This window comes from Nicotiana tabacum, chromosome 11 (genome assembly GCF_000715075.1).
Source record: "Nicotiana tabacum cultivar K326 chromosome 11, ASM71507v2, whole genome shotgun sequence".
NCBI lineage: Eukaryota > Viridiplantae > Streptophyta > Magnoliopsida > Solanales > Solanaceae > Nicotiana > Nicotiana tabacum.
The window spans coordinates 218,741-290,829 of NC_134090.1; the positions used below are offsets into that span (position 1 = coordinate 218,741).

General features: G+C 38.5%; 1 protein-coding gene and 1 long non-coding RNA gene across 4 annotated transcripts; one reads left to right on the forward strand and one right to left on the reverse strand.

Moving 5' to 3' along the window:
* Positions 1–5,118: 5,118 nt before the first annotated feature.
* Positions 5,119–45,280, forward strand: LOC107765362 (uncharacterized). Of its 2 annotated transcripts, none has more exons than XM_075224595.1 (10): positions 5,119–5,322; positions 5,421–5,472; positions 5,588–5,624; positions 8,914–9,030; positions 13,166–13,413; positions 14,834–14,986; positions 15,083–15,239; positions 25,345–25,484; positions 26,140–26,175; positions 43,990–45,280. In XM_075224595.1, exons 4-10 carry the CDS (start codon positions 8,952–8,954, stop codon positions 44,845–44,847), a joined length of 1,671 nt encoding a protein of 556 aa, XP_075080696.1. In that variant the 5' UTR covers positions 5,119–5,322; positions 5,421–5,472; positions 5,588–5,624; positions 8,914–8,951; the 3' UTR covers positions 44,848–45,280. The 2 variants fall into 2 exon arrangements, with proteins under 2 accessions (XP_075080696.1, XP_075080695.1); XM_075224594.1 differs by having other exon boundaries at positions 8,917–9,030.
* Positions 45,281–48,743: 3,463 nt separating this feature from the next.
* On the reverse strand, positions 48,744–50,901 carry LOC107765367 (uncharacterized). 2 transcript variants are annotated; one of them, XR_012696353.1, is made up of 4 exons: positions 50,427–50,901; positions 50,253–50,341; positions 49,254–50,147; positions 48,744–49,175 (listed from the first exon to the last, which is right to left on the reverse strand). It is a non-coding gene; the product is annotated as an uncharacterized LOC107765367 (long non-coding RNA). The 2 variants fall into 2 exon arrangements; XR_012696352.1 differs by having other exon boundaries at positions 49,254–50,341.
* Between the last annotated feature and the right edge of the window lie 21,188 nt (positions 50,902–72,089).

A 72,089-nucleotide genomic window follows, 5' to 3' on the forward strand; every position in this document is an offset into this window, starting at 1 on the left:
ATAACCTCACAAGATCACTCCAAAGAAAAGGTTCACACAAGTGTTTTCCAACACTCAACTCTTTTATAAAACCTCTATAATGAAAGAAAGGAAAGGCAAAAGACGTTTGTCTCAAACTTTGGTGTATCTGATATGGACATTTGATAACCTATTTATAAGAAAATAGGATGGTCACGTATGAAATATCTTTGGCCAACAAGGCCTTTAATGGATGGACATAGAATGTCCAACAATGTGACTAATGAAAGACTATACCGAACCCAACAAGGCATATAACCTATGGCCAAAAGTAGGTCACGTATATTATAAATCTTCACCTTGGACTGATTTTGGCTGATATAATAAAATTACTTCTCTTTCTCCGCAAAAGCCCTAGTAGGCGAAATCATTTTTCATAAATGCCAATCAAGTTTAAGAAAAGCTTAAACTTGACAACTGGAAGAGGTTTCTGTGATAATCTGATAGGTCATCTTATATTTTAGAACCCAATTCGGCATTTTGAGATCTCAAAAACCTTATCTTAGCCTTCCTCGATTTGTGTGCGCAGACCGAGTATTCTTCCGGGAGGCTTATATGTTAAAAACTGATAAAAAGAGAATTTTTGCCTTAAAAATCAATTTAAGTTGACTTCAGTCAATATTTTTAGCAAACGGATCCGAATCCATATTTTGACGTTCCCGGTAGGTCCGTACCGTAATTTGGGACATGGGCGTATGCCTGGAATCGAATTCTGAGGTCCCTAGCTCAAGATATGGAATTTTGATGAAAAATTAAAAGTTTGGAAGTTTAATGATTTGTAGAATTTACTGATATTTGGTCTTGTTGATACCGGATCCGTATTTTTATTTCGGAACCCGATACAAGTTCACTATAATATTTAAGACTTGTATGTGCAATTTGGTGAGAAACGGAGTTGATTTGACGTGATTCGGACGTCCGGTTGTGAAAATAGAAGTTTTAAAGTTTTTTTGAAAATTTCATTTGATTTGGTATTCAATTCGTAGTTCTAGGTGTTATTTTGGCGATTTGATCGCGTGAGCGAGTTCGTATGATGTTTTAGGAATTGTGTGCATGTTTGGCTTGGAGCCCCGAGGACTCGGGTGAGTTTCGGATGGGCTACGAGATGATTTGAACTTAAGAAAATCTGGTTTTCTGCAGTTTCAGGTGCCTTCTGGTTTCCTTCTTCACGTTCGCGGAGGCACTCTCGCGAACGCGAAGTAGAAACTGGGATGGCTGGGTTTTTTCTTCTTCGCGAACGCGAAGGATGGGTCGCGAATGCGGAGCGATGGGGGCTTTACCCTTCGCGAACGCGACCAGCTCAATGCGAACGCATAGGGTTTGGGACCTGGGGAGGGGTCAGTCTTTCCTTCATTGCGAACGCGAGCAAAGGCTCGCGAACGCGAAGGCCAGGGGGGAGTAGCCTTTGCGAACGAGAAGTCGGACTCGCGATCGCGTAAGCTAGACAAGCTCTGCTCTTCGTGAACGCGACAGTGTCCTCGCGAACGCGATGAACACTGTCGCCCAGCTATTAAACAGTCCCATTACGGGACTTAAGCCATTCCTTCAAATTTTCAAAAGCTAGACGGCCTAGAGGCGATTTTCAAGAGATGTTTTCTTCCCCAAAGTGTTGATACGAGTGGTTTGGAGGTGGATTCTAGAGAAAAAGCTGCGATTGAGTATTGAGTGGCCTTCGGAGCGAGGTAAGTGTTGTGGTTAACCTTGACTTGAGGGAATTAGGAACCCTCGGACTATTTGCTATGTAAAATTCATGTGAGCGGCGTATATGTGAGGTGACGAGTACTTATGCGCCGCCAATTTACCTATTTTCCATGTTTCTCCCATTTTTCTCATATTGTCTCCTTCCCATGCCTAATTGCTATGTGTTTAGACTAGTGTTGTTAAATTGATCGCTCTTATTATGTTTACGGATCTTCTGGTGATAATTGAGTATTGATTCCTAAGTTGAGATTGATATTGTGGAACCAAATGTTGAAGTAAGGCTTGTACTTGTTATTCTATCTCCCTGTTGTTATTTGTTCATTGCATTATGGTAAGGGAGAATGTTAATGCACGAAGGGTGATGTTGTGCTGTATTGTAAGTGTTAATGCACGAAGGGTGATGTCGTGCCGTATTGTGAGTGTTAATGCAAGAAAGGTGATGTCGTGCCATGATATGAGAGTTAATGCACGAAGGGGGATGCAGTGCCGTTTCTATTGATTTTATGGTGAGGTTGAGAGTAAAAGTACGAAGGGTGATGCCGTGCATTTTTCCTTTACTGTATTCACTGTTCCTGTTGATTAATAGTATATTGGTTGTTCCAGTCATCATTCTGCGGTAGTTCTTTATCTCGTATTTTCCTCAGCATGTTTCCCCCTCCCGATATTTCCCGTCTAGCTCTTCATTGTTGTTATTTGTATATACACTGTTAAATTGTACAGGTTGATTTGTAGGTGTCTTGTCTTAGCCTCGTCACTACTTCGTCGAGATTAGGCTCGATACTTATCAGTACATGGGGTCGGTTGTACTGATACTGCATTCTGAACTTTCTGTGCAGATTTTGGTACCGGCTCGGGTTGATCAGGATTTTAGTTGTTGGACCCGCTATCCGGAGACTCAAGGTAGATCTGTCGGCGTTCACATACCTTGAAGTCCCCGTCCATCTTTTCTGTTTTACTGTTTCTTTCATTCAAACAGTTGTATTTCTCTTAGACTATTACTTGTAGTGAATTCTATAATTCTCGTGAATTGTGACTCCAGATCCGAGTGGTAGTAATTAATGTAGTTTTTATATTATTCTGCACTCGCTATATTTCATCTTAGCTTATTTGCTGTTATTTACTGAATGGAATAAGGAATGGTTTAATGATTCTCTAACGTTGGCTTGCCTAGCAAGTGAAATGTTAGGCGCCATCACGGTTCCGACAGTGAGAATACCAGGTCGTGACAGTTTCGTGAACATGTCAGCAGGATTGTCTCTAGTGTTGATCTTCTGAACAGAGACTTTTCCTTCAACAATAGTTTCTATGATGAAGTGATACTTGATATCGATATGCTTCATCCTCTCATGATACATCTCATCTTTAGTCAAGTGAATGGCACTTTGACTAATACAGAAAATGGTAATACCACCTTGGTGTGAACTGAGTTCAGCAAATAGACCCTTCAACCATAAGGCTTCTTTGATCACTTCGGTCACTGCCATATATTCTGCTTCGGTAGTAGATAAAGCTACTACATATTGTAATATAGCTTTCTAACTGATAACGCAACCACCAATGCAAAATACATAGCATGTCAGTGATCTTCTTTTGTCAAGATCACCTGCATAATCTGAGTCTACAAAACCAACCAAAGTGTTAGTATTTCTCCCAAACTCCAAACATGTGTTTGAAGTACCTCGCAAGTATCTGAGAATCCATTTCACAGCATGCCAATATGCTTTACCAAGGCAAGCCATATACCGGCTTACCACGCTCACTGCTTGTGAAATGTCTGGACGTGTACAAACCATTGCATATATAATATTGCCGACTGCACTGGAATAAAGAACCTGTGCCATGTACCTCTCTTCTTCCTCTGACTGCGGGGACTGAGCAGCTGATAACTTAAAATGAGCAGCAAGAAGGGTACTAACTGGTTTAGCATCTTTCATGTCAAACTTCTCCAAGACTTTCTCCAAGTACTTCTTCTGGGTTAGAAATAGCCTGTTGGCTTTTCGATCTCTTTTGATCTCCATGCCAAAAATTTTCTTAGCTGCTCCCAAATCTTTCATCTCAAATTCACTTTTCAGCTGACTTTTCAAATTGTGAATTTCTATTAAATCCTTAGCAGCAATGAGCATGTCATCAACATATAATAATAGGTACACAAATGAACCACCATTTAACTTCTGGAAATAAGCACAACTATCATACATGCTCCTCAAATAACCATGACCCAACATAAAGGAATCAAATCTTTTATACCATTGTCTTGGAGACAGCTTTAATCCGTACAAGGATTTCTTCAACAAACAAATATGATCTTATTTTTCTTCAATTTCAAATCCTTCGGGTTAATGCATGTATATTTGTTTCTCAAGTTCGCCATGTAAGAAAGTTGTCTTAACATCAAGCTGTTCTAATTCCAAATCATACTAAGGTAAGCAAGACTCAGATAGAGATATGTTTAACAACATGTGAGAAAATATCATTAAAATCAACTTCTTGTACTTGACTATAGCCCCTTGCAACTAATTGTGCCTTATACCTCACATCTTCAATCCCTGGAATACCATCCTTTTTCTTGAACACCCATTTGCAACCAACAATTCTTTTTTCTGATGGCGGCTTCACAAGAAACCAAGTATCGGGCAACCCCGATCCATAAAATAGTAAAGCCAATAAGGCATGCTGCAGGCGGGCTGCCCCGATCCATAAAATAGTAAAGCCAATAAGGCTTGCTGCAGGCGGGCAGCCCCGATCCATAAAATAGTAAAGTCAATAAGGCCTGATGTAGGCGGGCAGCCCTGATCCATATAATAGTAAAGCCAATAAGGCCTGCTGTAGGTGGGCAGCCCCGATCCATATAATAATGATGTATAAAGCCATTATGGCTTGCTGCGTTGCGCAGCTCAATCCCATAAATATCCTCACAATGGACAATTATTACTGAGTATGAAATGTATATTTTTGAATAATTAATTCATTAATAACACGACCCCATAGGTCATAAATATTGACACGTAGCCTAAACACGATCTTTATTACAAGCCTCAGCTCAATTCCTCTAACACGTGCCACATGTTTAGATAATAACATGATTATTTGATTTTTACAACTTCATAGGATTTATTCAAGACATAATTTTATCTATCGTAATTTTTAAAAATAGTTGTGTCAAAATATTTTGTTATTTTAGAAGTTCAAGACAAGCTTAATTATTTTTTTTCTATTTTATCCTTAATAATAATTATTCTCGAATGCTACAAATATCTCAGTTATGAGGTAATATTATGATTATTCAATACCAATAAGACACAAATAAAGGCAAAAATAATCAAAAATACTTCCTAATTATTACTTTTGTTCTCATTCTTCATTTTTTTAAAAATACAACATTGCATTATTAATGAGCTCGGCCAAAAAATAAAAGGAGGAGAAAAGAGAAAATCCAAAGTTATCACCCAAAAGTATTCTATTTTCTCCTTTAATTTTTTAGCCAAATAGTAGTGTGGTTCCGCCCAACGACTGGTTTCCACATCCGTCTTCACCCTTGCAAAACCATCTCTTCTGTTAGGGTTTTTCTCCCCTGAAAGGATTTCCTTCTTCTCCAGCTAACCGGTACCTACACGTCCCAGCAGTTTTCCCTAGACTTATTTGTTGCATATGAATTTTTGCTCTTTGTGATTAACTCTCAAACGTTGTTGTATTATTTTTAGGGATTCTTGGAAGCAACTAAATTATCCGGAAATGGTCTCGTCCTAATTTCAGGTAAAGCTTAAATTTTCCTTTATCCTTTTCTTTTTCTCTTTTCGCATTGGCTTAAATAGCGGTCCATAAAAACAGTTGTTGTTGATTAAGTTAAATTTTCATTTCTACCCTTTAGGTTTTTCTTAAGTTGGTGCAGAAACAGCGAACTTGAGGTACACATACTTTCTTTTTGAATATGTTAACATATTTCTGTATATATTTATTACATTAGCCAGGTACATATTTTTTTTCCTCCTTTATCAGGTACATATTTTTGTATTAAAAAATCTAAAAGGAGTAGAATAAGTTTCAGTATACTTGCGGAAAGTGATGATTCTGATTGATTTTTTAGTTTATTTTTACATTTAAAATACTTTAAATCTGAGATGAATTAAAATGGATTGACATGGTCAGTGAGGACTCATGTAGCTAACAGAAGCTTGCTGATTGGGGCGTAGTTGTTGTTTGTTGTTTTGAATATTCCTTATTAAAGTGATCTTTCTTCCTAGCATTTTGCTTTTAGGATGTATGATGACCGACTTGGGTTGTTTGGCTAATAGTAATTGTTAAGAGAAGTCTAGGTAAGCATGCAGGATAAACATTCTTTATTCTTCAGTCATCCACTGCTTATGGGTTTTCTTTTCCTCGTGTTTGGAGCTGCATTGTAGCCTCTTTGGTTATGCCAACTTTGGTGGTTTGCCTTAGTGATGAACCTTATGCTCCTGAAAGATTTGGCCACTTCTTAACAGACATATTGAAGACATTTGGTCATGGAAAATAGTTGCACAATATTGCTGAGTGATTGACTAGTCCAGGTCTAACACTGAGTTATCAACATGATTGTTTAATCAAGTCTAGGTCTTCTCCTTAATCACCAGTAAGTAGAACTGAAACATAAAGAGGATGCTGCCTATACAATAGTCATACAAGTTAAAAAATGGACCAAAACACCAGGTTGTCATGTGAACTGGAGATTTATTTTCATTATTTTATCCTATTCTGAACAAGACAACAGGCTATACAATGTCGGATTTTTTTTGTTTGATTAGATAATGGTGTTTTATTAAAGCAAGTACCAAGGAGGTACTGCAAAAGTACAACAAAGAGGGATTACATCCACAATACAATAGCTATCAGCTCATTGTTTCTATGAAGTCAACAAGCTGAGAAACCTCCCCTACAGTATGTTCCTTACACCAGGCATATAGACTAATGGAAGTTATTAAATTTTCTCCCCTATATCCTCATGTCATCTGAAAGATCCAAAAAGTGTGATATATCCTCTATTTTACAGCCCTTACACCAAAGGGTCTATCTTTCCCTCAAAACATCTTTTGTTAGTCTCTGGCAAAGCAGTCCACATTATAGTGGCCGTGGATAGTCTTCTATAACATCTTCAGCTGTCTGCACGTTCTCTGACTATCCCAGCAAATCAGCAAACTATTCACTTCCCATGGCATGACCCAACACCCTCCAAATTTGTTGTAGAAAAAGTGACCAGATTTGCCCTACTTGGTTGCAATGGAGGAACAAGTAGCTTATGCTCTCCAAAGAATTCTCATAAAAGAAACGTCTCCTGCATAAAGAAAAACCTCTTCTTTGAAGTTTAAGATTAGTCAAACAGGCACCCTTAGCTGCTACCTTCCAAGTAAGCAACTTTAGGGATGCTTTAGTCTTCCAAATCATTTTCCAAGGCCAATTCATTTCTCAGCAGCCTGCTCTCTTTTGAAGACAATTTTAGCAACGTTTAACAGAGACATCCCTGCTCTTACTAGCCGGTCAGACAAGTGTGTCATTACTACCTGCATTCAAAGAAAGAGTTTGTAGCAAGTCCAGTCAGTGTTATCAAAGGCGAAAAGCGCAAAAAAGCTCTAAGGCCCGTTGAGGCTTTAAGCGCAAAGCTCAAATAAAGCGTGAGCTTTAATGAAAAAAGGCGCAATCGGAGGAAAAAGTAAAAATATGTATATGTAGTTCAAGACCAATAATTATAAGCATGAATAACAAATACATGGACAAAAAAAGTTGAAGAAAAAATAACGATAAAGTGAAATATCAATTGTTCAGTGTTGCATTTTCAGGATTACACTCATTGGCAAGAAAAATATGCCTTAGAGCCTTGATGCGACACTGAAGCGCTCGCAAAGCGAGGGGAAGCGCTCAACATGTTTTGAGCCTCGCTTTAGGGCTTAAGCGCGCTTTAAGTGCGTCTTTGACAACACTGAATCCAGTAAAAGTGTAAGCTCCTGGATTTCCCAGCCATTGAATCTCCTCAACTGCAAGTGCCATCCATCACTAGAGAAACATTCAGCTACCGTAAAGTTTCTATTTACAGCCAGACTACGCATAGTGATATTATACTGATGATTTTTAAAGATATTTTTTCAATTTATAGAAAAAGAGCGATGAGAAAATTATGAACTTAATTTGGGGATGAAAAATTGCTCGATGCCTTATTAGATCGAAAAGTTTTCTTCTTATCCAAAACGAGACAAAGGTTGAAATGTTTTCTGTTTCTTGTAGTCTAGTAGTTTTTTTTTCAATAAAAAGATGAATATCTTATTTTTTATTAGCTGTGGTCACTTAACAAATCTCTCCTTTTTATCTTTTTATCTTTCCTGAGCCAAGGGTCTATCGGAAACAACCTCTTTACTTTTTCAAGGTAGGGGTAAGGTTTGTGTACACGCTACCCTCCCCAGAGCCCGCATGTGGGATTACACTGGGTTTGTTGTTGTTGTTGTTATTGCTTATTCCTTTATTTGTGATTGTATTTTTAATGTTCTAAATTTACATCATGTACATTGTTATTGATATTTCACGTATATATAAAGAAGTCCATAAAGCTTTAACCTACTGCCTCCGGTGCTCATACTTGTTCGGACAAAGTAAAATGCATAATCTTACAGCCTTTGGCTTTTAAAACAGTAATCATATGTTCCTAATATGCATTATTACTCAGAAAAACAATATAAGGGAGTAATCCTTTGTTCCTTATTATACAAAGAGAAAGTATTCTTTGTTTTTCTTTTTCGCTTTCTCTGGGGTCCAACCACTAAGCGGAAAATTAGTTAATTTACTTGATGTCTTGTTTTGCTTGAGGAGACTTGGGCCTCTTCTTCGTCTTCATTGTTTATGAGTACAGATTTCTTTTCTTACCGAAACAAAGATTGGAAGATGCAAAAAAATTAAGAGAATGTCAAACTTTTGACTTGATGAATGTCTTTAATAACATAGATTGAAGGGTTGGCTGGCTCTTAAATGTGGAATATGCTTATTTCATGATTTTACCTTCAATTTGATAGTTCAGTCCTACTTTTCTTTTGTCTGTTTCATCTTAGTTTTATCTTTAAATGGACATGATTTCCTGGTTTCCTAATTGCTAATTCTCGGAACCTGCTCTCTTTGATAATATTCTTTGTAAAAATGATTTCCTAATATTTGTGTTTCATGTTTATCTGGTATTAGCAGGGATTAATAACCCAAAAAATAACTTTACTTGGAGGATGGGTGACGATGCTTTTGATGGCCAGCTATTGGCTGAAAAGTTGTCTAAGCTTAACAGTTCACAGCAAAGCATAGAATGTATCCTTTTTGCTTATGAAGGTTATACTTCATGCATATGTTACTCGATTATTTTTTGGGACAGAATTCACCGATGAGTAATTTGGGATTTGACATGGTAGCGCAGGGGATTATGTTCCCGTTTCCAGCTTTAATCTATTACTAGCATTGTTATTGGCACTTCAACAACAACAACAACCTAGTAAAATCTCACAAGTGCCTATTTTAGGCACTTCAATCCTAAAGTAGTTGTCCTCCTTGACTTAACTACCTAAGGGCTGGGGCTGTCACTTGTATCCACTTGCTATGTTAGCTGCTATCCTTTTTGCTTTCGTTCTTTAGTGTAAATAATTATTTTTATCTCTCTTCTAAATTGAGATAATTCTAGACCCGCCTCTGGTTCAAAAATTACCTTAGCTTGTGAGCTTGTGTGACCCTGTTGTACATATTTCTGCACCATTTTACTGCTACTTCGCAAAAATAAGATTTAATACAGCTAAAAAGAGGTCTTATTCGCTCTCACCATATTATATATTAAAAAGAGACAATTCATAAATAAATACTTCTCTTGTAAATTTTATGACTTAAATCTTATTTTTGTACATAACACTTATAGAAGCGCATCTTAATTTAAATGTAATATGTTAATAGTGCTTAATTTTTGCAATTAATTGTTATATTGGTATTTAGGAATTCTGTATAAAAATTAATATTTAGTTGAACATAGTGTTTAAGATAAACTTTTTTTGGTAAGTAAAAATTTATTACCGCCTGAAAGTGTTTAGGGTAAAATTTAATATTAGCAAAGGTCACCATGCCGCTATTAGGTTCTTAAACTTTTTATTTTTCGTCTCAAATATGCTAAATGCTATATTATAAGTTTAGGTGAGCAAATTTATTTAGAAAGTAAATTATAAAGTTAATTAAGTTGGATGTTAGAATTAATACATCGATAAAATGGATATTTCCAGATGTTAGCTAAGTTACTTGAACTAAAGGGTCAAACAAGTGGCTGATTTAGAAAGGGAAAATTTCTAACATAAAATTGCCAAGAATGTGGCAAGATTCATCTTAAAAAAAATTCATGAATGACGCATCTTTAGCAGATTATTGTGTATAAAGTTGAAGGCAATATACTTTATCAAAGAGGCTAACAACTCCAATACGAGAAGCCTTTTTTTTTTTGCCGGTGAATTTTATTCACCAAGACAAATAGTTTTTACTTGTCTCTCTCGTCACATGGTATCAGAGCTGAGGAGAGAAAACACCATGTGTGGGTCAATGTACTCGATAGAAATCTTTTCGGTAAGTTTGTGCTTCCGCTCGTTGCATTGAGTTTGGTCTTAGCCCGGTTGTCCAATTAGACGCTTCATCTTGATGAGGGTGACGTAGTGATCAAGATCAAGGTGGATCTATGTAGTAGGTTCGGGGTGGCACGCCACCCGCAAGCTTCGCCGGGAAATCTATGTGTATATGTATAATAAATGGTAAAGATATAAAGTGCCAGTGGAAAAGGTCCATCTTTTCCTCCCATTGGGCGAGAGTTCCAATTCCGGTGAGAGCAAATTTTTTTGCTTGCATTTAGTCTAAAGAGACTTGAGTACATTGACACGACACATTAGTTGACACTTTCTTTTTAAATGTTTGACTTTTTTGTTTGTTTGTTTAAGTAGAAACTAATAGGATAAATAATAGTAAACATGTTCTTTTTAGGATATGCTCTTAGAATTAAATAATAGAAAGTTAGAAACCATCTTTTTATGATCTTTTCTCAATCTCTCTCTAATAAAACAAAACCCATTCCTTCAAACTCGTCAACACCACCACCACCACCACCACCACAACATACCTAGTGTAATCCCACAAGTGGGGTATGGGGAGGACAATGTGTACGCAACCTTACCCCTACTTGTGCAGGTAGAGAGGCTGTTTCCGATAGACCCTCGACTCAAAGCAAGCTGCATGATCATTCACAACAGAATAGAGAAAGAAACAAAGTAGCGAAAAAGTCAAAGAAGCAGTAACACCAACAAAATAATGGAAAAACCAGAGCAAAACCAACCAGGTAGTAATAGAAATCTAGGAATATGGAAATACGAGGATAACGCTACCACTACTTAAATGAAAGGAAAGACACTCGACTGCCTACTACACTTCTACCCTAATTTTCGACCCCTACACCCTTCTATCAAGGGTCACGTTCTCGGTAAGCTGAAGATGCGTCATGTCCTGCCAAATCACCTCTCCCTATTACTTCTTCAGACTACCTCCATCCTCCAAACTCGTAATTATTGAGCATCTTTAGAATATGAAAACTCGTCGTGGACAATGATAAATGAATGATGTATATTTATGATATTAGTAATATTATTGGAAGTTTTATGCTTTGCGCCAAGCACTCATAATTATTTATCTTCATGCGCCGCTTGTCATAAAAAAAAAGTAACGTTGGACGCGAGACGGGAGAGCGAGAAATAGTGGCACTGACTGCCAAAGATACAAAAAGACAAGAAAACTTAGTCGAGCATGTAGTATTAGGCTGTCCATAAGTTGCGGGTGATAGGTGCTATTTGAGTTTCCCCCTAGATCGGAGAGGTAATGATGCCATATTGAATTAATTGGGCGTCTCATCTACAATGTTAAGCTGTTAGAGAAGAAAAACTTCTATTTATTTAATTATTTCTTAACACGCCTCCTCATGTGTGAACATATTCTTTTTTATTGAACTTGGCACATAGAAACACTTTGTTCTTAGGTGGGTATGAGACTTCTAACCCAAGCTCTCTATTGCTCTGGTACTATTTAAAGAAACAAAAGCTAAGAAGGAGTTAGGAATTTTTTTGGGGCTTGATCTTGATATTTAGCAATAGGGGCTCTAGCTTAATATAGCACATGAAGTCAAGAAATTGTTCTCCTACTATGACGTAGAGAATATCGTTGAATATCATATACTCCTCTGTTCCAGTTTATGTGAACCTTTTCGCTTTTTAATTGTCAATTTGACTAATCTTTGAAGCTTAATTGAATTAGATTAACTCAATATTTTAAAGTTAAAATTTAGATATTCAAAAACTATACGAAAAATACTATAAGTTGCAATTCTTCTAATGTCAATATGATGAAAAAATGCATTTCAAAATGTTGGTCAAAGTCTACATAGTTTGAATTTCAAAAAGAAGTTTCACTTAAACTGAAACGGAGGAGTAATATTTTTGCAATGTTCTGCTATTTAAACACAATAAATCTGGTCATTGTTGTGAATCTAGAATACCATGTGCCCAGTAGTATCAGCCATTTACCCCACTTCCCCTCTAAATTTCATCAGGCGGTCACGCTAGAGACATAAACAATCATGGATAATTAAATTATGAAATCCTTCTAGTATTGGTCAATAGTTCTAATCAAGCATATTTTTGTTCTAATCTTATTTCTGTTGTCATGGATTTTTTATTTTAGAGGGAGGCTAATGTGATTTTTTAAGCTAGAGGATAAGTGTGAGTTTTGTTAATTATAGTGGAAGTCAATGTACTTAACCTTTTTATTTACTGATTAAGAAAAAATGAAAAGATCATTTGAGAGGTGCTAAGTGTTCCATATTGCTTTGGGGAATGGGTAGTTGTCTCCTTATATAGTCATATGCAATCCTCTCTCATGAGCTAGTTTAAAAAGTCCATTTTTTAAACATGGTATTAGAGATATACCGATTCCAATTCTGGGTTAGCCAGTGTTGGGTGTGTGGGGGAGTGTTAAGTATCCCACATTTGGTTGATATAATCTATTGTTGTCTCATTATATGATGTTTGCTAATCCTCACCCCATGAACTAGCTTTTAGGTTTGAGTAAGGCCCAATGTCCATTTTCTTAACTAGATGGGTACAATTTTATTTTGACGATATCTTATGTAGTAGAAATAGTATAACTTCTATCTATTCGGGAAATATTATTCAATGATGACCAAAATACAAAAGCTACGACAACTGGAGGGAGTATTATTTTTTTCAAAATACTCTGGACGTCAGCAATGCAGTCTGTTTTGGTACTTCTAGCAGAAACTTTGTTCTTTTTGTCTTTAAGAAGCTTTTGGTATCATGAAGGGCTATTTTTGATGTAGAGTGTTTCTTTCAGCTTTGGTATGATCTTCTTAACATTTTATCAGCTTTGTCAAGGTGGTGCATTTCATATCGTAAGAAAGCCAAGCAGATTGTTGAAACGTGGGATAAGTTGTTCAGATCTGCACAGCGGGAGCAACGTGTTTCATTTCTGTACTTAGCCAATGATATTCTGCAGAATAGTCGGCGCAAGGGCAGTGAGTTTGTTAATGAGTTCTGGAAGGTCCTTCCCACGTCTGTGAAGCATGTTTATGAAAGTGGTGATGAAAATGGGAAGAAAGCGGCTTCTAGACTGGTAATCCCTTTTCTGCTTTCTGGTAGGTGTATTTGTTTGTTGTTAAGTTAGTGCTTAATGACAAATGAGAAATCAACTTGTGCATCAGTTAGCCTGAAGCTAGGAAAATTGTGTGAAGCTACTTTTGGTTCACAAATATAATATATATATATATGTGTGTGTGTGTGTGTATATATATATATTATATTTGTGTTGTTGGAAGTCGGCCTTATGATGAAGCTCTTCTGTCACCTTGTTTTTTGGTTCTTACCACAACTGAAAGTCTGCTGTTACGTGGAAAGTTGGATACCACAACTGAGAAAGCTCTCTTTCCCTTCATTGTGCTTTAGAAAGGAGCGAGAAATATTTGCCGAAGTTGTTTTTTTACTCATCTTCCTATATCAAATTTTTTTTTCTATCCAAAAACAAACAAATTAAAAATGATAGAATATGATGTAAGGGCGGATATATATATATTGAGTTTATGATGCTACATGCATGCAGGTCAAGATTTTAACATTTAGTTTCAAACTTTTTTTCTTTGTGAAGGCATGGAATTGACCCAGTGTTGTCATTAGATGTATTTATTTATGTATGACGATTGTGTCTGAGCCAGCTTGCGCGCTCATAAGATTTTTATATTTTTCTTTCACTATGTAACTAGAGCAATATTCTTACCAGCAGTGAGAGATAAAGTCTGTAACAGGCTTTACAAGCCTAAAGAACCTCAAATAGTTATGTTGGGTCGTATTCTGCTGCTAGTTTTTCTAAAATCACCTTCTGGTGGTACTCGAGTAGTGCCAACTGTTGCATTGAAGTCTGAGAAGTCGCTCATACCCATTAGTATTAAGGGGCATTGTTTTTATTGTTGTTACGTGGTTAAGTTGTTGTTGACAATAGAAAGAAAAAGGGTCAATTATACACCTGTTTAACCGAACTCAAAAAAGGCTGTGCGGTGTCAATCTAATTCCATCTAGTTAATTCCTAAAATGTTTTACTATGGTTGCTAATTAGGCCATGAATCCTAGAAGAAAGCCACTCACATTCTCTTCGAATTCCTCTAGAATTCTTGTAACATGTGGGAAAGCCACAAGTAGAACACTGTTTCACTCTACTCCAATGCTTGGACTATCTCACATCTTTGACAGCCCCCTTAAAGTTTGTCTAGAACCTGGTCTCATGGTGATGAAAAGCACACCTTAGTGCCTTGGTGCTTGAACTAAAGCTGCCTAAGTGGGGTGAAACACTTGACATGTCATCTTGTTTTATTAAGATAAGGTGCTATTAGATCTGCAGTTACTAAGAAACTCCTTCACCGTATCTCTTTATTTTTGTTTTGTTGATTTTAAGCTTACTGTCTGTCGAAGCCCATGTCACTACTTTCTTATTCCGTTCTGTTTCCTATTTGGTTTCTTCTTTTTTTCCTCCCGGGTAATATCAGGTTAATATATGGGAAGAGAGAAAAGTTTTTGGATCCAGGGGTCAGAATCTTAAAGACGAAGTGTTGGGCAAGACTCCTGGTCCGTCAGTAAGCAATGGGAAGAGCTCAAATCCTATCAAAGTTGTGAAAAAGGATGCTCACTCAGTAAGGATTGTGAGTATCAAACGCATATTTTCTGCTCAAAATTCATGCTGGTTTGTTGTCAAGGCTGTATAGGTAATCTGCATGTTTTGTTAATTTCAACATCAGAAATTGGCTGTTGGCTGTACTCCAGAAAAAATTGTAACAGCATTCCAACTAGTTCATGATGAAAATGTGAATGAGGAAGATGCTTTGAACAAGTGCAAAGATGCAGTTTTTTGTGCTGGGGAAATGGAGAGTGATATTGAAAACCTTACTTCCCAAGGTAAAAGAGTAAATTATCTGCTGGAATAAAGTAACTCAGAGTGAAGAATACCTCAATCTTTTCTGTCTCTTAAATTGACGCTGCACATCCATTTTGTGTCATTTTTTTGGTTATAGTGGAGATATCTCTTGCATTCCGGGCACTAGATTTTCAAGTTTATTTTTGCTGTAAGTGGACTATCTGCTTTGTTTGCGAGCTATATGATGTTTATCCTTTGAGAGAGCTTTCTGGTGAAAAGATGATTTATCTGCCAGGAGTCTCTCTTTGTGATTGATGAGTAATTGTCTGTAGAGGTTCACAGCCAACAACTCTGTGAGAAGGCACGGGAGAAAATATGTTAGTGATATTGGATGATAAATACAATACAAGAGGTCCCTATTTATAGCTATACACTACAAGGAGATATTACTCCTCTTCCAATGTGGGACAAGACTACACTATACATATCTATAAACTAACACTCCCCCTCAAGCCGGTGCATACACATCATATGTACCGAGCTTGTTACACATGTAATTAATACGAGAACCAGTAAGAGACTTAGTGAAAATATCTGCTAGTTGATCATTCGACTTTACAAACTTTGTAACAATATCTCCTGAAAGTATTTTTTTTCTGACAAAGTGACAGTCGATCTCAATGTGTTTAGTCCTCTCATGGAACACCGGATTTGACGCAATATGAAGAGCAGCTTGGTTATCACACACTAGTTCCATCTTGCTGATTTTTCCGAACTTTAACTCCTTGAGCAATTGCTTGACCCAAACTAACTCACACGTCGCCATAGCCATGGCCCGATATTCGGCTTCGGCGCTAGATCGAGCAACTACATTCTGTTTCTTGCTCTTCCACGAGACCAAATTACCTCCTACTAGAACACAATATCCAGACGTAGAACGTCTATCAAAAGGTGATCCTGCCTAATTAGCATCTGTGTACCCAACAATCTGCTCGTGGCCTCGATCCTCGAATAGTAATTCTTTGCCTGGAGCTGACTTTATATACCGAAGAATGCGAACAACTGCATCCCAGTGACTATTACAGGGAGAATCCATAAACTGACTTACAACACTCACCGGAAAAGAAATGTCAGGTCTAATCACTGTGAGGTAATTCAATTTGCCAACCAACATTCTATATCTCGTAGGGTCTCTAAGAGGCTCCCCCTGTCCAGGCAAAAGCTTAGCATTCGGATCCATAGGAGAGTCAATAGGTCTGCAACCCATCATTCCAGTCTCCTCAAGAATGTCTAAGGCATACTTCCGCTGTGAAATAACAATACCTGAGCTAGACTGAGCGACCTCAATACCTAGAAAATACTTCAATCTGCCCAGATCCTTAGTCTGGAAGTGCTGAAAGAGATGTTGCTTCAGATTAGTAATACCATCCTGATCATTACCAGTAATAACAATATCATCAACATAAACTACTAGATAAATACACAGATTAGGAGCAGAGTGCCGATAAAACACAGAGTGATCAGCCTCACTACGAGTCATGCCGAACTCCTGAATAATTGTGCTGAACTTACCAAACCAAGCTCGAGGGGACTGTTTCAAACCATATAGTGACTTGCGCAATCTGCACACACAACCATTAAACTCCTCCTGAGCAACAAAACCAGGTGGTTGCTCTATATAATTTTCTTCCTCAAGATCACCGTGGAGAAAAGCATTCTTAATGTCTAACTGATAAAGAGGCCAATGACGTACATCAGCCATGGACAAAAAGAGACGAACAGATGCTACTTTAGCCACGGGAGAGAAAGTATCATTATAATCAAGCCCAAAAATCTGAGTATATCCTTTTGCAACAAGACGAGCCTTAAGCCGATCAACCTGGCCATCCGGGCCGACTTTGACTGCATAAACCCAACGACAACCAACAGTAGACTTACCTGCAGGAAGAGGAACAAGCTCCCAAGTGTCACTCGCATGTAAAGCAGACATCTCGTCAATCATAGCATGTCGCCATCCTGGATGAGATAGTGCCTCACCTGTAGACTTAGGGATAGAAACAGTGGACAAAGAAGATATAAAAGTATAATGTGGTGACGACAGACGATGATAACTTAAACCGACATAGTGGGGATTAGGATTAAGTGTGGATCGTACACCTTTGCGGAGTGCAATTGGTTGACTAAGAGGAGACAAGTCTGCAGTAGGTGCAGAATCTGATGCGGGGCGTGAATCACCTGGGCCTGATGCTGGATGTGGACGACGATGATAAGTCAAGAGTGGTGGAATTGCAGAAGGTTGAACTGGATTATGTGGAGGAACTGGAGCTATAGGTGGTGAAGCTACAACCGGAGCTGTAGGTGGTGGAACTGGAGCTATAGGTGGTAGAGCTACAACTGGAGCTATAGGTGGTGGAGCTACAACTGGAGCTGTAGGTGGTGGAGCTGGAGTGACTGAATCTCCAAAAGATGAAACTGGTAGTACCTCAGAAATATCTAAGTGATGACCTGAACCTGTGAAGTATGATTGGGTTTCAAAGAAGGTAACATCAGCGGACATAAGGTACCGCTGGAGGTCAGGAGAGTAGCATCGATACCCTTTTTGTGTTCTCGAGAAACCCAGAAATACGCACTTAAGAGCACGAGGAGCTAACTTATCTGTTCCTGGAGTAAGGTTATGGACAAAACAAGTGCTTCCAAAGATACGGGGTGGAAGAGAGAACAAAGGTAAGTGGGGAAGCATGACAGAGAATGGAACTTGGTTCTGGATAGCTGAAGATGGCATACGATTAATAAGATAGCAAGATGTAAGAACGGCATCCCCCCAAAAACGCAACGGAGCATGAGATTGTATGAGTAGGGTACGAGCAGTTTCAATAAGATGTCTATTCTTTCTTAAAGCTACCCCATTTTGTTGAGATGTGTACGGACAAGATGTTTGATGAATAATCCCATGAGATTTCATAAACTGCTGAAATGGGGAAGACAAATACTCTCGGGCATTATTACTACGAAATGTGCGAATAGAAACCCCAAATTGATTTTGAATTTCAGCCTGGAAGGTCTGGAAAATAGAAAACAGCTCATATCGATTTTTTATCAAAAATATCCAAGTGCACCTGGAATAATCATCAATGAAACTGACAAAGTAGCGGAATCCTAAGGTGGAACTGACCCGACTAGGACCCCAAACATCTGAATGGACTAAAGTAAAAGGTGATTCTGCTCGATTATCAAGACGTCGAGGGAAATGGGAGCGGGTATGCTTACCGAGCTAACATGACTCACACTCTAGAGCTGACAAGTGAGATAAACAACATACCATTTTCTGAAGTTTTGACAAATTGGGATGTCCCAACCGTTTATGTAATTAATCTGGTGATTCAGTAACAGGACAAGTTGTAGAAGGAAGACAAGATGTGAGTCCATGTGATTTAGCAAGGATAAGGTAATAAAGTCCGCTTGATTCACGCCCGGTACCAATGATCCGCCCCATACTGCGTTCCTGTATAAAAACATGGTCATCAAGAAATAAAACATCGCATTTAAGTGATTTGGCTAAGCGACTAACAACTATGAGATTAAAAGGACTATTGGGAACATAAAGGACTGAATCTTAAGGTAAGGAAGGAAGTGGGCTTGCTTGACCTATTGCAGTTGCCATGGTTTGAGACCCATTGGCCATTGTGACTTTTGGAAGAGATTGAGAATACGAAATAGTAGTGAAAAGTGATTTGTTACCAGAAATATGATCTGATGCACCTGAATCAATGACCCAAGACTCAGAGGATGAAGATTGGGAGAAACAAGTCACGCTATTACCTGTTTGAACAACAGAAGCTATCTCAGAAGATGTCTGCTTACATGCTTTATACTGAAGGAACTCAATATACTCTGCTAAAGAAACCATCCGACTATTCAAAGCATCGGTTCCCATGTCGCTACAATTTGTAGTAGTAGGGTTAACTTGAAATATTGGAAATAAGTAACTCCTGTAAGAAAACTGAAGAAATAGTTTGAAAAACACTGTTTGCAGCCGGAAAATAGAACATTGTTCTGTGCCGGAAACACTGTTCACGCCGGAAACACTGTAGCTCGTCGGAAAATTTCAAAGTTGTCGGAATTTGTTGTAACCAGGATGGATAGACTCGGAATTCCTTTGCGAGCAAGCTGTCCTGAAGAAATATTTTCAAAAAATGGCCAGAAAGGTCACTGTTCACGCCGGAAAAATATAAAAGTGGCCGGAATTTGATTTGAATTAGATGGGTAGGCTCGGAATTTTGAGGAGGGCACACTGTCCTGAAGAAGTTTCGCGAAAAAATGGCCGGAACCCTCGCCGGAAAAGTTGTTGCCGGCGCGTGGAGGAGCGTGGCGGCTTTTTTGCCGGATAAAATTTTAGGGGTTGGTAGTCGGAGGGTGATCTACCTCGTGGTGGTGTTGGTTTTAGCACAACACCGACAAAAAGTGACTTTCACTTAGACAAGTCTTAGGTCACCGGAAAAATTACACGATGACTTAGTTCTTTCTTCCCGGTTAACGCTGGAATGACGCACATCGATCTTTTCTCACTAATGCTCTGATACCATGTGAGAAGACACGGGAGAAAATATGTTATTGATATTGGATGATAAATACAATACAAGAGGTCCCTATTTATAGCTATACACTACAAGGAGATATTACTCCTCTTCCATTGTGGGACAAGACTACACTATACATATCTATAAACTAACAAACTCTTTTGCTCTTTGAAGTAATCAATACTTTTGATCAACTGCTGCAAGTTGATATCTACTTTTTGGAGAATCACATTAGTGATTGTTTAGGAATACGAGGCAACGAAAAACCAAGGAAAGAAAAAAGAATACACCAAAATGCAAGTGCTGCACCATATGCTGGTGGTTGTTTCTTGTTGCAATTGTATGCAACGGAAAAATCCGCAAATAATGAATTAGGAAACAATTATGACATTTCGTGCTCATTTTCAAACTTTTGCTTTATTACTCCCATCATCCGGTTAAGGATCCACAAGAAAGGTGACAAGATTCGAACCTATGGTCGGTCTGCCCCCTGACCTGCAGGGTTGAGCGTTTGTGGCAGGTGTATGGGATGTCACAAGATCCGAGACTAGTTGGATCTTGAGCACTCGTCCACCCTATGTATATGCAAATTGTGTATGTTTAGGTGCACATACCTTGGCATTATCAGTTTGTTTCAGCAAGTGACAGCCTGAAACTTTTAATCTACTATATATTTATTATTAGTATGTTAATATATAAGTGTGAGAATGCACGGGAGAAAAATCTATTATTGATATTCTATTTAATTATAATAGAATGAGCCCTATTTATATAATACATATCATACTCCTATTCTATGTGGGACTAGGACTAATTCATATTATTTACATAACTATCTAACAATAAGTATTGAGCCGGGGGTCTTTCGGAAACAACCTCTCAACCTTCAAGGTAACCTTCAAGGTAGGCGTAAAGTCTGCGCACACACTACTCTCCAGTGGGATTATACTGGGTTTGTTGTTCTTGTTCTTGCATGTTAATATATAAGTACCTTGAAACTTCTAATGCTACTAGCTCTCGAGAACTGTTCTCTGTCTTTCGTGATGAGTAGAATTTATTTCGATGAAAAAGGAACCCGTGGGTAGTAAAGTGATATAAGAGGAGAATTTTCTTGCTAGCATGACTAACTTTAACATAATCCTAGTTCATATTAACTCGTGGTTCGAGGCCATCAAGAAAGGCAACGACATAAGCCACTGGGCTTTGGTCCAATGATGTAGGTAGTATAGCCCGACATGTGTGGTAGGCACATGCTACAAGTTAAAATCATGATGCGGAACCAAATTTGGTATGTAACTGGAGAAGGGTTAGAAGAACATGCTCATTATCCATCGTGTTTCGAAACTGAAAAACAACAGATTTCATGGTTATAAAAAGATAAAGATAGGCATAAGCACCGATTACCATTAGCTTTCAAAGATTGTCCAGTAACCAAACCCTTCGGGGTGGCCGAGTTGGTTGAGTAGGGGACTTCCCAAATATGAGATCTAGGGTTTGAAACCACTTGCATACATCCTCGGTCGAGCCCGTAGCACGGGGGTTGCCTAGTGCGGTTTACCTTTCTGTGTGGTTTGCGGGCTATTATACAGGAACGAGGTTTACCCTATGCACACGAGTAGCGGCTGTGGGTTTCTTTGTTATAAAAAGATTGTCCAGTAACCAAGGATCATACTTGCAAATTTCAGAGGGTGCTCACAAAGTAAAGACCAAACAGTTTCAAGTCATTAATGACATGCTCAACAATAACAACCCAGTGGATTCCCACAAGTGGGGTTTGGAGAGGATAGGATGTATGCAACCTTACCTTACCCTGGACGGGTAGAAAAGTTATTTCCGATAGACCCTCAACTAAAGAAAAGATGAAAGACGCATTGATAACAAGTAATAACAATACAAGATATTAAGAAAACTGAAACCAAGATAGCAAAAGAGCTGTATGTAGTAATAGCAATCTAAGGATAAAATGATATCATACTAACACTAATACTATTGAACTAAGGAAGACGGAAATGCTCGACTACCTACTAACCTTCTACCTTAATTTTCAACCTCCACACCCTACTATTAAGGGTCATGTCCTCGGTTAGCTCAAGCTGCGCCATGTCCCGCCTGATCACCTCTCCCAAGACTTCTTTGGCCTACCCTTTCTCTTACCCACCAAGACCAACCTCTCACACCTCTTGACTCCTCCTGACTGGGGCATCTATGCTTCTCCTTTTAACATGCCCGAACCATCTTAGCCTCGCCTCTCGCATGTTATCCTCCACGGGGGCCATTCCCACCTTGTTCCGAATAGCTTCATTCTTAATTTTATCAAACTTAGTATGCCCACACATCCATCTCAACATCCTCATTTCAGCTACTTTCATCTTCCACCAGAAAAACCCTTCGATACCCCCAACATCTTTCTCGCCGCCTTTCTAATACAATCCGCTGTCATAGTCCACGTACAACTCGTGTCCCTACTACTCCTCCAGGCCCCGATAGCCAGCAACTTCTCCCCCAACTTCTGAACATTGTCCTTAGTCAATGCACCCCACCTGATTCTAGGTAGACCAGACACAACCCTCTTCCTCCTCGTTCGCCTGGTCTCTAAGTCCATAACCAATAGCCTATGCTGACCTGATCTCAACTATGTTTATTTTGAAATGGCAATTGACATCTTTGATCACTTAAAAGGTTCCAATAGTGGAGATGTAAAGTTGAGGAAGATTTGTGCTTCAAGAGAATTTCATGCTTCAAAAATGTCACCGGCATAAAATAAATCAGTGAACCTGGTAGCTTAAGCTTTTAGACGAGATTATAACAAAGTTCAACATGGTAACAACACAATAGAGGTCTTGTGTGTCGATTCCACTTCCATCCATAAACTAGAAACTTCTATGAGCAAGAAAGAAAAATTACAAGTCCTTTGTGAGGGGTCATTGCACACCTAAAATCGGTAATTAAAATTATTCTCTCTCTAACCGCTTAAGTTCTTAGATGTCGTGGTGACACAATTTAGTAAGAATTCTTTTTGGGGTAGAGAAAACATGGAGGCCAAGACAATGTTGTTAGAAGGTATACTTGGTTGGGTGAACTCTAAGACGACCTAGACTTCTCCTATATACAACTGATTTCTTAAATAAAGAAGTTGTTACTCTGATAAAAATAAAAAATAAAAATATAGAAGCCGTTTATTCAACAATAGTCAAAGGAGATGGGAGAGGTGGACAAGCTGGAGTTTTACAATCCGAAACACCGCATGAAGTTATAGTATGGAGATGCTATTTGCATTGAACTATATGAAGTTGATGGAAGCAACTATTACCTTGCCAAAAATTACCAAAATCTCCACATCATTGGCATGTGTACTGAGGAGGGAGAATTTTACGGGGAGGGTGAGAGCGGGGTTGACGAAGACTGGTAAGGAATATTTTGGAGGAGGAAAGATGGGAGGAATAAATAGGCGGTGGAGTCACCTTAAGTAGTTGGGTAATCAAGAAAATCTTGGGATCAAAAGATTTTTGGGGTTGTGATTTGAAGGTTCTGAGGAATTGATCTTTCTATCTTAGGGATGTAAAGATGAAACGGAGTGAGGTTAGCACCGGGGATAGGGGAAGAAAGATAAGAGTGGGTTGCAAATGAAAATAGGGAGGGAGTAAAAAAGAAATGTGTGTTATGGTGTTCTATGAAAGGTGAGGAAGAAGGGGCACAAGAGGACCGGGGGGGGGGGGTTCTGATTTGATTTACTGGGTATGAGTTGAAACATACTATCATGGGATGTTTGGGCTTTGTGTGACCTTAATGAAAGAGGTGTAGTTTGGTTTAGATGTGAAAGCAGACAAACTAACATGGGAAAGTTTAACAAATGAAGATAGAAGCCTTTTGAGGGGCAGAGATGTGGGCAGATTGGAGATATCGAGAAGAGGTGCTTCAAGAGCTATTACGGTCATGTGAAAAATGAGGTGGGTAGTGGCTCAGGAGTATAATAGGTGTACACACAATTTCGCTTGTATCTAAGTGCTTAGCTAGTGGTTTTATTTGGGACTTTCCATGAGTGATGAGGCTGTGGGGACTCTTGAAAGGTTTTCTTTTGGGCAGGAGCTAAGTGCTAGTAACAAGACTACTGAAAACTGGGAGGTTTCATGTGTGGCAGAGGGTGATTCCTGCATAATAACAGATCTCGGTGCCACAATTATTCCAGGCATCGTTGAATTCAGAGATTTCGCTTACACGCAAGCTGCTGATCAATTGCCTCTGTTAGGCTACATTCACCTGCCAAGGGCAAAGGAACAAAGGTCTAGTTCGAGACAGGCAGTTCCTTGTGACTGGCAGATGGGAGACGTTAAAAAATCTAGCTCAAGCTCCAAAAGGTCGCGGTAGACCATACTCCTATTGTATACCTGTTATGCTTTATTGTGAAAAGCTGTACAACAAGAACAACCCAGTAGAGTTTGTGGAACTATCAAGTCAATGCACCCTACATATCGATTCACTGTAAACCTAAGCTTAAGAAATTGAAGGAGGGTCTAAGAAAATGGAATAGAGGAGTCTATGGGGAAGGCCATGTCAACTTATCTTAATATTCAATATCTTTAAGATAGTTGCTATCTCGGAAGTAAAAATTGTTGCTTGTGAATTCTCCTGCAGCTTAATGTGACACTAATACATCTCTGCTCTTAAAATTTTCCGGCATTTACCTTCTCAGTTTCCCAAATTTTTCCCCAGTATAATACTCCAGCTTTGCCATCTCAAGCTTTAACTGGGAGAAATATAGGAATTTGAATTAAGGGTGCTGTTGAGCTGTTGCCTATTTACAATAGATAAGAACTTTCTCAAAGAAAATACTTACTCATCCTAGGAGATCGAGATTTGCCAGTATTGACGTTATCATGTAACTCACGGTACAAACATATCATGTATTAAGCAAATATGTTAATTTGGATATGACTGCAATATGTTGTTTGTATTAAAGGTACTCTTGAGCTAGTTGCTTAATTGCATTGACAATCCATTTAAAAAATTTTATTAGCAAGAAAATTGATTAACTATAGCTGGATTTGAAGGTGGACTACAATGTTGGGAATAAACAACAAGCAGGTCGCCTTCTGTAAGATTTATGGATGAACTTGGAGAAGCCCTTAGAGTTCAGGGTCACAGGAAAGATTAGTCCTTGATTTCTGTTTATACTTGCATTGCATAATCATGAACTCCATCATCAAAGGCAGATTTAGGATTTCTTGAACATGGGTGCACCACTAAAAAAAGTAGAAAAGAAAGTATTAAGTGGGAATCGATCCGTGTTCCTCTATTAGTAGGTGCACCATTTAGTCTTTTTGGAACATAGGTGCCAACACGTGATATTAGTAAATTCTAGAAAATACGTGCATAAAATACCTAGTTTGGCGGAAAGACTATGGGTTCACGTGCCCCATGATTTGGGCTATACATCCACCCCTGTTCATCATGCTGTATTTTATCTTTCTTGCTATCACTTTGTTGCTTCTGAACTAGAAGTTTTTCTTGACCAAAGTAATTGCTCTTTTTAAAACTTCTGACATTGTGTTTTGCGCTGATTGTTGCTCAGGAAATCTCCAGGGTTCTGAATTGATGGATAAGATGCAAGAGCAGGAAAACATACTTCAGCAATGTGTCAGCCAGCTTGAGAATGCTGAATCATTGAGAGTTACCTTGATTTCTCAGCTGAAAGATGCACTTCAAGATCAAGTACAGTTTTTCTCATATCATCTCCCCCTCCCCCCCCCCCCCAAAACACACACACACACACACTCACACACACACACAACAAACCCCAACAAAACAACAACCACCCCAGTGTAATCCCATAAGTGGGGTTTAGGGAAGGTAGTGAGTACGCAAACCTTACCCTTACCTCCACTTTCCGGTAGACCCTCGGCTCTAGAAAAGATGAAGAAGCATTTGCAGCAAGCATTAACTACAACAAGATAATATGATATCCGAAGCGAAAGAAATAACATGAAGTAAAAGCAAACTACGAATAACGAATTACAAGCATAATACTAATACTACTAGTATTGGAAAGAAATATGCTCAACTACCTACTAACCTTCTACCCTAGTCCTTGACCTCCACACCCTCCTATCAAGGGTCATGTCCTCGGTAAGCTTAAGCCAAAAAAAAAAAAGAAAGAAAGAAAAAATAGCAAAAACATAATCTAACCCCTTGTGTAACACCTATCACTATGATTTTCATAATCCTCTCTAGACCTTCTATGTTTACCTTACATTTGACAAGGGGTATATAGCAGAGAAAAACTACACAAAAAGCTACATGACTGCGTTTCCCATGCTCCTATTGGTGGCTAACCAAGTTCAGTTCCTAATGATTTTTCTATTTTCAGGAATCTAAGCTAGAGCTATTACGCAGTGGGCTGCAGGTAGACTCAATCCCAGTCTTTTATTGCTCATATCTCTATATTTTATCCATTCACATGAAAAGGGGAACAGAAAATTAGGAAAAGATAAAGCATACTAGCCAATTGGAGGTATCATACCTTTTAGGTTCTTGTCCATGGTTTTCTTTTAGATTTTATGTTCTCCAATTTCCAGTAGTAGGGCCAATTTTTGCATATCAAATTGCTGCTGTTTGCAGAACAATCTAGATAAGGCAGTTCTATACCTTTTAGAAGTCTATATGGACTTTGGTAATTTATAGCTGCTTACCTTTTAGAAGTCTATATGGACTTTGGTAATTTATAGCTGCTGTGAATAAGTAATAGTCTTTTTTTCTTTACCTTTTGTTTCATTATTTCATTCTTTATGTAATTTTAGGTGTGGAGACTGCTACAGTTGGTCTTGTTTAGTTTGTCCTTGACGACTTACTGAAAGTGATGGGGTGGGAGTAGATAAACATAGGCTGTCGTTGCCTCCAGTTATTAAGAGGTTCTGGAATTATGGAAGAAGTTTAAGAGGTTTTTGTTACCATGTGATGGGCATGGGAGATGTTCCTGAAGCAAGTCACCAAAGCTCTCTTTTGACGGGAACCTGAGGGGAGGAATAGTATCCACCAGAGCTTTATTTTGCAAAGTTATGGTTTTTGGGTGTGGAAATCCGATGGGGATGGGATAAAGCGTCACTTGAGTTTTTTTTTTTACTTGGGTGGCCATGGCATAAGGTGAGCCTAAATGGAGTAACATGGTCAGTGAGGATTCATATAGCCGACACAACTTGTTGGGAATTGAGGCATAATTGTTGTTGTTGGATGGCCATGGCTATAATTTGAGAGAAGAAGGAAAGCATGGCAGGACGGCTTGAAGCTTCAGGTTGACACTGAAAGTGGTGGCGCATATTGCTGGGTTGGGGTGTGAAGTTGGGACTGGAAAAGGATGGGTAAATGAGCTATTCGAGGTGTAGGAGATACTTAGCCGTAAGCACATTTTTTTTAATGAAGTCTTAACCTTAAACACAATTATATTTCTTTGCTTGCTTTTGGTGCAACTTGACACTTGTGTATGATGTACATGCAATGCATATGCACGATTTGTAATTATGTCTTGTAAAACTAGTTTAGTGCCAAGTTATCATTTATAAAAAATTTCTTTACTTATAATAAAAAGAAGATAGCTTTTCTATTTTGAGTTGTCCAGAGGTATAGGAGATAGCTTCTTCCATTTTTGAATTTTAATCGGAAGCAGGTTGAAGAACTGAGCTCCTCATATTGAGGGGTGACTAGTTAGAGTCACTTGTCACAGAACTTTGACTTGTGAACGGAAAACTTTCCAAAATTTTGCTGGTTAGAACCCCATGTACAGTGGCTGCTAAATGGGCTAATGTCAGAAACTATTCATTTACAAGTGCAGCTTCCGTTTGGATGATCCAAAAGAAAAATGGTCAAGGAGACTGTTGAAGCCATAACTAATTAATTGAAAGTGTGCTTTCTCTAACCGTTTAAGTTCTTATTTTAGATGGTCACGCTATCCATTGTGGTATTAGAGCATCCAGAGATCTCGAGTTTAATTGAATAAGAATTTTCACATGCTTGGCCCTAACAAAATTAGTCCGGTCCCTACATGAGAGGGCGTGTTGAAGACGTAATTAATTAATTTAAGTGTGTTATTTCTAACAGATAAGCTTAGGCATAGTTAGTTGACTAAAAGTGTGCTATCTCTAACAAATTAAGCTCTTAAATGAGGTGGCCAGACTACTCAACATGGGGCTTTTCCAAAAAGAAATCAATGAGCTGAGTATTTCGTTAGGTCTTTGTTTGCTTTTGGGTCACTTAGGGTGGTTCATTCTGGGCCAGTTAGGGTGGTGCTTTTGGTGCCAGATTGTGAGATGAGCGTATTTATGATAATTTTTCTATCTTTTGGTTCTCTTTGTATCTGTATTGAGTTCTTATCTATGAGTTGCACTCCTCCTGAGTGCAATTTCTAATCAAATTCTCCGTTTTTCCAAAACAAACCCAAAAAATAAACAGAATAAGTTTAATTACTCACTAATCTCAATTGTGCTTCATGATCAGTCACTTTTTCCTTTGCCATCATATATGACATTACATTTCTGTTTTCAGAACTCATGTTTGTGATTTCAATTTCCCTCTCTTGCACCTTAAGGTTTTCCATATCCCTTGGATCACTGTTTTTTCCCCAACTATTCTCAGTTCTCATGACTTCATCTTCTGAGCTGCATGAAGTACCTAAATATTCAAAAATCTTTTGTTTTTGCTATTTTATTTTTGGTTACTTCATGAGTGTTGGATTATTATAGGGCATTTAGACGCTAAAATTTGTACCTTAAGTTGCATTTGATGTTATGAGTACTAAATTCTCATATATTAAGCAACTTCTGTATCATCTTTAAACTATGCTCTTCATTTCGAGGAAACATGTGCTTCACTTCTCAGTTCTCGCTTAAAGCCCTAGGAGTCTTGTCACCTTTTGTGCTTTTCGCTTTTATAAACACTGTTCTATACCCATTTTCTTCCAGAACAAAATGACCATTAGAAAATTACCCTACAATAGTACTTTGTTATCCTGTTTGTCATTTTGTGTGACTCGATGTAGACAACAATTTGTTTTTTTGAAGATGACCGGCTATGTTATCCAGTTTGTCGTTTTCAGTGACTAGATGTAGATATCAATTTGCAAGATGACTTATCTTCTTCAGGGAATATTTCCCAGCAACGCAGTGCGTGATGCGTGTTTTAGGTGCATGTCATAGACTTCAAACCCTGCTGACTGTCGTAGACAAAAATTTAGTATTTAAGGGGAGAAGGGTACGGTGGCAAGGCCCATTATCCATCGCGTTTTGAACCTTGCGTCATTGGCCCTTGGGATTTTCTCAGTTATCAAAAACAAAAAAAGAATTTCATCTGCGAAATGTCTTGATGAGATAACTAAGATCCTTCCTACCTTGTTTTGTACTATTTTCCAGCACCTTGACACTCATTTTACAGCAGTTTTTAATGTTGCTCAAAATCTCGTCTTAGGCGCTCTGCCATCACTAGTATAGGTGTTGGTCAAATAAAGGGGTGGGATAATTTGTTCTTTCCAAGTTCTTTTTTCTTAAATTAGAACCCTATTTATGTTTTGGGGGTCGTTTGGTTCACAATGTGTTAATTGATGAAACTAATGAGGGTTTCAAACAAAAGCTTGAGGACATGGAGAAGCACCTTGGAGAGTAAGAGCTTTAGGATAAGTAGAAGTAAGATTGAATACATGCACCGCAAGTTTAGTCAACATGAGAAGAACGAAGTTAAGGTAGATAGGATTGCAGTACCAAAATGCAAACAATTTAGATATTTAAGTTCGTTGTTTCAAGATAATGGAATGATAGATGAAGATGTTGCCCATAGGATTAAAACCAGATGGTTAAAAGGGAGAAGTGCTACGGTGGTGTTATGTGATAAAGGGATGCCTACCAAAGTAAAAGGTAAGTTTTATAGAACAACTATATGACCACAATGTTATATGGTAGTAAATGTTGGGCTGCTAAAGTCCGACATATTCGCAAGATGAGTGTTGTAGAGATGGGTATCTAAGATGGATATGCGTTCATACAAGATTAGATAGGATTAAAAATGACCACATTCGCAGAAGGTGCAAGTAGCACGCATTAAGGATCAAAAGAGAGAAGGTCACTTTAGATGGTTTTGTCATGTCTGCGTTGCCCCACGGAGACACCGGTCCGTAGGTGTGATACTATGGTGAGTAGAGGTGTTGAAAGGGGACTGGGTAGTCCTAAAATCACATGGGAGGAAGTCGTCTCGAAAGACCTATAAATCTTTGGAATCAATGCAGACTTGACTAAAGATAGGGTACTACAACAATAACAACATACACAGCAGGTAGAGAGGTTTCTGATAGACCCTCGACTCAAGAAAAACGTTTCCAAAATAGGTTTGAAAAGAAAATACATGAATAAAAAAAGTTATGATGAATGTACTAAAGAAAAGAAAAGTATTGACAACAAAAATGTTAAAGATAACTTAAGTGAAAGAAACAACAATAGTGATAAAATTGAAGAATAAGATAATAATGGAATAATAATATTGCTACTAATAAGGAGAAGAGGGAACAAATAAAGTGCTCAAACTAGAACAATGCTCTCCCATAGAGAAGAGAGAAATCACTCGGCTATCTACTAACCTTCTACCCTGATCCTCGACCTCCATGCTTTCCTATCTAGGGTCATGTCCTCATTGAGCTGGAGATTGCCATGTCCTGTTTAATCACTTCTCCCCAATTCTTCCTCGGTCTACCTCTACTGTGAGAATGCACGAGAAAATATATTATTCACATGTATTGACAATGATACAATGAGTCCTGTATATAATGCATGTTCTACTCCTACTACATATTGGATTAAGGTTATTTACATGTAACTATTTAGCTACCAAGCTTACACTCCCCCTCAAGCCGGTGTATATAAATCATATGTACCGAACATGTTACATATATAACTAATACGAGGACCAGTGAGGGACTTGGTGAAAATATTAGCAAGCTGATCATTCGATTTCACAAATTTTGTAGCAATACCTCCTGAGAGTATCGTTTCTCTGACGAAGTGACAATCAATCTCAACGTGTTTAGTCCTCTCATGGAACGCCAGATTTGATGCAATATGAAGGGCATCTTGATTATCGCACACAAGTTCCATCTGGTTGATTTCACCAAATTTCAACTCCTTCTGCAATTGTTTGATCCAAATTAGTTCACATGTTGCCATAGCCATTGCTCGATATTCTGCTTCTGCACTGGACCGAGCAACTACATTCTGTTTCTTACTCTTCCAAGACACCAAATTGCCTCTTACTAAAACACAATATCCAAACGTAGAACATCTATCAGAAGGTGATCTTGCCCAATCAGCATATGAGTATCCAACGATCTGCTCATGGCCTCGATCCTCAAACAATAACCCTTTTCCTGGAGCTGATTTTATATACCGAAGAATGCGGACAACTGCATCCCAATGACTATCACAGGGAAAATCCATAAACTGACTTACAACACTCACAGGAAAGGAAATGTCAGGTCTAGTCACTGTGAGATAATTTAATTTACCAACCAGCCGTCTATATCTTGCAGGATCGCTAAGCAGCTCCCCCCGTCCTGGCAGAAGTTTAGAATTCGGATCTATCGGAGTGTCAATCGGTCTACAACCTGTCATTCCTGTCTCCTCAAGAATGTCTAAGGCATACTTCCGCTGTGATACCACAATACCTGAGCTAGACTGAGCGACCTCGATACCCAGAAAATACTTTAGTCTGCCCAGATCCTTAGTCTGAAAGTGTTGAAAGAGATGTTGCTTCAATTTAGTAATACCATCCTGATCATTGCCAGTAATAACAATATCGTCAACATAGACCACTAGATAAATACAGAGACTTGAAGCAGAATGCCGATAAAACACAGAGTGATCAGCTTCACTACGAGTAATGCCAAACTCCTGGATAACTGTGTTGAACTTACCAAACCAGGCTCGAGGAGACTGTTTTAGACCATAAAATGACCAGCGCAAACGACATACAAGGCCACGAGACTCCCCCTGAGCAACAAACCCAGGTGGTTGCTCCATATAAACTTCATCCTCAAGGTCACCGTATAGAAAAACATTCTTAATGTCCAGCGGATAGAGAGGCCAATGGCGAACATCAACCATGGATAGAAAAAGGCGGACTGATGCTATCTTAGCCACGGGAGAGAATGTATTACTGTAATCGAGCCCAAATATCTGAGTATATCCCTTGGCAACAAGACGAGCCTTAAGTCGATCAACCTTGACTACATACACCCAACGACAACCAACAGTAGATTTACCTGAAGGAAGAGGAGCGAGCTCCCAAGTACCACTCGTATGTAAAGCAGACATCTCGTCAATCATAGCATGTCTCCATCTTGGATGAGACAATGCTTTACCTGTAGACTTAGGGATGGAAACAAAGGACAAAGAAGATATAAAAGTATAATGGGGTGCTGACAGACGATAACTTAAACCGACATAATGGGGATTAGGATTAAGTGTCGTCCGTATACCTTTCCGAAGTGCAATCGGTGTACTAGGAAGAGACAAGTCCGTAGTAAGAGCAGGGTCAGGTGCAAGACTTGAATCAGCTGAGCCTGATGTTTGGCGCGGACGACGATGATAAGTCAAGAGTGGTGTTCCTGTGGCAGGGGATCTAGGAGGAGCCACACTAGACTCCTCAACGGTTGGAATGGGTAAGACTTCTGTGGCAGAAGGTGAAGGAGGAGCGATAGTTAACTCCTCAAAGATCGGTATAGGTAAGACCTCAGATATATCAAGGTGGTCAGAAGAGGCAAAGAAAGGTTTAGACTAAAAAAATGTGACGTCAGCTGACATAAGGTACCTACGAAGATCAGGTGAGTAATAACGATCTGAACACGAGAATAACTAAGGAAGACACACTTGAGAGCACGAGGAGCTAACTTATCTTTCCCAGGGGCTATGTTATGAACGAAACAAGTTCTCCCAAAAACACGAGGGGGAAGAGAGTATAAAGGTGACTGGGGGAACAATACTGAATACGGAATTTGATTCTGGATGGGAGATGAAGGCATCCGATTAACCAAATAACAAGCTGTGAGAACTGTATCGCCCCAAAAATGTAACAGAACATGAGATTCAATGAGAAGTGTGCGAGCAGTTTCGATGAGGTGCCTATTCTTTCTCTCTGCAGCCCCATTTTGCTGAGGGGTATAAGGACAAGAGGTCTGATGAATAATTCCTTGAGAAGTCATAAACTGCTGAAATTGAGAGGATAAATATTCTAAGGCATTATCACTGCGAAAAGTGCGAATAGAAACACCAAATTGATTTTTGATTTCAGCACAAAAATTCTGGAATATAGAAAATAACTCAGAACAATCTTTCATTAAGAAAAGCCAAGTACATCTTGAATAATCATCAATGAAACTAACAAAATAATGGATTCCCAAGGTTGAACTGACTCTACTAGGACCCATATATCATAATGAACTAAAGAAAAATCAGACTATGCATGACTCAATATTACGGGGAAAGGAGGCTCGGGTATGTTTCACGAGCTGACCAGACTCACAATCTAATGTAGATAAACTAGACAAACTAGGCACCATCTTCTGAAACTTGGATAAACTTGGATGTCCTAAACGTCTGTGAATTAGGTCTGGAGGATCTGTAACTAGACATGCCTTGGAGGGATTGAGTGAGCTAAGGTAGTAAAGGCCTTCTGATTCAAGTCATGTGCCAATCGTCTGTCCCGTACTGCGGTCCTACATAATAAAAGAATTTTCAATAAAATATATACCACAATGGAGGGCACGAGTCAAACGACTAACATATGCAAGACTAAAAGGACAACCAGGGACATAAAGAACGGAATCTAGAGTGATAGAGGGTAAAGGGCTAGCTAGTCCAACTCCTTTTGCTTTAGTTTGAAACCCATTGGCTAAAGTAACAGTGAGGAGACTGTGAATACACAATATTTGACAAAAGTGATTTATTACCAGAGATATGATCAGAAGCGCCCGAGTCCACGACCCATGGTCCGAGAGTACTAGATTGGGAAACACAAGCAAAAGAATTACCAGCAACAGAAGTATCAATCTGAGCAATAGAGGCTACTTGTGGAGATGTGGCTTACTTGCTCGGTACTGAAGGAACTCATTATATTCCCCTTCAGATAAAGAAAATCCCTGGTTACCTGTAGTCTCGGTCTGAGCAACATAAGCATTTTTGGGTGGACGACCATGTAAAGAATAGCACACGTCACGAGTTTGTCCAAGTTTATGACACTAAGAGCACTTGGGTCTAGATCTTCTAAAACGACCTCCTCCTCGTCTATTCTCCATAGTTTGAGATGCCCGATTGTCCACTGTCTGGGATGCGAGAACCTAAGTTGCTCGGACTCTTCACTTTCAGTGCCGCACCCGTGTCGACACGACGTGGGTGTGGGATCCGTGTCGGATCTGGTCAGCCGATTTTGGATACTTTGACCAAAATCAACGGAGAAATTTGGGACAGATACAATAATTTTTGAAAACAAATCAAAAGTTAGGGTGATATGGAAGAAAATGGAATACCTTGTATATATAAATTTCTATGTCTGTCCTTTTCCTTTTATCTCCTTCTAAAATTCTACTCTTGTTCAATATTTTCTCTTTCTCGGAATACCTTGTAAGTTTTTTACATAATGTCTCATAATTTAGGCATATTTTTATAACTCTATTTTTAAATAATTGAATTATTTTTAGCCGAATCCCCGCACCCGTATCCGTACCTGGATCTGTACCCCCGAATCTTTAAGGATCTGACCTCTAGATCCGCACCCGTATCGGACACCCACACCCGAGTCCGAGCAACTTAGGCGAGAACAGATGAGTCAAGTGTCTGTAATGAGATCACTGGGTGACTTGGTGGTGCAGCAAGGCGAAGTAATCGAGAGAATAATTCATCAACTGCGGGGACAGTCGGACTAGTCAAAATCTTATTGCGTACTGAATCAAGATCATTAGGAAGTCCAGCGAGAGTAAGAACTAGAAACATCTTTTGTCGCTGCTCTTGTTGCTTTTCAACACTAGCAGAAACTGGCATCAACTTCTCAAATTCCTCCATGACTGCCTGTACTTGTCCCAAGTAAGTAGACATATCTAATTCCTGTTTCTTTAAATTTGTCATCCACGATATCACATCATAGAAACGAGATATGTCATTAGATAAAGTGCGAACCTTTTCCCAAACCAAATAATATGTCTGGAATGGACGAAACAAGGGTATCAACTTGGAATCAATAGATCGCCACAAAATACTGAATAATTGAGCATCAATTTTCTCCCAAAGCGCTTTGACCTTTTCATCTCCTTTGCTAGACTTTTTGATTAAATGATCTTGAACACCTTCACCTTTACACCACAACTCGATAGACGAAGCCCAAGCTAAGTAGTTTGAACTTCCCATTAAGGGTGATGAGGTAAATCATAACACCGGATGTGGCTCACCACCACGACTTTGATTCTATGTGAGAATGTACGGGAAAATATATTATTCACATGTATTGACAATGATACAATGAATCCTATATATATATAATACATGTTCTACTCCTACATATGGGATTAAGGTTATTTACATGTAACTATTTAACTACCAAACTAACATCTACCTCTCCGTAGACCTAACACTGCCAACCTCTTACACCTCCTCACTGGGCATCTGTGCTCTTCCTCTTCACATGCCCAAATTATCTCAGTGTCACTTCCCTCATTTTGTCCACCACAGAGGCCACTCCCACCTTGCCTCGTATATCTTCGTTCCTAATCTTATCTCTCTTGGTATGCCCACATATTCATCTAAGCATTCTCATTTCTGCTACTTTCATCTTCTGACTGTTTAAGTTTTTGACTGGCCAACACTCTGTCCCATATAACATAGTTGGTCTAACAATCACTCTATATAACTTATCTTTTAAGTCTCAGTGACACATTCTCATCACATAGAACACCGGATGCGAGCCTCTATTTCATTCTCCCCGCTCCAATATGATGTGTGACATCATCGTCGATTTTCCTATTTCCTTGGATTATTGATCCAAGATACTTGAAGCTTCCTGTCCTTGGGATGACTTGTGTGTCTATCCTCACTTCCACATCCGCCTTGTTAAGATCGGGTTACCGGGTAGTGCGGAATTTAGCCAAACAACGTTATAATGACAATAACAAAGACAATGCAAGTTGATAATAACGACAATTAAAGAAGATAAAGAAGACACAAATTTAACGTGGTTCGGTCAAGGTGACCTACGTCCACAAGCGGAGAAGAGTAATTTTACTATACCAACAAGAGTACAAAATTAGAGTAAATACTCTAGTTAGCCCCAAATACCCCAAGAGAATAACCTCACAAGATCACTCCAAAGAAAAGGTTCACACAAAATACTCTTGAATTAGTGTGTTTGCAAAATACTCTATAATGAAATACTCTATGCTGAAATAAAGGAGGAGAAAGAAAGACAAGAGTGAAAAGCTCTTGAATTGGTGTGTTTGCAAATGAGGAGAAACTCCTCTATTTATAGCAAGAAATCCTTGGCCTAATAGTGGATATTATGTCATGGCAAATGTCATGATCCACAATTTTTGTTATAATAGATATTATGTTATGGCAAATGTCATGAAAATTTGGCCATATTACAAATCTCCACCTTGGCCTAATTTCGGCTTATATATAGTAAATTTGCTCCACCTTCTCCGCAAAAACCCCAATGGGCTAAATCATTCTTCATAAATGCCAATCAAGTTCACGCAAAGCTTGAACTTGGACACTGAAAGAGGTTTTGTGAACATGTCAGCAGGATTGTCTCTAGTGTTGATCTTCTGAACAGAGACTTTTCCTTCAGCAATGGTTTCTCGGATGAAATGATACTTTATATCAATGTGCTTCGTCCTCTCATGATACATTTGATCTTTAGTCAAGTGAATGGCACTTTGACTATCACAGAAAATGGTAATACCACCTTGGTGTAAACTGAGTTTCGCAAATAGACCCTTCAACCATAAAGCTTCTTTGATCGCCTCGGTCACTGCCATATATTCTGCTTCGGTAGTAGATAAAGCAACTACATGTTGTAATGTAGCTTTCCGACTAATAGCGCAACCACCGATGCAAAATACATAGCCTATCAGTGATCTTCTTTTGTCAAGATCACCTGCATAATCTGAGTCCACAAAACCAACCAAAATGTTAGTATTTCTCCCAAACTCCAAACATGTATTTGAAGTACCTCGCAAGTATCTGAGAATCCATTTCACAGCATGCCAATGTGCTTTACCAAGGCAAGCCATATACCGGTTTACCACGCTCACTGCTTGTGAAATGTCTGAACGTGTACAAACCATTGCATATATAATATTGCCGACTGCACTGGAATAAGGAACTTGTGCCATGTACCTCTCTTCTTCCTCTGACTGCGGGGACTGAGCAGCAAGAGGGGTACTAACTGGTTTAGCATCTTTCATGTCAAACCTCTCCAAGACTTTCTCCAAGTACTTCTTCTGGGTCAGAAATAGCCTGTTGGCTTTTTGATCTCTTTTGATCTCCATGCCAAGGATTTTCTTAGCTGCTCCCAAATCTTTCATCTCAAATTCACTTTTCAGCTGACTTTTCAAATTGTGAATTTCTGTTAAATCCTTAGCAGCAATGAGCATGTCATCAACATATAATAATAGGTACACAAATGAACCATCATTTAACTTCCAGAAGTAAACACAACTATCATACATGCTCCTCGAATAACCATGACCCAACATAAAGGAATCAAACCTTTTATACCATTGTCTTGGAGACTGCTTTAATCCGTACAGGGATTTCTTCAACAAGCAAACATGATCTTTTCCTTCAATTTCAAATCCTTCAGGTTGATGTATGTATATTTGTTCCTCAAGTTCGCCATGTAAGAAAGCTGTCTTAACATCAAGTTGTTCTAATTCCAAATCATGCATGGCAACGAAGGCAAGAAAGACACGAATAGAGTTATGTTTAACAATAGGTGAGAAAATATCATTAAAATCAACTCCTTGTACCTGACTATAGCCCTTTGCAACTAATTCGTGCCTTATACCTCGCATCTTCAACCCCTGGAATGCCATCCTTTTTCTTGAAGACCCATTTGCAACCAACAATTCTTTTTCCTGATGGCGGCTTCACAAGAGACCAAGTACCATTCTTGCGGAGAGACTCAATTTCTTCATTCATTGCAATCAGCCACTTGGCTGAGTCAGCACCAGAAACTGCTTCTGAATATTTTGATGGTTCTTCAATTTCTTCAGTTTCCTGTGCAACTGAAAAAGCAAATGCAACATAATCTCCAAACCTTAATGGTTGTTTACCTTCTCTTCTTGGTCTATGTTTGGCTATAGAATATCCTCTTCTTCTGGTTCAACTTCAGGAGTCTAAACTTCAGGAATTTCAGCTTCTGTCTCAACTTCAGGAGTTTCAACTGTATTTTGTTCCAAAGTTGATGAGCTTGGCTCAGAAGGAATGCCAATCTCAATCTCTACCTGGTTCTGTGTACTCTTTCCTTTATCTGTATTACAAGAACTAGAAGACTCTTTTTAAAATGTAACATAGAGGATTCATCAAAGGTTACATCTCTGCTAATTATAAATTTTGGTGTCTTGGGATCAGGATACCATAGTCGGTATCCTTTCACCCCAGATGCATACCCAAGGAAAATACATTTTTTAGCCCTTGGCTCTAATTTTTCATCATTTACATGCATGTATGCAGGGCAACCAAATATCTTTAAATCAGAATAATTAGCAGGAGTACCTGACCACATTTCCTCTGGAGTCTTAAAGTTCAAAGGTGCAGAAGGAGCTCGGTTGACAATATAACAAGCTGTAGAGATAGCTTCTGCCCAAAAGGCGTTTGTCAACCCAGCATTTGAAATCATGCAACGAGCCCTTTCCAAAAGAGTTCTATTCATCCTTTCTGCCACATCATTTTGCTGAGGTGTCATTCTCACAGTACGATGTCGAGCAATTCCTTCATTCTTGCAAAATTCGTTGAATTCATCATTACAAAATTCCAAGCCATTATCTGTTCTAAGCCGCTTAACCTGTTTTTCTGTTTGCTTCTCGATCAAAACTTTCCATTGTTTGAAATTTAAGAAAACATCACTTTTATTTTTCAGGAAATAAACCCAAACTTTCCTTGAATAATCATCAATGAAAGTTAACATATACCTGGCACCACCTTTTGATGGGGTACGTGAAGGACCCCAAAGATCTGAATGAATGCTATACAAAGTACCTTTTGTTCTATGAATCGCTGGAGATTTGAAGCTGACTCTTTTCTGCTCCCCGAACACACAATGTTTACAGAACTCTATATTTCCGGTACTTTGGCCACGTAATAGGCCTCTTTTGCTGAGGATGGAAAGACCTTTTTCACTCATATGCCCCAATCGCATATTCCACAATTTGGTAATGTCAGAATCTGATTTATCTGATATTGAAACTGCAACAGCACCTGTAACAGTAGATCCCAAAAGAGTATACAACGTACCAGATTTGCGTGCTTTCATGATCACAAGAGCACTATGAGAAATTTTCAGAACTCCACCTTCACTTGTGTACTTGCACCCAAGAGATTCTAGAGTGCCCAAATAGATGAGATTTTTCTTCAAGTCAGGAACATGTCTAACATCGGTGAGAGTTCTTACCACACCATCGTGCATTTTGATTCGGATTGTACCTTTTCCAATAACTTTGCAGGCAGCATTGTTGCTCATCAAGACAACTCCACCTCCAATAGATTCATATGTGATAAATAAATCCCGACTGGGACTCATATGATAAGAACAACCCGAATCTAAAATCCACTCATTGTTAGATTTGAAACTAGTATTAGTTGCTAAAAAAATAGTTCCCTCAGTCTCATCAACAGCTACACTTGCTTCGGCAGTGTTAATATTTTTGTGCTCATTTTTCTTTTCTGTATGCTTTTCTTTGTTTTTCAATTTAAAGCATTCAGAAATAATGTGACCTTTCTTATGATAATATTTGCACATGACATTTCTGTATCTAGATTTTGACCTTGATTTAGGTTTCTCACTACTTGAATCTTTCTTATTGGATCTACCTCTTATGAATAAGCCTTCCCCTTGGTTCCCACTAGATTCCCCAGTAATATCTCTATCTATTTGTTCTTTTGGTAAAGCCTGTTTTCTACTGTTCTTTTCATATATAGGATTTTAAGTTTTTCCCATATGCCTTTGGTTGAGCTTTCTGCTGCAACTTCACGCAAAACCTCATTTGAAAGATCTAAAATAATACCTGCTTTTGCCTTTTTGTCTATGACGGCAAACTTCTCGTCCGTCATTTTATCCGGCATTTCTCCTTTCCTTGTAGTGCCAAATCTAAGCCATCCTGAATTAGGATAGCTTCAATCTTTAATTGCCACATTCCGAAGTTTGCACTTCTGTCAAATTTCTCAACATAAGACTTTGTTTAGAGTCATTTTGGCTATTTAAATTAACCCGGTTAGATCTGGCTCTGATACCAATTTGTTAGGATCGGGTTACCGGGTAGTGCAGAATTTAGCCAAACAACGTTATAATGACAATAACAAAGACAATGCAAGTTGATAATAACGACAATTAAAGAAGATAAAGAAGACACAAATTTAACGTGGTTCGGTCAAGGTGACCTACGTCCACAAGCGGAGGAGCAATTTTACTATACCAATGAATTCATGAGTTTTGTCAAGTGAAATTGGTGACGAAAATGGAGAAGACATCAGTAATGGAGGAAACGGATAAGGGGGAAAGAAAAAGGAAAAAAAAAAGAGAAGAAAAGAAAAAAGAAGAAAGAGAAGAGAAAGGTAAAGAAAAAAAGTACTAATAAAAAGAAAATAGTATTTGTAATACACTTTAATACAATTAACGAAAGAGCTAATTAGTTTGGGTGGATTCCGTTTCGAAAAGGGCATATATGGGCCAACTGTGTAACTCTAAGGGCATATATGGACCAACTATGTGACGGTAAGGGCATATTTGAGCTAAAGTATTAACGAAGGGCAAATGTGCTCAATTTCGTTTAGTACAAGGGCATATTTGGACCTTTGCCCTTTTTTTATAATGGATATTATGTCATGGCAAATGTCATGAAAATTTGGCCATATTACACGCCTCATGTGATGTGTCATTGAACTTGCACTCCATGTACTCTGTTTTAGTCCTGCTCAACCTAACCTTTAGACTCTAGGGTGTGTCTCCAAACCTCCCGTCTATCGTTAATTCTGCAGCGTGTCTCATCAATCAATACTATGTAATCTGCAAATAACATACACCATGTTACCTCCCCTTGCATATGCTGTGTCAATTCATCACCACCAAGTCAAATAAAAACGGGCTAAGAGTTGATCCATGATGCAACCCCATTTCAACTGGGAAGTGCTCCGAGTCTCTTCCCACTGTTCCGAGTTCTGACTCGGATCTTGGTTCCATCATACTTGTCCTTAATCGCTCTAGTGTGCCACATGTACATCTCTTGACTCCAAGCATCTCCATAAAATCTCCTGGTACTTTGTCGTATGCCTTTTCTAAGCTACCATATGCAAGTCTCTTTTCCTATCCCTATACTGCTCTAACAATCTCCTTAAAAGAGCTAAAGATAGGGTACAATGGAAGAAAAAGATCCATAAAGGTGATACTTACTAGTTAGGAATAGGCTTTAAATTTGTTAAAGAACTTTTATTGTTATTACTATTTATTATATTATTATTATTCATATATATATATTTAACTTATTTTTACTACTATTATTTTATTTGGTATGATTATGATATGAGTTGAGCTTAAAGAAGTGGGGATTTATATCGTCGACCCTAATGTTTTTGGGGATTGAAGCGTAGTAGTTGTTGTTGGGTCGTTTGGTTCAAAATCAAAGTATGCAGGGATTGTAATGCAAAGATAATATAATGCAGGATTTAGTTTTGCAGAAATTGTCTTACTCGACAAAAATAAAAGTAATATAGAAGTTGTAATACATGGATTGTAATATAGGGAGTAGAAATGTAGGAATTGTAATGGATTGGTTATTCCTCATGATGTTTGGTTTGTTATATTAAGAGCCCGTTTGGACATAAAGATATTTTTCCCTTTTTTCCAAAAACAATTCACTTTCTTTCGAAATCAGCGTTTGTTCATAAAATTTTTAATTTTTACTTGAAGATGCATTTTGGAAATTTCCGAAAATTTGAAAAACTCCAAAAAGCTGTTTTTCAAAATTTTCATTCAAATCACTCACAAAACTTCTAAAACAACCCAAAATTATATTCATGTCCAAACACAACTACTCTAAATTTCAAATACCATTTTCCCTTGAAAAATATTTTCCTCCTATTTTGGAATTTTACAATTCTTATGTCCAAACGCCCACTAAAACTTACTAGTATACGAAATATAATTTAATATATTGCTTTAATTTTTACAATAAAATTTAGGTGTGTTTGCTATTATAGCCTTGAACTTCTTTATCTTTGTACATTTTAGTTTAAAAATCTTTGTCTACTCACTGAAACTATATTTATGAAATTTAACATTTTAATATCATAATGGATATAATATTTTATATCATGCAATGTGGAAGTCGATGACAACTATCTAAAGGAGGCATAATATCATAAAACCATGTACTACTAATTTCTAAAAGGAAATTTTTTAGTTGAGTAAATCTGTTGCTGTACTCTGGTTTTAGAATAACCTGAAATAAAAGAAAACCAAATTAGTCTTAGGCGTGTAACATTTAAAAGAAATATAGAAACAATCAAGAAATTTGCTCCTAGAGTTATTGAAGAAATCCAGACAAACTACACAAAGTATAGTGTGGCATGTTTTTTTAGGGAAAAGAAGATTAGTCTGAATGATATAAGGGCATTTTTGTCATTTTAGTTATTTTGATCCATATATTGCATAACTTATGCTGGTATTACTAAAGAGGAACAGTAAATTGTTAACCAAACTAAGTATTAGCAATGCTGAATTGTATGTGGATATTAAAGTCGGTGACTCGAACAATTTATGTTGAATTGTATGCTGAGATTAATTCTCCTTGTACACCCAACCAAACGGGCCCTTAAAATATTTGGTTTGTGTCCCTCAGAAGAGTGACTTGAGAGGGATCAAAAAGCAATGTCCTATTCGTTTCAAATAGGGTGAAAGTAGTGATCGTGATGTCTGTTATGACTCATGACTGGTGTCAATTCTTCAATGGCACGCTAGGTTGATTCTCTCGATCTATTATCATTGAATGTTGGACACGTCAGCAGTAGCATATATTCAGATTGCTAGCATTGCCATCGCAGACAAGGTTGATTCTGTCGACCTACTATCATTGAATGTAAGCTTGTTCCTGCACCCAAGGGTGTGACCTAGTGGTCAATGAAGTGGGTGCGAACCATGAGGTCTCCAAAAAGCACTAGGTGATTTCTTCCCATCTATCTAAGTCTTGGTGGATAGAGTTACCTGGTACCTGTTGCTGGTGGGAGGTTGTAGGTATCTCGTGGAATTAGTCGAGGTACGCGCAAGCTGGCCTGGACACCACGGTTGTCCAAAAAACAAATGTAAGCTTGTTCCTGCTAATGACACGTTTGAATGCTTGGCATTGGTGTGCTTGCACCCTCGATCATTGGTGGGATTCCAATAAACCACAGTATGATTGTGTTTTTCTGTTGATTGTATTCTTCTGCGCTGGTTGGTTTTGGTTCATGTATTAGTGCGATTCCAAATATACACACAAGAAAAGAGTACTTGTGCTACCTCTATCATTTTCTTCCACGTTAAGGAGAACAGGCACGTCTCTCTTCCTTTATGTATAAGCTGTGCATATTTGAGTTCTTATAGTTTGAAATCTTTGGGTTTCTCAAGTCCTTTGAGCATTGTCGTTCAACTAGTTTGATTCAAAGTAGTCTTAAAACTACCATATCTCCATCTTTTGACCCTGAATTTTAATCATCTGCAAATATGTAATCATTGGATAGCGTACATAATATGAGAACTTTTGTTATGATTCCATCTTTATTTTCTCTGGAAGTTTGCTGCAATCCTATTCTGAAAGGTGAAAATATGTGTTAACGTGTTCCTTGATTCTTTAAAAGTCTTTTCCTATGGTATTTCTGTTTCCTTACGTAACATACAAACTAATGTTAGTTCCTTGATGGGATTGGGATTGACACAGCTGTTTGACTTGCAGGTTGCACGTGGTCAGATCGAACTAGCAAAAAATGTAAGACAGAGGCTGACATCTCCCAATGTTGCTGCTCCACCATTGAGTACTGGTATCCTTCCAGTTGATGGCACAAGAGCAACTGAACCAACCCCGCCTTCACTGCAATTACCCAACATGCCTCCTTTGCCTCCACCTCCCAATCCTTTGACTTCTTTTGCAAATTCCAAAACTAATGAAGAGGAAAGCAAAAGGGCGGCAGCAGCTCTTGCTGCAAAACTTGCTGCTTCAACATCTTCTGCTCAAATGTTGACCTCTGTTCTTTCGTCTCTTGTTGCTGAAGAAGCTGCGTCACTGAGCAGTGGATTGAAATCAACTGGTTTCTCTTCTAGCTTACCTTTTGCATCTCCAGAGAAACGGCTCAAGTTAGACAAGCCAATGACTTTTTCTGATATGAACAGTTCCGAAGGGGGTAATTCCACTTACTTCACTTCATCACAGAAACCGATTACTAGCATTCCTCTTGCCCCTTCCTCAGGCTTACAATCGTCAAACCAGATACAAGCTCCGTTTCCACCACCACCACCTCCACCACCACCTTTACCTCCAGCAAATTCCACTGGAAGTCAGTTAGGTCAGTCTGCAGCTATGATGATGGGGATGATGCCCTATGGATATAGTGCCGGCTGCCTTCAGCCACCTCAAATTGCAATGGGACTGAGGCCGCCTCCACCACTACCCCAGCAAGCACAACAGCAGCAACTGCAGACTCAGCAGCCACAATCTCAACAGCAGCCTGCCAATGGTGGATTTTATCGTCCACCTGGTATTGGATTCTATGGACAGACCCATCAGCAGACAACACCAGCAGCACCCAGGCAGTAAATCCCTTTGGAATAGGGAGCACATGTTACATTGTACATTAATAGTAAAAGTAGACTAGTTCTAGTTACTGTTTCCCTTCTCCTTCATACTTTTGTGCACCTGATATCCTCTGCAATCCCCAAGCCCTCCTTCGAACCTCCACCTCTGTTGCTTAACCAAAGTGCCCTTTGTGTTGAAGTATTGGGTGTTTTGCATCCATTAAAGCGTACCTGTAACCTAATGTCTAGGTGTCCGTATAATTAGTTGTAGATTGAAGGTCCATGTACTTAATATCTTCAGAACCTTGAGCAGAAAGAAACTAGTAGGTGAAATTTTAGCCTGTTTCTGCTGCTTGGACCTTTCTATTAGTACTTTTGAATGCTTAAAACTGTGTAATCATGCGATTTCACTTAAGTTCTATGATCTCTGTATGTCATGGATATCTCCTCCCAAATACGTCTGCTGGCCAAACCAAAACCGTATTAAATTAGCAAGTAAAGATGGTTGATGCTTGATATATCCACTATGATAATTTTGGTAACTTGGATGAGTTGCTTTGCATGCCGTTTGAAAGGTCCCTGGGACCTTAAAAAATCACCTCCTAAAGTTGGAACCCTCCTGTATAGTTGAAGAAAATGGATAACCAATGAATTGGGTTTAACTTTTATAAGTTTGGGAGATTAGGAGTTCTCTCTAGAGTGATCATATTCAAAAAGTGATACTATAAATATTCATATTATCAGCCGGTTAATTCTTTTTTTATCCGTATTAAATATGGGTCGGGTCGAATAATTTATCCGTTTTTGCATTACTCATTTTTGATCCGAACCATATCCGACCCGACTCTGTTTGCGACCCCTAGTCCTACTTTTGTTGGCCTACCATCCCATTAAAATTTAACCCAAAATTTCAGTATTTTTTCGCTCTCTAACATCTGCCTTTCAGCCTTTATGGTTAAGTTCCAAACTCCAGCTTGTAAAAGCGAAAAAGATTTGAAATGTACATTCTTGACTTAGCTTGATGTTAAGTTTAGTATGCATATATAGAAAGACTTTTACCACAAGATGGTTGTAGCATTAAAATGTTGCAATAGGTGCAGCACTCGAAATTCTGATGTGACATTGTCTTTATTACTAGACAATCTGAAACCCCAGGTACATAACCAACTCACATTGGAACAATATTTCATATACATTCCGCCACAGCAGTAACAGTTGATAGCATCTACTATTTCTATTTTAAGTGCATATATTCTAAGTACGCCTACATGTTACTGAAATACAAGTCAGCAGCAAAGAAGTAAGAAGAAGTGGGGTGAATAAGGACGAATCAAACAATCCCGATCTCTCAAACTTGCATTTGGTAATTTGCAGCAACAGCTCATCAACTACATGGATTCAAGACAGTCTCAAACTAACAATATTTCACACCAAAATGAACTGTACTTGTTCCCGTCTGATATAGAAAAGCTAATATTATTCACCAGTGGAATGATTTTCGAGATTGAAGGTAAATACAGGCTACAAGAGCTTGATACCGTAATGCGACTCACATCAATGAAAAGCCATAAACTGCAAAAGGTATATACTCCACCTCGAGTAGTCCTTTCTATAAATTAAGGTCTGTTTTTAAAGGATGTAAAGATGACATTGTCAAATATGTCAGTGAAGACTATAAAAACAATAATCTGCTAATCAAGAACTTCATAGATTTTGGGGCAAGATCACCTTGCAGTAACAGTGAATTCAACTACTGAGTAAGAAAGTGAAGCAACAGACAGTCTTAAACCAGAACCACCAGAAAACGAAGCAACAGATAGGCTTATACCAAAAACCACTAGAACCTAGAGCAGACACTTATAGTAAAGATTAACTGATATAAGCTCAAAATATTGGTTGTGTGAGCTCGCTATAAACCTCCAAACAAACACACTTAGCTTCCCTTTCCCCAAGCTAATTAATTCTCCTCAGCCACCCGCGTACATTTTCTTTAAACAGTTCAGCCAAATTGCCATCCACAAAGGGAAAAACATTTGCTTCCCGTCGACATGCAGATATTTCCAAAATGATTTTTAACTTCTAATAAATGGCATATTCTTGTAATATGAAGGAAGTACATATAAGACAAGTTTGGAACATATTAAGAAATAACATCAAAAACAGCTTCAAGGAAAACATGGGATGCTAAAGAATTTCAACGAGCAGAATGTTGAAATAGAATACATTTAAATTACATCATTTTTACACATGTGCTCCCCCCCCCCCCCCCACACACACACACACACACACCAAAAAAAAAAGAAGAGGAAAAGGTCTTCTGTCTTTTTTTGTTTCCGGAAGTGAAGCTAAAATAGAATTGAAAAGAGAGCCTAGACAGAGCACAAACTGCTTCTTGAGAAAACAGGAAAGCAAGAGAGGTTGAGAGTTATTTTCACAATCACAATATAGCTAAAGGAGAGCCAAGATGTAGAATAGCATAGTCAATGCTAGTTTTAGAAATTGAGAGCGTCTCTCCTGTTCATACCAATAATGTCTTTTGGCACCCTATTTTTATCTACCTCTGCTAAAACTCGGCGCTTCAATCAAATCCTTCACTTATGTTGGCATCCTCCTTAGCTCACCCAAGAGGCGGATTTAGGATTTCTAATAACATGGGTGCGCTACTAAAAAAAAAAGGAGGAAAAATGTATTAAGTAGAAATTGATTTCTATTCTTTTAAATAATTAAATTAACCTTCAACCAAATGAATCATTCAACCTCCTTGAAACATGAGTGTCAACAGTTAAATATTAAACTAATTTTAGAAAATACGTACATAAAATATCTAATTTTACGGAAAGACCACGGGTTCACGTGCCCCATATTTTTGCCTATAAATCCGCCCCTGGCTCACCCGCACCCTTAGGTATTGGGTGGGGCAGATCTGTCATCATTCTTCACCGTCCTTCCTAATACTCCCTCCGTTTCAATTTATGCGAACGCATTTGACTAGACACGTAGTTTAAGAAAAGAATGAAGACTTTTAAACTTAAGGTGTAAAATGAGACACATATATATTGTGTGACTATAAATCATTACATAAAGGTAAATTATTTCCAAATAAGGAAATGCGTCATTCTTTTTTGCACAGACTAAAAATGAAATAGGTTCTGAGTAAATAAGTTACCTGAAGGCATGGATGAAGATACAAGCATTATTACTAGAAGGAAAAAATGAATCTTAAGCACGGCCTCGGAAAGCAAAAAAAGGATTGAAGCAAAAGAGAAATTAAGTGCTTTTAAAGCAAATGAAGGAAAACAAAAAGAAGAAAAAGACTAAATCTGACCTTCCCAAATAAAACTTTCCATACTGTACTATGCACAAATGATAAAATACCGAGAAGTCGTGTCTCTCTTCTGTTTCCCTGCAGCATTATGAAGATTTTAGAACCATTACTACATCAATATAAAAAATGAAACTCATCAAACTATTATTCAAATAACCATCATTTTGCTTGCTTAAACATTAAAAAATTGAAGTGGCCTGACATTCTTCAGCAAGAATATATAGCTGTGGGAGCACCATTGAAGCTAAGCCACTAGGTTTCCTTTTTACCTTACGTTCTAAACTTTTTTTTTATGAGTAAACCTCAAATTCTGAACTTTTCCATAGGCGATGCAGTTAGAATAAACGGAAAAGGGCCTAAAATGCCCCTTTACTATATGAAATAGGATAGGCTAGCCCTCCGTTAAAAGTTGGTTTCTATTATGCCCTTGCCGTCAACAAATGGGCTCGTATATGCCCTCCATCACTAACGGACATATATGAGTTGGTTATAATAGTCATTTCTCAAATACTTCACAACTCCATATCAGTTTACTTAGACATTTATTTGACAACACCAAACTAATTATCATAGTAAATAAACTCAGTCATAGACACAACAAATGAACGGTAATGACTTCATTAAATCCTTGTACAAAAATATAATGCTTCATTACATAATAAAAGACAATAATTAAGCCACAATAACACTAACATTACATATCATTTCCCACTGATCCAAAGAACATAACAAAACATCCCAATATCACACACATGAAAATCCACATCTTCCGAAATTTAGCATCAAGCACAACTGAGTACTCTAAATCGGTCACTTTCTTCATTAGAACATTTATTTCCAATTCCAAGGCTTCTATTCCTCCATGATCGACGAGCATCATAACATTCTCAAGATCAAATTTTCCTTTGGAGAGCATTTCTTTCACGGATTAGAGCTTCCTTTTCCTTCTTTAAACTGCATATGAGATTTGAAACTCTAGGAGGAAGCTCTACATCTTGCCATTCCCAATAGGAATATTTTTCATCCTAAAAACCAAAAATAAATAAAATAAATTTACAAGCAAATCGGAATAATTAAAAGATCCCATCAAAATATTTACTTACCTCATGCTGCGGGCACTTGAAAAACTTTCTCCCAGCATTTAAAGGAGTCCATGCCATGAAATAATTGGCAGCAAGTCCGCAATGACACCTCCTATTCGACCCATTTGAGCTACTAGAACATTCCGACATTGTCTTTTGTTGTCTTTTGTTATGATTCAACCCCTTTGAGCTACTAGGATTTAATGAAGTCATTGCCTTTCATTTGAATGCTTGTGTCTATGACTTAGTTTATTTGTTGTGATAATTAGTTTGGTGTTGTCAAATAGGTGTCTAAGTAAACTGATATGGAGTTGTGAAGTGTTTGAGAAATGACTATTATAACTGACTCATATATGCCCATGTACAATTCGAACTAGGTCTAACTTGCTCTCACATATATTCCACGTGGCTTTATGAGTCTCCCGTTAGTGATGGAGGGCATATACGAGCCCATTTGTTGACGGCAATGGCAGAATAGAGACCAACTTTTAACGAAGGGCTAGCCTGTCCTATTTCATATAGTAAATGGGCATTTTAGGCCCTTTTCCGTAGAATAAAATATGTGCTTAACAGAACATATTCTCATTTCTTTTAGAGACCTAGTCATGGGTGACAAGATAAATTCACTATAGTCAAGCTGTTTTTCAGTGCATTGTTTTGAAGAAGCCATTTCAGCGAAAGAGTATGAAGGATAGTTGCATACAGATATGTTGGGAAAGTGATCAGCTGTAATATTTGTTGTTCTTTTCATTCCAAGCTAATAAGAGACCATATCTCTTGCTCGCTCCCATTCCTAAACCATTTAATTCCCCCCAATCAAGATTAAAAGCAGCAGGTCAGGAATTACAGTACCTTTTACCTGTGGCAGAGGAGTTCTAGAATCCGTGCTCCAACAGCATAGCCAGCGCCCTCTAACTTTTTTTTTTTTTTTTTTAATGTTTTAAAAGGAGAAGGGCAAACATTTAGGAATTAAGAGAAAAGTAGTAATGGGAGCAGTAGAAAGAGCGATTGGGTGGGTACCTAGTCTCCAATTAAGTAATATTGTCAACTTGGGTTTGATTGTACTGAACAATCTCAGAAAACAAGAATGCAAAACCACTCAAACTCACCTGCAAAGAATCAAATCACTTCTCTACAAACAAACTACTTTTAGTGAAAGAAAACTTTATTGCTCAAAGATGTAAGGAAGGGTACCTCTTGCTTGCCCTTGCTGAGGGATCTGTCGAGGACGTTTGTGTACTGCTTCATTTTTCCGCCCTAGATCGATTCAACCCAACACCGATTTACTTCACAAATAGCGAAGGTGGAGTGGGAAAAAGTCTATACATCATTTCAGAAAGCAGATTATAAATTGCTCAATTTATACGTCACATTCGTTAATGGCGACTTATAAATCATTGCTCAAATGCCACATAAATTGTAACAGCTGAATGCAGACATATAATCGCAACAGATAATAAATCGGAGCTAGCAATCAAAGAATGTGACTTATAAATCACATTTGTTGAAATAATATAAATTTGTATTACGACTATAAATCACGTCAGTCGACTTATAAATCAATTGATTGAATGCAAGATATACATTGGTCGAATGCAACTATAAATCATGTTAAGCAATGCGACTCGTAAATCACATATTCAACCTCGACTTATAAATCACATTGAATACAGACATATAAATTGCATTGGTGATTGCGCTTATCAATTGCATTGACCGAATGCCACTTAGACATCACATTAGTTGAATATGCATTACATAAGTCGTATTAGTCTAATGCAACTTAAAAATCGCTTTACGTGAATGTATTTTATAAATCGTTTTTACATAAATGCATTTTATAAATGACATACGCTATTATTGACATGGCTTGTAAATCGCATTAGGTGAATGCTACTTACAAGTCACTGTGTGAATGTGACTTTTTAATCGCGTTGCATGAATACGACTTGTAAATCGTTTGAGACGAATGCTACTTGTATTTCGCACTAGCTTAATCAACATAAATCATTTCAGACTACGGCTTATGCTATGAATTTCTTTTTATTTTTCTATTATTTTAAGGAATGGACAAGTCTTTACGGAATCTGATTAATTATTAGAAGGTAACTACTAACTAGTACATACATTATACTATAAATAAATTGCTCAAAGCTTGACTTTACGTCGTCATGAGTCACGTGACTCACGTCTAGGTAGGTATAAGCTTTTACTCTATCTTATATTTTTCATTTAAATCTGTTTCAAAAACACTACTAAAAAATTCGGGAAAAATCGACCAACCAAAAAACCGTCCAAAACGGACGGAAACTACAAAAAAAATATTTTACAACAACAACAACAACAACGACCTAGTGAAATCCCACTAGTGGGGTCTGGGGAGGATAGTGTGTACGCAGACTTTACCCCTACCCCTACCCCAAGGGAGTAGAGAAGTTGTTTTCGAAAGACCCCCGGCTCAAGAAGACGAAATTTTTTTTTAAATATTTTTTAAAAATTACATACCGACCAAAGTTGGTCGGTATATTGGTCAAACATTTGACCGCAGTGGTCAGACTTGCTTAGTCAAAGCACCTTTTTGATTACCGACCAACAATGGTCGGTAATGTGGACCCATATTTTTAAATTTTAATAATTATATTATTATTTAAAATATTTTATAAAATTTATAGAATTTGTAGTTAAGTTTATCGACCAAAGTCGGTCGGTTATTGCAGGGGAAGATTTTACCGAACTTTGGTCGGTATATGTAATTTCTGGAAAATAACCGACCAAAGTTGGTCGGTTAATAGGTCAAGCATGGTAAAACTTTTGAATCACATTAATATAAATATAATTCGTTAACACTTTATTTTGTAATACAAATAATGAATACACTAACATATACTATAACAAGCTATATATAGTTAAAGTAGTACAACGAAGTGTGTGTGTATATATATATAGGTATAGCCGCACATAAATAAAAACACGAAGCGCTAGGGCCACATGGTCGGGTTCTTTTGGGGATAGACTTGTGAAGAAGCAATAATCTAATTAGTATATATAATTGATCATCATCAAATATATCTATTTGTAAATTAGTTTATCGACTTATAACTTACTTAGATGCATCAATGAATATTAAAAACAAAACGTTTTGACCTATATCGATAAATATTAAAAATAAAACGTCTCGATCTATATCGATTAATCTATGTCATGCATTATTAGTGATGAATGAATGAAATGTAGAAAAATTAATACTAAACATCTTTGACGTGTATATATGGATCACAAATTAAAGAAATGAAAGAACTTATTAGCATTAAGTAAACGAGTTAATAGGTCAAACATGGTCAAACTTTTAGATCACATTAATATCTACTATCTAAATAATATAAATGTAATATGTTAACACTTTATTTTGTAATACAAATAATGAATACACTAACATATACTATAACAAGTTATATATAGTTAAAGTAGTACAACGAAGTCTCTCTCTCTCTCTCTCTCTCTCTCTCTCTCTCTCTCTCTCTATATATATATATATATATATATATATATATATATATATATATATATATATATATATATATATACGAAGCGCTAGGACCATAGGGCCGGGTTCTTTTGGGGATAGACTTGTGAAGAAGCAATAATCTAATTAGTATATATAATTGATCATCATCAAATATATCTATTTGTAAATTGATTCATCGACTTATAACTTACTTAGATGCATCGATGAATATTAAAAATAAAACGTTTCGACCTATATCGATGAATATTAAAAACAAAACGTCTCGACCTATATCAATTAATCTATGTCATGCATTATTAGTGATGAATGAAATATAGAAGAATTAATACTAAACATCTTTGACATGTATATATGAATCACAAATTAAAGAAATAAAAGAAGTTATTAGCATTAAGTAAACGAGTTAATAGGTCAAACGACTAAACGTATTTAAAATAGAATAATATTGGTTTATCAATTGATAAAATTTTCATACGTAGTAATGTATGTGATTGATCATCAATTACAATATAGTGTATGTGTATGTGTGTATGTTTGTGTATATGAAATTAGTCATATACTTAATTATAACTTAGAAAATTAACTTAGATAGATACTTATAATTTATTAAAAGTAATTAGCTAATATAATTATTTATAAAGATTATGCTTATAGTTTATAATTATTTATAAACTATAAACATTTATTTTATTCACACACACACATACACACACACACACATATATGTGTGTGTGTGTGTGTGTGTGTGAATAAAATAAATATTTATAGTTTATAATAATCTTTTTTATAGTTTATAATATTTTAAGAAATAAAAACACACAAAAAAATAATTTAGTTTTTTTTAAAAAATAACCAACCAAAGTTGGTTGGTTAATAGTCAAAATACAGTCAACGCCCGTTACTTAGTGTACCAACCAAAATTACCGACCAACGTTGGTCGGTAATTTTAATTTCAGATCCCAAATACGGGATTTTCCTCTTATTTCTCTTGCTCTCTTCTCAAAATTTTCTAACTCCTCACTCTCTTCTCCCTCACACACACAACACCCTTCCCCCTTTCCTTCTCTATTTCCCTCACACAAATCCCATTCCCCACCCCACGTCGACAATGCCCCCACATCGCCGATGCCGCTGCTACTGACTCCACTACCGTCCCTCCTTCTCCGCCTCCTAAAAATTCTAGGTTTGAATTATAACATATATTTTTTTGTATAAATTTAATATTTTGTTAATTAGTTATGAATTAGTTAATTAGTATTTAAATTGACTGTTTAACTTTGCATTTTATTGAAATCTTGGGTTTAGGTCTTGTTTTAATTGAACTGAATTGAATTGATTACATATGGTGTAAATTGAATGTTTAAGTTTGTATTGACTTGAATAGTTTAGTTAGTAATTGAATTATTAACTTTGAATTGAATTGAGTTTTTAGGATTTGTTCTTGTGAATTGAACTTTTAGGGTATAAACTGAATTTTTAGGGGTAAGTGTTGAACTTTTTGGATAGAGCTTATGTTTTGTGAGGTTAATTGAATTGTTTAGGGTATGGTTTGAATTTTTAGGATATGAATTGAACATTTAGAGGTAATGGTTGAACTTTTTGGATATGAATTGAACTTTTAGGATATAAATTGAACTTTTAGGGGGTAATGGTTGAACTTTTAGGATATGGTGTTACTCATAATTAGACAAAACAAAGTATATTTTGGGAGTTGCCTTATTGGAAGAATAATATTCTCTGACACAACCTTGATGTCATGCATATTGAGAAGAATTATTTTGACAATTTGTTCAACACAATGATGGATGTTAAAGGTAAGACAAAAGATAACCCGAAGGCTAGAATGGACTTGGAATAATATTGCAGGCGACCTGAATTATACTTGCAGACAGCAAACAATGGTAAGGTGTTCAAGCCCAAAGCAAGTTACACATTCACTTTGGAGGAAAGACGACAAATTTGTGATTGGGTTACGAAATTGAAGATGCGTGAGGGTTATGCATCGATCTAGGAAAAAAGTAGATATGGAGGTAGGGAAGTTGAGCCATTTGAAAAGTCATGACTTCCATGTTTTCATGGAGACCTTAGTGCCTATTGCATTTTACGATTTGCCTGAAAGAATCTGGAAATCCATCACATAGATTAGTTTGTTTTTCAAAGATTTGTATTCTACCACCTTAAGGGAAGAAAACCTATTTCGGATGGATCAGAACATTCGTGTAACTTGTAGTAAGATGGAAAAAATATTTCCATGTGGTTTTTTTATGTGATGGAACACCTTCCAATCCACCTTGTACACGAGGCACGACTTGGAGGGCCTGTTCAATGCAGATGAATGTATCCCTTTGAGAGGTAATATTATATGTTTGATGTAATATTCTATTTTATTTGAATGTTCTTGGCTGACATGACATTATGTAGGACAACTGAAAAATACAAATAATTTTTTAAGCAGAGGAATATGATTGAAGGATCTATATGCGAAGCCTATCTTGCAAAGAAAACTGCATATTTTAAAGAAGAAGAAGAAGAAATAGGGGGATGGAGATATGTGGGTCGAGGACCGGGCAGAGACTGCATATGTAATCTTTCAATTTTCTTTAAGTGTTATAGTTTACTTTTATAAGAATTTTTAAATACTAATTTAATTTAAAATAATGTAGGGTCGCTACCAAAGTAACGTGGAGGAATTCATTCGTGGTCAGCCAGCTGGTGAATCGGGCGAGCCAACCCAACCTTCGGACGAGGATGCTGAAAGAATATGGTTGGAGGCTGTTGGCAGTCTAGAATGGGGGAAGGTATACGGGCTTCCTACAAAAAACTTCCATCGCTACAGGTGTGGAATGCAAGGAATAAGGACTTCCTCACAGGGCGAGGAATTTAATAGGGAGAGCCTCTCGGCTATGCGGGAGATTGTGACAAAGCTTACATCCGAGCTAGAAGCGGCCAAGTAAAGAGAAAGGCTTAGAGATGCTCAATTCCTTGGTATGCAAACTCAGATTAGAACTCTCCTTTCTACTGGAGCTTTTCCGTTGCCCCGGTCTCATGATTCATTGCCAGAGGCTTGACCTCCACGTGATCATTCCTCCCATCCTCTTAGTGATCGTTCCTCCCGTCCTCCCCATGATCGTTCTTCCCGTCCTCCACAAGACCGTTCTCTATACCGTCTTGTAGATGAAAGTTCATCAGATGGTGATGATGTTGTAGAAAATACTCATTGACCAATACTTTGATATACTTTGAACTAGACTAATAGACCTAGTTTTGAATTAGATTGAACAATTTTGAACTTGTTGTAATTAGTTTTTGCTTGATTTTGGATTGTGATGTTCAATTGAACTTTAATTTGTTAGTTTTAAAGTATTAATTAGATGTTTGGTTGTTGTTGTTGTTGGATATCTGGTTGGATTTGTGGTGAATTAGGGGTTGTATGTGGTGAATTGGTGATTATTAGATATGAATTGGGGGTATTGGTATGTTATTTTTATTTGGCAGGTGGTGTAGCTACCAAAACCGTAACGACCTGACTTGTCCTTTTAAACATTTATGCCTCATTCAGCTACTTAAGGTCCCCGAGCAACTTCGTAATACGTATTATGACTTGCGTGTGCGGTCATTTGATTTTCGAAATATTCAGAATTAAATTAAAAGAACAATTCTCATTTTTGAAACTTAAATGAAAAAAGTTGACCAGAGTTTGACTTTTGAGCAAATAACTCAGGAATGGAATTTTGATGATTCTAATAGTTTCGTATGGTGATTTCGGATTAATGAGTATGTCCGGATATTTATTTTGAGGTCCGTAGCTAAATTAGGCTTGAAATGACGAAAATAGGAAGTTAAGTTTGGAAGTTTGACCAGGAGTTGACCTTTTGATATCGGGATTGAAATCCGATTCTGGAAATTGGAATAACTCTGTTATGCCATTTATGACTTATGTGCAAAATTTGAGTTCAATCGGACTTGATTTGATAGGTTTCGGGATCGAATGTAGAAGTTGGAATTTCTTAGTTTCATTAGGCTTAAATTGGGGTGTGAATCATATTTTTAGCGAAGTTTGATGTGATTTGAGGCCTCGACTAACTTCGTATGATATTTTAGGACTTATTGATATTTTTGGTTGGGGCCTCAGGGGTCTCGGGTGTGTTTCAGATAATTTTGGGCTACTTTGGATGCTGATTTTCTGATGTCTGGTGTTGTTCTTCGCATTCGCGAGGAACCTCGCGTTCGCGAAGAAGGATTTGACTTCTGGGATTTTGTTCTTCGCGTTCGAGAAGAAGGAAATCTCTGGTGCACAAGGCTAACTTTGGAAGCTTATATATCACAATCTGTAAGGAATTGGGAGATGAGCAACAAATAAAAGTTATAGCCCTTGGTGTCTAGTATTCAGAAAGTTAAACCATTTGTTATTTGGAGTTGTGTACAAAAGGTTATGACCATTATATAAGAGACTGTCTAGGAAGAGTTTGGGAATCGCGGTTGAGGAATTTGTTCATCGCGAACACGAGGGCTGGGTCGCAAACGCGAAGAAAAACCCCTGGGCAGCAGAATAAAGTCCAAATTCGTCTCATTCTTCCATTTTTGGACCAAGGAAGCTCGGATGAGGCGATGTTTCGAGAGTTTTTCAAGAAAAATATTGGAGTAAGAATTTCTAACTTGATTTTGGTTAAATTACATGAATGTATTGTTGTTTTTATCACTAAATTAGTGAATTGGGTTGAAAATGGTAGAAATCCTCTAGACTTTAATTTAAGATTTGAAGGGCTATCCGTTATCGGAATTTGATAATTTTGGTATGGTTGATCTCTTATCGGAATGAGTGTTTGGATTTCGTGAAAATTCTGTCGGGTTCCGAGAGGTGGGCCCCACTCTCAAATCTACAAATCTTATTTCCAAATTTCTAAGTTCCAATCTCCGATTTGCACCTCAAAATCATGTAATCTAGTCGGATTATTCGATGATAATTCAATATTATAAAGTATAAATGATCACAAGGGACTTACCTCAAGTTTTTCTTGAAAATATATTAAAAATCGCCTATCCTCAAGCTCCAATTTGTCAAAAATGGCAAATGGGACGAAGTCCCTATTTTTATAATTCTGCCCAGACATCCTCGGTTCTGCCTTGATCTTGGCCTTCGATCCTGGCCTTCGATCTTGGCCTTCGATCGAGGTCCTCGATCCTGGTCCTCGGTCCTACCCCTCGATCCTGGTTCTCGATCCTGGCCCTCGATTATGTCTTCGACCCGGCCTTCGACCGTGACCCTCGACCCTGGGCTCGATCATGCCTTCGATCGTGGCCCTCGACTCTGGGCTCGATCATGCCTTCGAGCGTGGCCCTCGATCCTGAGCTCGATATGGGCTCGATTTCTGGGCAGAAGCAATTTCCAACAGAAGGAAATTGCAGCAGATGTTCTAGTTCAATTTTTGATCCGTTAATCATCCGAAACTCACCCGAGGCCCTCGGGACCTCAACCAAATATACCAACAAGTCCTAAAACATCATACGAACTTAGTCGAATCCTCAAATCTCCTCAAACAATGCTAAAACCATGAATTACACCTTAATTCAAGCCTAATGAACTTTGAAATTTCTAATTTCTACAAACAACTCCGGAACCTATCAAATCACGTCCGATTGACCTCAAATTTTGCACACAAGTCCTAAATGACATAACATAGGTATTCCAATTTTCAGAATCGGATTCCGACCCCGAAATCAAAAAGTCAACCCCCGGGTCAAACTTCTCAAAAATAAAACTTTCGGCATTTCAAGCCTAATTCCTCTACGGACTTTCAAATAATATTCTGGACACGCTCATAAGCCCAAAATCACCATACGAAGCTATTGGAATCATAAAAATTCAAATCCGAGGTCGTTTACACATAGGTCCATATCCGGTCCACTTTTCTAACTTAAAATTTTTAATTATGAGACTAAGTGTCTCATTTTACTCCGAGTTCCTTCCGGACTCGAACCAACTAACCCGATATAACATAATATAGCTGAATAACACAAAAAGAAGTAGGAATGGGGAAAACGGGGTTATAACCTTCGAAACGACCGATCGGGTCGTTACATTTGTATGGTTGGACTCGTGGTTGGATGGGCGCTCATATTTTGTAACTTTTGTCGGGTTACAAGACGTGGGCCCCACTGATAATTTTTGAGTTAATTTCAGGTTTTCATTGGAAATTAGTATTTCCTTATGGAATTAATTACAATAATTGGTATTAACTTAATCGAATTAATTGTGGCTAGATACGAGGCTTTCGGAGACCAATTCTCGTGGCAAGGGCATAGCGGAATAAAGAATTACACGGTTTGAGGTAAATAACTATTTTAAATCTGGTCCTGAGGGTATGAAACCCCGGATTATTGTATTATGTGAGTATTTTGGAGGTGACGCACATTCTAGGTGACGGGCGTGTGGGCATGCACCGTGGGAATTGGGACTTGGTCCATTCCGTGAAACTGGAAAGTTGATTAAGCTTGTTTTTAGCTATGTGCCCTTTCTGTGCTATAGAAATTTGATAGTGAATCATGCTTAGGCTATGTGTTGGTGATGTAAAGACCCCAATGGTCGTAATACCGGTTGAACCTTCCTGCTTATTGTTACTTGTACTCAGTCGTAGTATTACTTGCATATTATATCTCAGTCTATGTTATTCCCTGCTGATACATTATATCATTCTGTTTTGGGTTGATCCCCCTTTATTACCGAGGGCCGTGAGACTAGAGAGGTTGATGACTGAGTGAGGCCGATGGCCTGTTTGTGAGGTATTGATACCATAGCAAGTGAGTTGTGTGTGCGGATCTTGATATGATACTATAGCACGTGAGTTGTCCGTACGAATCCAGATATTATACTATAGCACGTGAGTTGTCCGTGCAGCACGTGAGTTTTCCGTGCGGATCAAGATATTATACTATAGCATGTAAGTTGTCCGTGCGGATCTAGATACTGATTCTTTAGCACGTGAGTTGTCCGTACAACACGTGAGTTGTCCATGCGGATTATAGCGCTTGGGCTGTATGAGCCCATCCGGAGTCTGTACACCCCTAGTGAGCGCAGGTACCTACTGAGTGTGAGTATTGAGGGCTGAGAGCCGAGTGTTGAGCTATTGAGAGAGCTTGAGGGATTGTTGCCCTGAGAGGTTGCACTTGTTTCATTGTTGCTGCACTTAGATGGTTTATGTCATTGTTCTAAAATTTCTGGAAAAATATTGTATCCGGTTTTACCTGAACTTGGTAATGTGTAAATGACTTGACTTAAATTGCCGGAATTGAAACATGTCTACTTTCATTGCTGAAATTACTGAAATGACCTATATTTGTATAGCTCGTCACTACCTTTCAGTTCCTTAATTATTATTGTTACTTACTGAGTTGGTTGTACTCACGCTACACCTTACACTTCATGTGCAGATCCAGATATTTCCGGTCACAGAGGACGTTGATCTCGTGCGTGGTTGAGTATTGGAGATTCACGAGGTAGCTGCCGACGTTCGTAGTCCTTGTCTCTCCTTTCTCGTTATCTTTTCTTTTTTGTATTGGTATTTTGATACAGACTCTTGTAGACATTGTTTCTTAGACTGGTTGATTAGATGCTCATGACTTGGTGACACCCGATGCTTGTTGCTATTTTTCCGCACTGTATTTTGAGTTTAACTCCTGTTTTTACGAAAACTCTGTCATGTAAAAGCTTTGACTTATCTTTTGTGAAACATTGGAAGTATTTTTGAGAATCGGCTTGCCTAGTACCATCGATAGGCGCCATCATGACAGGTTAGGATTTTGGATCGTGACACTCATATCATTTTGTTTTAGTTGTTTTTGTATTTGTATATGTATACATTTTTCTTGTAATATTTTCATTATGTGTTGTATTTTATGTTCTATAGACCATTTTGCATTTGGATTTTGTGCTACTCCGTCTCTTTTATACCACCTTTCTTCTATTTCTCTACCTAAAACTCCCGGTAATTTATTGAATAGCTTTTTTCCTAAGTCTTGATCTTATGCATTTCTACTAATAGTACAGTAATAGAAATATTCAGCTAAAATTTTCTTAATATGATGCCAACTGCTTATACTTAATTGTTCCAATGTTATTAATGCATTATTTTGTAGTATAACTAATTCACTATTTGGATCTTCTCCTGCTATTAAACTATGTATTTTATTAGTAAAATTGTAAGGATTTAGTCCCATTGCTATTAAAGCTTGAAATTCGTGTGGGAATTCTGACTTATAGGCTTCCCATAATTCTTTTGTTGATTCTCCTAAGAAGGTTTCCATGTATTTATACATTGTTTCTGCATCTGTCTCATTATAGGTTTTTATATAATCTGCTACTACTATACCTTTCCAAAGGTCTATTAGTGAGTTCCACCTTTGTGGGTCATGAGCTACTATATTAAATATGTTACCCTAACTTCCTCCTTCTTGTAATTGAATTGGTTCTTCTATAGGCATTTGTTTTCCTGCTGGTTTTATATTTTCTATGTCTATTTCTTGTGCTATTCTATATACTCTTCTTCTAGGTACATTTCATGTGCAAGTATCTATTGTATGTTGTTGAGTTGTCCTTTCAAATGGACTAGGATTGGAACTGGTTGATTCCATTAATTCTTTTTGACTTATAAAGGAGTCTGTTTCTTTATTATCATAACTATCTTGAAGTTCTTCTAAAATTCTTTCAAAATTTTCTAATTTCTCTTGTGAGACTATTTATTTTCTATATCCCCAATTATCTATTCTTAATTCACAATTCTTAAAGTGTTCTTCTGTTTCTTTTAAAATTAAATTTCCTAATTTACATCCTTTACATTGAAAAGTTTTATTTTTACTTTTCTTTGTGAGTTCTCTTGCCTTTTCTAAGGCTAAGTCTACTTCAAAATCATTTTGTATTATTTCTACATTCATAAATTCAGTATTTTCTACTGTACATTCTGTTTCATCGTCTAATTTTTTTTTTATTAGTATAATTACAATCTGTAAATCTAATTGATATTTCTCCTCTAGCATATGTATACATTAAGTGAGAATATGGTTTTAGTATTTTTGGTTTTGCAAATTCTTTTAATTTCCATTCTAATCGTGCATATTCTTCTCGATTTATTTTTTTAGGCTTTATTAATTTTATTCCCTTATTTCCTAGTACTTCTACTACATCATCTATTTTAATTTTAAATCTTATATTGCTATTGGTTTCTATTTTTCTTATGAATCCTACACATATCAATAAATTATTCACACACCTCACCATGGCCTCAGTTAAACATGTTTGCCCATTTTAACGCCTTTGTGGCTATATTTTGGGCTTTTAACTGATTTTTCCTAGGAATTTACAGGTTAATCCATGAGAGTTATTAAGAAATTAGAAATATAATCATATACTTAGAGCGATTTTTTAATTATTTACAAACTAGCAACTAAAAATTTAAACATATAATATAAAACTTAAAGACATAATAAAAATAGAGCGGGGTAATAAACAGTAACATAATTTCTAAAAAATATTAACTTACATGTTAACAGGAGAGAGGTTTCTCTTTTGGTAAACCCGAAAGACTTTTACTGGACTTGAAATTAAACACTTGCACACTGAACATTGGATTTATTTATCTTACAAACTTGATATAACGACCCGGCTGGTCGTTTTGAGTATATTGGCCCCGATCCCCTATTTACTGCTTCCCCCATATGTTTTTCTACTTATGTGACTTGCCGGGAGGTTTTGTTGTGATTTCGGAGTGATTTGGGACACTTAGTCCCTAAAACAGAAGCTTAAGTCTTAGGATTTTGACAGTAGTTGAAACTGTGAAGACGACTCCGAAATGGAGTTTTATCAGTTCCGTTAGCTACATTGGGTAATTTTGGGATTAGGAGCATATCCGGAATGTGAATTGAAGGTCTGTAGCTGATTTAGACTTGAAATGGCGAAAGTCGAATTTTTGGGAAATTTGACCGGAAATGGACTTTTTGATATCGGGGTCAGATTCTAATTTTTGAAAGTTGTAGTAGGTCTGTAATGTCAATTATGACTTGTGTGAAAAATTTGAGGTCAATCGGACGTGGTTTGGTATGTTTCGGCATCGGTTGTAGAAGTTTGAAGTTTCAAAGTTTATTAAGTTAAATTGGAGGGTGATTCGTGTTTTTAGCATTGTTTGATGTGATTTGAGGACTCAACTAAGTTCGTATGGTGTTATAGGACTAGTTGGTATGTATGGTTGAGGTCTCGGGGGCCTCGGGTGAGTTTCTGATGCTTAACGGATCATTTGGAAATGTATTGGATTGGCTAAAGTTGTTGCACCTGGTATGATCGCACCTGCGTACTTTGGGCCGCAGGTGAGACCCCGTAGAAGTGGCCATCGAGCTGCAGAAGCGATTATGGGACTGACCAGCTGGGATCACAGATGCGGTCAGAGTCTCGCAGAAGTGGACTCGCATGAGCGGAAGAAGGAATGCAGAAGCGGGCGCGAAGAAACGGCCCTATATCGCAGAAGCGATTTTTGAGTGCTTAAGTTAAGTCCTCACCTGCGATGGTTTTTCCGCAGGTGCGGAACCACAGATCGGTGAATCCCTCGCAGAAGAGAAATAGCTGGGCAGAACACTTAAATGCGAGGGTTCGCGATTTTTGCTTATTTTAGACATTTTGAGCTCGGTTTTGGCGATTCTTGAGAGCATTGTTTGAGGGATTTCTTGAGGTAAGTCTCTTGGGCTTATTTTTTATCAATAATCTTGTTTCCCCATTGATTTTTCCACCTAGATTATGTGTGTTTAAGGTGGAATGTAGAAGTTTGAGACTAGGGATTTGGAGAGTGTAATTTTGGGATTTGAGTGGCGACTTGGTATCGGATTTTGGTAATTTTAGTATGGGTGGACTCGTGGTTGAATGGGTGTTCATATTTTGTGACTTTTACCCGATTTTGAGATATGGGACCAGGTCAACTTTTCAGGACGATTTTCGTAATTCTTGCTAAAGTCTTGATTTCATTAATTAGATTAGTCTATTATAGTTGTATTTATGATATGTAATTGTTTTGGCTAGATTTGGGCCATTCGGAGTCGGATAATCAAGAAAAGGGCATTCTTACTAATTGATTGAGCTTGGTTCGAGGTAAGTGACTTACCTAACCTTGTGTGAGGAAAATCCCCTTAGGATTTAGTACTGATGTGGTATGCGAGCACAGTGTACGTGAGGTGACGAGTGCGTACACGAGGTATTTGTTGTAAAACCCAATTTTTACTGAGTAGTAACCTGTTTTCATCTTAATTTATTTATACCAGCATGTGTAGTTATCATGTTTAACCTAATATGGCATGTCTTCGTGCTTTAACTGCTTATTTAGACTCTGTGCAACATGCCTAGTTGATTTTCCTGCTTCTCCTTGATTTTTATCAGCCTTAACTGTTGAATTCTTGTTGTTAACTATTGTATTTGTCGGTTGAGTTATGTGTTTATTTTTTAGACTACGAGGCGGTACCTCGGGAGTTCTCCCTGCATATTTACTTTTGAGACTACGAGGCGGTACCTCGGGAGTTCTCCCTACATATTTACTTTTGAGACTACGAGGCGGTACCTCGGGAGTTCTCCCTGCATATTTACTTTTGAGACTACGAGGCGGTACCTCGAGAGTTCTCCCTGTATATTTACTTTTTAGACTACGAGGCGGTACCTTGGGAGTTCGCCCTGCACATTTACGTTTGAGGCTACGAGGCGATACCTCGGGAGATCTCTTTGCATAATTACTTTGAGACTACGAGACGATATCTCGGGAGATCCCCTGTTGTTTAACCTTGTATGTTGTACTGCTATTTTGCTGTGTTTTCCTTTTTGTTAATTCCAGTCTCTCATTATACTGTTACATTCTTATTATATACCAGTGGGACTGACCTGACCTCGTCACTACTCGACCGATGTTAGGCTTGACACTTACTGGGTACCATTGTGGTGTAATCATGCTACTCTTCTATTCATATTTTGTGTGTAGATCCAGGTGCTTCTTATCAGTCCCACTATTAGCTGAGAGTGTATGCTGCTCTTATGTTGTGTAGATCCAGGTGCTTCAAGGTACATATGCCGCGTCTGCAGATCTCGGAGTCCCCCTCTATTCTCTCCTATGTCATTTACCTTCTGTATTTCCTTTATTAGACTCTGGTGTATAGAAATTCTAGTTTCCTTCTGTAGCTTGTGACTTATGATGTTTCGGGTTTTGAGAATACTATGTATTACTGGAGTGTTGGTTATAGTGCATGCCGAGCAGCATTGTTACCATTTATTTAGTTATCCGTTGCAGTAGTTGTTAAGTTTTACTTCATTTTTGTTATTTTCGCATTTTGTTAGGCTTACCTAGTCGTATAGACTAGGTGCCGTCACGATATCTTATGGGGGGAGAATTGGGTCGTGAAAAGTTGGTATCAGAGCTCTAGGTTCATAGGTGTCGTGAGTCACAAGCCAGTTTATTAGAGTCTCGTGGATTAGTAAGGAAATGTCTGTACTAATCTTCGGGAGGCTATGGAACTGTTAGGAAAGCTACACTTCTTTGATTCTTTGTCGTGCGAAAATTCTTGACTTTAAAATTCTAAACTTATGTATTCTATTATCTCACATATGGTGAGAACATGTACAGGGGATCTGATGACCAGGAACTTGCGCCCCCTGCTAGAGTCGTGAGAGGTCGGGGTCGGGATAGAGGCCGAGGACGTTTACACAGTGCAGCCAGAGCATCCGCACGAGCTGCCACAGAGGAGCACCCAGTAACTCCGGCTGGAGGGCAAACACCTGAGATACTTGTTGTTCCACCAACCCTCCAGGAGACTCTATCCCAGTTTATGAGCATGTTCATCACCTTAGCTCAGGTTGGATTGATTCCATTTGCTCATGCCACATCTCAGGCCAGGGGAGAGGCGCAAACTCCCGTCGCCGGTACTCCAGAGTGGCGGGTTCAGGTCGACCAGGTTCCAAAGATTATACCAATGCAGTCGGTAGCTCCAGCTCAGCCCGAGTTTAGGGCAGCAGTTTCTGAGGCGGAGCAGCTCAAACTTGAGAGGTACAAGAAGTAGAACCCTCCTACCTTCAGTGGATTGGCGTCAGAAGATGCCCAGGGTTTTCTGGAAGAGTGTCACCATATTCTCCGTACTATGAGTGTAGCGAAGTCGAGTGGGGTTTCTTTTACTACATTCCATCTTAAAGGAGAAGCCTATCAGTGGTGGCGTGCTTATGAGTTGGGTAGTCCGGCTGAGGCAGCTTCACTTACATGGACCCAGTTTTCAGACATGTTCTTGAGTGACTATGTTCCCCAGAGCCTCAGAGACACATGGCGTACGAAGTTTGAGCAGTTGCGCCAGGGTTCTATGACTATGTCAAAGTATGCAGTTCACTTCAGCGATTTGGCCCGACATGCACTAGCCTTGATTGCTACGGTTTGAGAGAGGGTTCATCGGTTTATTGAGGGACTCCACCCCAGTATCAGGCTTACCATGGCCCGAGAGTTGGAGGTGGATATTTATTACTAACAGGTTGTGATTATTGCTAGGAGATTGGGGGGTATGCTTGCTCGGGAGAGAGAGGAGAGAGAAGCCAAGAGGTCTCAAGAGTTTGGCACTTATAGTGGTACTCGTGCCCTAGCTGCAGTTTGTCGTGGTAGGGGTTATGTGAGTCGCCCCATCCATTCAGCACTTCTAGTCGCAGTGGTATTCCGGCCCATTTTAGGCCCCAGGAACCTTATTATGCACCGCCAGTATCTAGTGCACCTCCTGCACAGGGTGCTTTTAGCAGTTGGTCTAGCAGACCTGGCTCGAGCCAGTCACAACAGCCACGCCCTCCGAGAGCTTGTTTTGAGTGTGGTGACACTCGCCATATGGTGAGGGATTGCCCCAGACTTAGGAGGGGTGAACCTCCATAGACTTCTCAGGCATTGCGTGCTCCACCGGGTCCTCAGGCTATAATTACAGCACCAGCTACCGCCCCACCTGCTCAGCCAGCTCGAGGTGGAGGTCGGGGAGGTCGATGTCGCCCTAGAGAGGGAGGCCAGGCCAGATATTATGCTCTTCATGCTCGTACAAAGGTAGTTTCTTTCGACTCTGTCATTACAAGTATTGTTCTAGTATATCATAGAGATGCATCGGTTTTATTTGATCCAGGCTCCACTTATTCCTATGTGTCCTCTTATTTTGCCCCGTATTTGGGCATATCTCGTAATTCTTTGAGTTCTCTTGTTTATGTGTCTACACCTGTGGGAGATTCTCTTATTGTGGACAGTGTATATCGGTCGTGTTTGGTTGTTCTTAGTGGTTTAAAGACCAGAGCTGATTTATTATTGCTCAGTATAGTAGACTTTGATATTATTTTGGGCATGGATTGGTTGTCGCCCCATTATGCTATTCTTCATTATCATGCTAAGACCGTGACGTTGGCTATGCTAGGATTACCGCGATTAGAATGGAGAGGTACCTTAGAGTATACTCCCAGCAGAGTTATTTCATTTTTTAAGGCTCAACGAATGGTTGAGAAGGGGTGTGACGCGTATCTAGCTTATGTGAGAGATGTCAGTATTGATACCCCTATAGTTGAGTCAGTCCCAGTAGTGAGGGATTTTCCAGATGTATTTCCAGTTGATCTTCTGGGCATGCCACCCGACAGAAATATTGACTTTGGCATTGATTTGTTGTCGGGCACTCAATCCATCTCTATTCCTCCATATCGTATGGCTCCTCCTAAGTTGAAGGAGTTAAAGGAGCAGTTACGGGAGTTGCTTGATAAGGGCTTCATTCGCTCCAGTGTGTCACCTTGGGGTGCTCCTGTCTTATTTGTGAAGAAGAAGGATGGTTCTATGCGGATGTGTATTGATTACCGCCAGTTGAACAAAGTCACAGTGAAGAACATGTATCCATTGCCTCGTATTGATGACCTATTTGATCAGTTACAAGGTGCCAGAGTGTTTCTCAAGATTGACTTACATTTAGGCTATCATCAGTTGAATATTCGGGAGCCAGATATCCCGAAGACTGCTTTCAAGACTTGGTATGGTCACTACGAGTTTTTTTTGATGTCATTTGGGCAAACCAACGCCCCAACAACATTTATGCACTTGATGCACAATGTGTTACGGCCCTATCTTGATTCATTCATCATTGTTTTTAATGACGACATTCTGGTGTACTCCCGGACGGCTGGACTAGAGAGGATCATGAGCAGCACCTGAGGACTGCGCTTTGGACATTGAGAGAAAAGAAGTTATATGCAAAATTTTCAAAGTGTGAGTTTTGGCTAGACTTAGTGGCATTTTTGGGTCATATAGTATCGAGAGATGGGATCCAGGTGGATCCGAAGAAGGTTAAAGCAGTGCATAGTTGGCCCAGACTGTCCTCAGCTACGGAGATCCGGAGTTTTCTTGATTTGGCGGGGTATTGCCGTCGATTTGTAGAGGGACCAGGCTGACCCAAAAGGGTGCTCCGTTCAGGTGGATAGATGAGTGTGAGGAGAGCTTTCAGAAGCTCAAGACAGCTTTGACTACAGCCCCAGTAATGGTATTACCTACAGGTTCGAGGTCTTATATTATATATTGTGATGCGTCGCGAATTGGTATCGGCGCGGTGTTGATGCACGACGGTAGGGTAATTGCCTACACGTCCAGTTAGCTAGCTGAAGGTGCATGAAAAGAACTATCATGTCCACGACCTTGAGTTAGCAGCTATTGTTCATGCCTTGAAGATTTGGCGGCACTATTTATACGGTATCCCTTGTGAGATCTACACCGATCACTGGAGTTTGCAGTATTTGTTCAAACAGAAGGATCTTAACTTGCGTCAGTGGAGGTGGTTGGAGCTGCTTAAGGATTATGCTATCACCATTTTGTACCATCCCGGGAAGGCCAATGTGGTGGCCGATGCCTTAAGTCGTCGGGCGGAGAGTTTGGGGAGCTTAGCATATCTACTAGCAGTAGAGAGGCCATTGGCGTTGTATGTTCAGGCCTTAGCCAACTAGTTTGTTAGATTGGATATTTCAGAGCCGAGTCGAGTATTGGCTTGTGTGGTCTCTTGGTCTTCTCTTTATGATCGTATCAGGGAGTGTAAGTATGATGACCCTCATATGCTTGTCCTTAAGGACACGGTGATGCTAAGGAGGTCACTATTGGAGATGATGGTTCACTGATGATGCAGGGCAAGCTATGTGTGCCCAATGTAGATGGTTTGCGTGAGTTGATTCTCCAGGAGGCTAATAGTTCACGGTACTTCATTCACCCAGGTGCCGCGAAGATGTATCAGGACTTGAGACAGTATTACTGGCGGAGAAGAATGAAGAAGGACATAGTGGAATATATAGCTCGGTGTCTGAATTGTCATCGGGTAAAGTATGAGCATCAGCGGCCAAGAGGATTGCTTCAGAAGTTAGAGATTCCGGAGTGGAAATGGGAGCAGATCACTATGGATTTCGTTGTTAGGCTTCTACGGACTCAGCGGAAGTTTGATGCAGTTTGGGTGATTGTGGATAGGCTGACCAAGTCAGATCATTTCATTCCTGTGATGACTACCTATTCTTCCGAGCAGTTGGCTCAAAGTTATATCCGCGAGATTATCAGGCTTTATGGTGTACCGGTATCTATCATCTCTGACCGGGGTACGCAGTTTACATCACGTTCTTGAGGGTTGTACAACAGGAGTTGGGTACTTGGGTTGAGTTGAGCACAACATTTCACCCTCAGATGGACGAACAGTTTGAGTGCACTATTCAGATATTAGAGGATATGCTTCGTGCGTGTGTGATTGATTTTGGGGGTACTTAGAATCAGTTCTTGCCACTTGCGGAGTTTGCCTACAACAACAGTTATCAGTCGAGCATCCATATGGCGTCGTATGAGGCTTTGTATGGTAGATGATGCTGGTCTCCAGTGGGTTGGTTCAAGTCGGGCAAGGCTAGGCTTTTGGGTATAGGATGCCTTGGAGAAAGTTAAATTAATTCAGGATCGACTTCGTACAGCCCAGTCCAGGCAAAGGAGTTATGCGGATCGAAAGGTTCGTGATGTTGCATTCATGGTTGGGGAGCGTGTCTTGCTCCAGGTTTTGCCCATGAAGGGTGTTATGAGATTCGGAAAGAAGGGCAAGTTGAGACCTAGGTATATCGGACCTTTCGATATTCTTGAGAGGGTTGGAGATGTGGCTTATAGACTTGCACTACCACCTAGTCTCTCTGCAATTCATCCAGTATTCTATATTTCCATGCTCTAAAAGCATCACAGCGATCCGTCCCATGTGTTGGATTTCAGCTCAGTCCGGTTGGACAAGGATTTATCTTATGTTGAGGAGTCGGTGGCTATTTTGGACAGGCAGATTCGAAAGTTGAGGTCGAAGAACATTGCTTCCGTGAAGGTTCATTGGAGGGGTCAGCCAGTCGAGGAGGCAACTTGGAAGACCTAACATGATATGCGTAGCCGCTATCCTCATCTTTTCACCACTTCAGGTATGTCTCTATGCTCGTTCGAGGACGAACGATTGTTTTAAGAGGGAGAAGATGTAATGACCAGGCCAGTCATTTTGAGTGTATTAGCCCTGATCCCCTATTTACTGCTTCCCCTGTATCTTTTTCTGTTTATGTGACTTGCTGGGAGGTTTTGTTGTAGTTTTGGAGTGATTTGGGATACTTAGTCCCTAAAACGAAAGCTTAAGTCTTAGGATTTTGACCGTAGTTGGAACTGTATGAAAACGTCTCCGGAATGGAGTTTCGTCAGTTTCGTTAGCTCCGTTGGGTGATTTTAGACTTAGGAGCGCATCCGGAATTTGAATTGGAAGTCTGTAGCTCATTTAGGCTTGAAATGGCGAAAGTCAAATTTTTGAAAAGTTTAACCGGAAATGGACTTTTTGATATCGAGGTCGGATTCCAGTTTTCGGAAGTTGGAGTAGGTATGTAATGTCAATTATGACTTGTGTGAAAAATTTGAGGTCAATCGGACCTGGTTTGGTATGTTTCGGCATCGGTTGTAGAAGTTTGAAGTTTCAAAGTTCATTAAGTTGAATTGGAGGGTGATTCGTGTTTATAGCGTTGTTTGATATGATTTGAGGACTCGACTAAGTTTGTATGGTGTTATAAGACTGGTTGGTATGTTTGGTTGAGGTCCCGGGGGTCCCGAGTGAGTTTTGGATGCTTAACGGATCATTTGGAAATGTGCTGGATTGGCTGAAGTTATTGCACCTTGTGTGATCGCACCTGCGCACTTTGGGTCGCAGGTGCGACCCCACAGAAGTGGCCATCGAGTCGCAAAAGCGATTATGGGCTTGCCCAATTGGGACGCAAATGCGGTCAGAGTCTCGCATAAGCGGACTCGCAGGAGCGGAAGAAGGAACGCAGAAGCAGGTGCGCAGAAGCGGCCCTTGATCGCATAAGCGATTTTTGAGGACTTAAGTTAAGTCCGCACCTATGATGGTTTTTCCGGAGGTGCGGAACCGCAGATGCGGTGATTCCCTCGCAGAAGCGAAATAGCTGGGCAGAACACTTAAATGCGAGGGTTCGTGATTTTTGCTCATTTTAGACATTTTGAGCTCGATTTTAGCGATTCTTGAGAGCATTTTTCAAGGGATTTCTTGAGATAAGTTTCTTGTGCTTATTTTTTATCAATAATCTTGTTTCCATGTTGATTTTCCCACCTAGATTATATGTGTTTAAGGTGGAATGTGGGAGTTTGAGGCTAGGGATTTGGAGAGTGTAATTTGGGAATTTGAGTGGCGACTTGGTGTCGGATTTTGGTAATTTTAGTATGGGTGGACTCGTGGTTGAATAGGTGTTCGTATTTTGTGACTTTTACCTGATTCCGAGACATGGGACCGGGTCGACTTTTCAGGACGATTTTTAAAATTCTTGTTAAAGTCTTGATTTCATTAATTAGATTAGTCTATTATAGTTGTATTTATGATATGTAATTATTTTTGGCTAGATTTGGGCCATTCGGAGTCAGATAATCGAGGAAAGGGCATTCTTACTGATTGATTGAGCTTGGTTCGAGGTAAGTGGCTTGCCTAATCTTGTGTGGGGAAAATCTCCTTAGGATTTGGTACTGATGTGATATGTGAGCGTCGTGTACGTGAGGTGACGAGTGCGTACACGGGCTATTTATTGTAAAACCCGATTTTACTTAGTAGTAACCTGTTTCCATCTTAATTGAGTTATACCAGCATGTGTAGTTATCTTGTTTAGCCTAATATCGCATGTCTACGTGCTTTAATTGCTTATTTGGACTATATGTAGCATGCCTAGTTGATTTTCTTGCTTCTTCTTGATCTTTATCAGCCTTAAGTATAGAATTCTTGTTGTTAATTGTTGTATTTGTCGG

Coding starts and splice junctions, on each gene's coding strand:
- LOC107765362 (XM_075224595.1), top strand. CDS start 8,952: ATGGGTGACGATGCTTTTGATGGCCAGCTATTGGCTGAAAAGTTGTCT. Junction 15,240..25,344: donor TGAAAACCTTACTTCCCAAG/GTAAAAGAGTAA, acceptor ATTGTTGCTCAG/GAAATCTCCAGGGTTCTGAA. Junction 25,485..26,139: donor AAGATGCACTTCAAGATCAA/GTACAGTTTTTC, acceptor TTCTATTTTCAG/GAATCTAAGCTAGAGCTATT.